The 72,089-nt window shown below is 35.3% G+C and overlaps 1 protein-coding gene across 2 annotated transcripts; it reads right to left on the bottom strand.

The window, feature by feature from the left end:
• Positions 1-11,546: 11,546 nt before the first annotated feature.
• On the bottom strand, positions 11,547-48,739 carry LOC131154353 (protein TRIGALACTOSYLDIACYLGLYCEROL 3, chloroplastic). 2 transcript variants are annotated; one of them, XM_058107065.1, is made up of 10 exons: positions 48,129-48,739; positions 42,608-42,736; positions 38,315-38,410; positions 37,280-37,357; positions 37,125-37,186; positions 35,199-35,274; positions 34,784-34,891; positions 12,905-13,080; positions 12,755-12,839; positions 11,547-12,073 (listed from the first exon to the last, which is right to left on the bottom strand). In XM_058107065.1, the coding sequence occupies exons 1-10, from the start codon at positions 48,345-48,347 to the stop codon at positions 12,035-12,037; spliced, it is 1,068 nt and encodes a 355-aa protein (XP_057963048.1). In that variant the 5' UTR covers positions 48,348-48,739; the 3' UTR covers positions 11,547-12,034. The 2 variants fall into 2 exon arrangements, with proteins under 2 accessions (XP_057963048.1, XP_057963047.1); XM_058107064.1 differs by having other exon boundaries at positions 11,547-11,855; positions 12,746-12,839.
• Positions 48,740-72,089: the final 23,350 nt, after the last annotated feature.

Raw genomic sequence — 72,089 nt, forward strand, 5'->3', positions numbered from 1 at the left:
CAACTACTACATATATACCAAATTAGAAATAGAATAAGATGCTTAGCTCAATTTTAGGGAAAAACCTGAAAATCCTCAGATTGATAATCTGATCCGCTATAACTGTAGAGATTCTCCTCCTAATCCACGTAGTGATGTTGGATTGTTGATTCCGGGAACAAACGGCACGGAATCCTAGAGAGAGAGAAGGTTGGTTCGAGTTCTGGAGAGAGAGAGAAAAAATGGAATACCTTAGCAAAGAAGAAAAGGATATTCTATTTATAACTAGGTTGACTCGGCCAACCTCCTCGACGAGTCGAAGTTCTTGTCAACGAGCCGAAGAAGGTCGCTCGTAGTCGAGAAGGTGGTCTTGTCAACGAGCTTGAGATTTCAAAATCTCTGAAAATCCCTCGGTAACTCCTCGTCAACGAGCCTTGGCGTCGTGTCGTCGAGCCATAGAAGAAACCTCGTCAACGAGCTCTATTGTTTTATCCTTTTTAATTCCCTCCTCTTTTCTTTATTTATTTTTCGGATTCGAGTCCCTACATGTCTTACCCCACCATTAAAACATTTCAGGAAATCTGGGTCGAGGAGTAGATAGAGCTCCACGACAGTAGAGTTGGACTATGCTACCCTGCCAGAAGGGTGAGTTGTTGTGCTAGGGTCAGATTTATATTGGAAATTGGCATGGGATACTTTCAATCTTTTAGTGGATGATTGTATATATATATATATATATAAAATTAGTGGATTTAATAGAACTCTGGTATTGTGTATGTAAATTACGTTTCCTGTTGCTTAGGTGTTAAAGTTGTTTGGTAGGTATGTTCCCAGTACCCACGGGTCCGGGTGGACCATGTTTATATCAGTATAACAGGAAAACAGAAAAATTAAGAATGATGTTATGTTTTTATGTGAAAAAAAATAATATGGTAAAATAGGCAAGTCCTTACATTATCATGTTGGGAGCCCTTTAGCGAAGGACCCATTTAAATAATATGTTTTTCAATCTCAATAGATTCCCTTTCCCTTCCCAACAGCTAGTTGTAGAAAGCCAGGAATTCCTCTACTACCTGAGCCTGAGATCTAGTCTGCTTTCCATTGATTTTGGTTACCACAGTGATATGATTCCTGTTAATACGTCTCCTTTTTAGGCCATGAAAAAAGGAAGTACATCTATCACTCTCTTTAAGGTATCTACGTTTTGCAACCTGAGCAAGAAACATTCTATTAGCTTCAACAAGTCTTGAAGCCTCACTTCTCTTGACACTCAGCTCTAGCTGTAAATCTGAATATGAGGGGGTGTCATGTAATCTCTCTTGTATTTCCAGTACATCATTGTTTTCTCTGCTCCAGTTGAGATGTGGGAAAAGTGGACAGCATTTAAAGACTTTAAAGGTCTCTTCAGCGATTGTAATTTTCTCACAAGTCTGAATTGGTTGCATCTTTGTATATGATCTACCCATCGCTGCTTAATCACTTCCTAAAAGTTGTGATGAAGAGTCCACATATTAAAAGATTTGAAAGATCTCCTACCCAATTCAACCTCCTCAAACAGATCCACATGGCAAATTGAGTGGTTTGATAGAATTCCAAAGAATTGGAAATTTACATTGGCTCTCAAGCCATCTAGGTGCCATCTCTGGTTAGCAACCACTCTATCTAGTTTACTCCACACCTTGCCATTTTTCCACGTAAGGAAACACCTAGAGGACCTCAAATCTGATAGCCCTGAATTAAAGAAGCATTCACCAATGTCTCTAGTTTCATAATCTTTAACAGGAAGGCCATTTTCATAATTAGCAGTTGAAAAAACACTGTTGAAATTTCCCATGAGCAGCCAGGGGGCAGGGAAATTACTCAACTGGTATATGCTATGCCACAAAGATCTTCTAGCCATTATTGTATTGAACTCATAGACAAAGCTCACATTAAACTTGTTAGTAGTTACTAAACAATTAATAGAGCAGTGCAATACTTGGGGGTTCATGTCAATAATCTGAAGATGGACTTTCTGAGGATTCTACATCACTAAGATTCTCTTAGCCTTGTGAAGTTCAAAATTATTAACTTGCTTCCAAGCTTTAAATGTTTTCCTCATCATTTCTTCCATACTAACAGTAGTTAACTTTGTCTCTAAGATGCAATGACATCTAGCTTATTCTTCCTAATAAGGCTAGAAACCCCATTTTCTTTCAGGGGTTTATTTAGACCCTTGATGTTCCAGCTTGCAAACTTCATCGGGCTTTAGAAGGGGGTCTTAACCCCTTTCCAAAAACAAATGGATTGAATTGCGCCCCTTTCCCTTTCTTTTTCCTCTTAACAAACTATGATTCTTCTGTCTTTTCTTTTCCTTTGGCTTCCTAATTCAGTTGCTACCCAATGGTGATCGAGTCATTAACTCTTTCATTTCTTTCTTCTTTTTTAGCTAGTACTAACCCAGTATCTTTGCCTTGCCTTATGAGATTATCATTCTCCTCCACAGTAGTAGCATCACCCTGCTGCTGGGAATATGAAATCTTGCCTCCATCCTCAAAATTAGAGGTACCCTCATTATTCAGATCAACATCCTCTGAGGGGTCTCCATTGTCATAACAAGAGGTACTAGCATCTACATTAATTCTGTCATTCTTTGGGCTGAAAACATCACACTGCACCTCCTCATTGCTGCAGGTGGCCTTATTGTCCTTATCTGCCTCTGCCACTCCAATACCTCCATCCCTTTTCTCTGGTTTTGATACTTGAGTAGGCATCTTGGGTCTGAACTGGGCACTTGAAGGGCTTAAAAACACTTCACCAGGATTGCAAAAAGCCTCCGAGTGGCCAATTGCCATACATTTGTTACAGAACCTTGGAAGTCCTTCATATACCACCTCCTGAACAATTTCAACATCATTAGGTAGCAGGATCTTAACTTTACGCTTAGTTTCCTTTGTTATGTCTACCTCCACCATAGTGTTGGTATAAGCTATTCTAGCTTTATTGGTAGTTAACTTATCCATACACAGTGGTCTCCCAATTTCAGAACAAATCCTCTCGATTGCAATAGGAGTCCACAACTCAAAAGGGAGATCTTTGAGTTGGACCCAAACAGGAACCACAGTGTTGACCTTATAGATCATTCCCGATTTTGATAATGGCAAGTACTCTTTGTATTTGATGGCTTTCAAGTTTGTGTGCAGGATCATACTAACTGGATCATATTGATGGCATGCGGCACACAGTGGCTTGAAGCAAAAGAAGACCCAGAAGATTCATTATTGTAATTTTATAAGCATAATATTGGGTTTGTAATAATTAATGCATGACATGCATGTAGGAACTAAAGCTTAAGACCATAGTTTGACATTAGGGATTCGATCGACCGACGCTGGATTTTTTTGGCAAGCAAAATGACCTTAGATCGACCCCTAGGTCTTCGCACAACTCTTAGGATTGTCCCCAACATCACTTAAGTTATCAAGGGAATTAACTATAGCAAAATTGGACTTGATTTAAAAATCTTGTGAGAGGTCGAGCGACCGAACTTGTGGCGTTCAAAATGCCTTGGGCGACCGAACCATGGACAAGTCAACATGTTAACTTGCGTTCGGCAGACCGAACCAAATTGCATGTATCTTCCTAGGTCGACTGAACATGTGTCAGGGTACTTTTCTCCAACCCGAGCGCCTGAACCTTTGCTTTCAAAATGGCCTCGGGCGACTGAACTTGTGAGTTCGGTTAATCAAATATTAGACCGAGCACTCAAACCGCAGGTAGTAGGAAAATCACCTTGGTTCAGCCAACCAAACCTATACTCGGGCACCCAAACGTTTAAAAATAGCTTTTTGAGCTGAGTCTATTTGGGCGACCGAACTGAGGTCCAGCCACCCGAGACCTCTCGGGTTGCTTATTTTTTACTGGGGTTAAATTTAATTAAATGGGGTTAATTTTCCTGATTGTTTTTAAAACATTTCTAATAATGACCCTTATGTCCCCAACGGTTATAATTTGGCCCATATCTATATATAGGGCCTCATTTGTGTGGATTAGCAGGAGATTAAGAAAATCATTAGTGAAAAATCCTCTCAAACACAAAAAGCTTATTTTGCCTATTCCACTCCAAATAATCTCATATATCCATTTCCTTGATCATCCAAAGTATTGTGAGAGTTTATCTTGTGTTATTGCTTTATTGTAGATTGCTTAATACTCCTACTATTTTGCTTGATTAATTGTTATTGATTTTGGGGAGTTAAGCAAGAGTTATCCCACATATTTAATTTAATAAATCTAGTGCTGGGAAAAACTCAGTAGTTTGAGGATCTTTGCATTGTCATTGCAAAGATTCCTATAGCAATAATCCTTTGTGTGCAAAAATTTTTACAAGCTATATACTTCAAACTACTCTTATGTTTATTTCATTGAAGGAGAATATTTTGAGTTAGTTTGAATATTTGATCAACATCTTTGAAACCCTAATCTAGTATTGAGATTTGTTATATATAGTTTCAAAGAAATAGCTTGTTAGAACACTCTTGTGCTTGATTGTTTATAGACATAACTTTGAGTGTTGATTGTACACGTAGAGCATCGAGCTTATAGTTTATACATGTTTGGTGTGCATTGATCATACTGTGCGTAGTGGTACATTTCTGCTTGGGTAAGAAGCATTTCCTTAAACGTAAAATTTTATACACATTTGTTGCATTCCAGGCGTGGGCCTGAAGAGGAAGACTAGCCTTGTTGAATAGTCCCGGATTGGCTTAGACCCGGTTAGGAAAGTTAGGTGCACCATCCTAGTAAGGTGTAGATTGAGGTCAACCTCACTAATTGACCTAATTGTAAATGGTACTGCTCCACTCGTTAAGTGAGCCGTAGTGGAATCCTTGTGCTAGTGTAGCCAAGGCGGGGATGCAGGTACAATTGGTCGAACCCCGATAACATATCGTGTGTGCACTTTACTTTTTCGTAATTTATTTTCTACATGTGTATGTTATTTTATGAATGTTGCGTATGATTTAATTTCTGTACATTTTATTTATCTGCGCATTTAGGTTTATGAGTATATAGACAGATCCTAAGTTGAGTATTACTGTTACTAGATTAGTTGAACTTAGGAGAGAAATTTTAAATATCCAATTCACCCCCCTCTTGGGAATACATCAAAACTAACAAGTCCTATGCTCAAGGCCAAATTGGAAGTACCATGGCATTTTCTTCAGTATTAGTGTTCTTCCATAGATTGAATATGGCCCCTTTTAAAGAACTTCACAAAGATCTTCCTCCCTATGAAATTTTAACACTATCCATCCCTTATCATGTTGTATCGATTCCACTGGAACCCTCCACGATTTTACCAAAGTATTGAATGCCACCTTGCTAGGGAACTTCCCTGTAAAGTAGCTCACCAAGTGTTTGTTAGTAATCCCCTTTAAACTATACATTTCAGCAGCTGAGATGCAAACTTTATCACCATTGGCTTTGAATGCAGGCAAGAATCCACAATTTGAAGGGTCCCTATTATTGGCAAAGAGCTCTGCCTATGCCACTCTTTTATTGTTTCTTAGGATAGTTCTCTCTTCACCAGTTACCTTCTGATCAAGCTTCCTAACCTCTGGGTCATCCCTATCCTCCTTTCGTTCATTAACTTCATCACGAACTGTAGCAACGATACCACTCAAGTCTTTAGATTTCTGATCATCATCCATGGGATCCTCATCATCTCATGATCTTCTTCTTCCTTCAACACTCCTTCTGATTCCATCTTCCATACTTCCTCTTTTTCCTCCATCCATGTGTTGTAAACCATCACTAGATAACCCCACTCCCTCTGTAGCGCCCCAACCTACCACGTGGCTCCGGAGTGCTAGTAAAATACATAAATACTCTATAATACCACTTGTAGCATATATAAATGCAACCCGCCCTAACCAGGGAATCCTGGGTGCACCTGCCCTTGCTTAAATTAAACCATACAGTGAAAAATTTTATAAAATAACCAACGATTTACCAGAGTTCTATCTAATCCAAAATACATATACACCACTATCTGTCTATATATTACAATCCCAAAATAACAAAATAAGATATCTAGTATCTCACTAGTTCTGATAACCACTCCCATAAATCTAATCCCAGCCCCGCGGTAAGCTAGGCATGGTTCCCTGAAGGACTTGAAAAATAATTTGTATAATGGGGTGAGACACTTCTTAGTAAGATGGATTATATTACTATCAGTGTGTGGCTAGCATGAGTTCTCATGTGAATATAAAACTTCCATTATTTAACTGTATATGAAATGACATTTTATAACTTTACTAGACTGTATATCTGAAAATACAAAATTTCTGAATAATAAACTGTCGGCTCAATATAGCCCATTTTATAGTAAATTTGCCCACATATGCATAAAAGATACAACCTAGACCGTTGTATTAGCGTCGTCACATTATCATAAACTCATACGACATGCTTCCCCCCCATGATTGGTTGTGCGGCCCAAAGGTTGGACTCAGCATATGGTCGGCCGACCATTATTGAGTTAGAAAAGGTAGTAAATACGATTAAGCCTACCTATGGTCATCTGGAACTGCATCAGATGCCCCCCCCCCCAGCACTTTCCTCGGGGGAGTACTATGCCTAAGTCACCAATCGTCTATCCATCATCACACTATCATCCTAGTGTGATTATACTCCCTGCCAATGTATAGCTATGGTATCGTACTCATAATATCACGTTTCAAATCCATAGGGCTCTAGAATCATATATGACAATTTACATAATAAAAACTACTTTATTCTCATTTCTTATAAAACCTGTCATTTATTAACTCTCGGCCCCCGACCGTCATATTAAATCTCGGCCCCCGGCCGTCATGTCAAATCTCGGCCCTCGGCCGTCATATCAAATCTCGGCCTTGACCGTCATATCAGATCTCAACCCCCAGCCATCATATCATACTATGTATTATTAGTAAAAACATTCTGCTCACATATACTATTTAAAAATTGTTCTTATGCCACACAATTTATATCTGATAGATCACAAATAAAATAAACTAATGGGGAAAGACATAAATTTCTGAAAACAAAGTCTGAGCATCTCTAGGGTTTTATTTAACTTAAACTATTTATTTTATAGAAAATAGGAGATTTCTAACCAATCACGTTAATTTTCCCCAAAACATATAACAGTCAAAACCATTCTTTTCATATACCCCATTTATTCAGAAAATTACATATACTATTTTTGAAATTAAATTGGTCCATATTTCAAAATTAACTAACATAATATAATCTCCTTGCCTAACTTACCGGGAACCCTAAATCCACGCCCTGTGGCGTTCGAAGATCAAAACCCTGAAATTATATTTTTTCCAAATTAATCAACTCAACTCACAGAATATCTCTCATTAAACATTTCCTAAGTCTCATATACTCCATATTAACAATAAAACCCTAAAATACCCTACTTATCCTGGTTTTGGAGTGGTGCATGGAAAGTCCAGTTCAAAAATCCGCTCTGCTAGACTTGTAGAAAATTTCTCCTAGATCCTCGTGGTGGCTTCCTATCGTTGAATCAGGTGACGAACGACGAGAAATCATAGAGAGTGAGTGAGGGGCGTAGGTTTAGAGAGAGAGAGAGAGAGAAATGAAATTTCTTAATGAAGAAGCAATCTAAAAATTTATTTATAACCCTTTGACCTGACACAATTCGTCGACAAAATGGGACCTTCGTCAACGAACCATAAAAGAAACCATATGCCTAAAATTCCTCTCAGTAATTTTTCGTCGATGACGCCTAAATTTCATCAACAAACTGTAGAAAGACTTTCATCAACGAAAGCAGGGTATTTGTCGACGAGCCCTGCTATTTGCCCTTTCTAAATTTTCCTTTCTTATTTTTCTTTATTTATTTCCTTATTTTACGGGTTTGGATTTCTACACCCTCACTCATTCTGTCATTTAAAGACTGAGGAATCTTATTCAGTTTCATCCCTTCTTGATTGTAGCATATGTTACCCTCACTCAAACTACCTGCAGCAAAAGTAGCGTTAACCCCCACCTAATTCTGAAAGTCCTTCTGCAACTCCAGGGGAGGGGGGGGGGGGGAGTCAAGATCATCGACACACCTTGAGGTTCCAGAGTACCCAGTTGCTTAGTGCAAAGTTGAAACTAGAGTAAAGGGAACTTATTTTAGATTTTGAATTTTTACTTTTGTTTTTGAGAAGAGAAATGTAGCGATGTTTAAGGAGACATTTCTTTAGAGATGACTTTGGATAGTTGGTTCTTCTGGAGAAGTTATTAATAAGGTGGTGGAGTTAGAATCAATTGCTATGACTTCAATTTAGCTTGGAATTTGAGAGTGCGCCATGAATTTCTTAAGTCAGATTCTTTAAAAACTTTTCAACTTGTGAATACATGCAAATCTCATATGTTTTTTTATGACCTCTTATTCAAATATTTTAAAAATTGGAGCTTAATTTGTCTACATATCTTGCATAAAGGCAATTAGTGTGAAGATTATTTAATTAAATTGGGTTCAACAAATATTTCTTTGGTGTTATATATAATGTATCATTCTAATACCTTGAGTTCTTTTATATATATTGTTGGCCTTACAAAGCTTAACATCCTATTTTGATACTAACAAACAAGTGGAACTTAACATATTTGGTTAAGTAATGATATTTCAGGATTTAAGAATGAGAATTTTAAAAATGAGTCACAAAGATAAGTCAAAGCATGGATGCAAAGATGATATCTATTAAAACTTGAAGATCATAAGAGTGTGGATATTAAAGAGAACGTGCTAAAAACTTAAAGCTTGAAGACAAGAGAGCCAAAGAAAAGCAAAGCAAGAGAGTCAAAGAAAAGCAAAGTGAGAGAGTTCAAAAGACAAGCATGAAGACTCAAAGCGCCAAGAATGTCCAAAGTCCTAGAAGTCTTTATGTAAGTGCTTCATATTTTAAATGCCTTTTGAAATATTTTTGAAACTCTTTTAGGGTTAAATATGGACTTAGAGACCAGCTTTTTAAAACCCTAAAAAATGTTTTTGAAAAGTCACATTCAAGTTTTTCAAATAACAAAATGTTTAAAAGCTTAAAAAAATAGAAGTTTTGGAAAAATTGATTGGTTAACCGACTGACCAGAACACACTGAATTTTCCCAGCCGACTGACAAATATAACCGTTGATTAACTGCCCAGCCAACTGACCATTTTTGAACTGAGATCAGTCAGTTGGCTGACAAGCCCAGCCGACTGACTCTTTTTGAACTATGTTCAGTCAGCCGAATGAAAATTTCTTGAAATTTATTTCTAGAAAACAGAAGGGTCTTAGCTGCTTGTTCAGCCGACTGACCCTATAAAGATACCTACCCAGTCGCCTGTCCAACCGACTAATCCTACGGGAATTCGAATTTTAAACTTCAACGGGAAAATTCTAAAAATTAGTTTTTCAAATGTAAACGTCATAAAAACTTGGTGGACACTCCAAGTAACTTGGGAAACAAGGAAACTCACTCTTAAAAGTCTATAAATACTCATTTAACCCAAAGAATTAATTGAACTAAGCAATCACACAACATTCAAGCATTCAACTCTTAATCTCTCACAAAGCTCTTTCTTACTCACACTCTTGCTGGGAGAATTCTACTAAACTACAGCTAATATTTATCTAGAGAAGGAATTAGTAATATCTTATACTTGAGCTTCAATTATATTTCATCTTAATATTTAAATTCTTGAAGTAGATAGTGCTGAATTTGTACTAATTTGCTCTGTTTGAGAGTATTCTTGTACAATGCGTTTACTTTGTATTTCTTATAGTTCTTGGATGATTCAAAGTGTTTGGATCGTTGACCAAGCGTGGGGTATCGCTTGGAGAGGTGATTACTCTAGCCTATTGAAGGAGTGCCCAAGCGTAGGGTATCACTTGGAGAGGTGCAGCTCTAGTCTACTGAAGGAGTGTGTAATAGTTTTTTTCCGCCCAGAAAGGAACTAGTTTAGTGAATCCTTTGGTGGTTTGCCAAAGGTAAGGACATAGGCTAGGGATAAGCCGAATCTCGTAAAAAACTCAGTTTCACTCTTTTTCCCTTACTCTCTTTATTTTCAGCAAACATATAAATTGCGTGGATGTTTTAAATTCCCTAATCATAAAAACTACGTGAATTGGAAATTAAATAAACTTAAGTTTAATTTCAATTTGGGATTTCGGAAACCGAAAGGGAATACGTTAGTTGATCAATACTTTGCGGAAACCTCTAAGGGAGTACGTGTACGTTGATTGGTTAGCACCCAAAGACAAATTAACTAAAAGTTTATTTAAATTCTGAGTCGTTGGGAATTTGAATTGTGGTTTGCATTGAAAAATCAATTTCATTCTCTACAGGGTTTGCATAAACTTTCATATACACAGGGCTGTTAAACAAAAGGCTATCTCAATTGGGTATTTGTGGATTGAACACTTTGATTGTTGAATGGTTTGTTGATTGTTTAAGTTTTATTTACTTGTGTTGTATTGGTTACTTTCTTGGTATATGGTTGTGGATTGAATATTGTTTTAAGTATTTGTTGTGTATTGGTTAAATCAATAAGAAATCAAGAATTCATTAAAAAATTTAAAAGAGGTTAAGGATTCTTGAAAAGAATTAAAAGAAATTTGTTAAACCTAATTCACCTCCCAAGAGACTATACCTTAATTTTCATATATACACGTGTGCGCTCGCGAGCACGCGCGCGCACACACACACACACGTGAATAAAGTACACATATTCCATCAAATCAATTAATAAATATTCATTTGCAAATTATAATAAAATTAATTTTATTTATTTATTTTAAAATTTTAAACATATGGTAAAATCATAAAAGGATATTGCATATTTTTTTAAGGAAAGTAAGAAAGAAAATAACAAATATACTAAATCAATGAAACTTTAATTTTACGCATCTTAACATTTGATTTTTCTTAACTTTTAATTATATATATAATAAAAATAGGTTTACTTCATATTTTCCTTTTTCTTTTCCCCATCAAAATCTTTGATCAAATAACATTATTCAATATCTATGATAGGTGACTTACAACTAATTGAGCCTTGAGAAGAAGTGATTTATCAATAATTTTGCATTATCTAATGACAGTAACTGAGATAGTGTTTGAAACATGGATTTAGGAATTTGAATTTAAATTTAAATTTAAATTTAGATTATGTAAATTTAAAACAAACTCAATACAATTTTATATTATATTTCATTTAATTATATTACATAAATCCAAATACAAAACTTAAAGTTCATATTTTCAAACGGAGAGTTAATGTTATCAAACTTAATGTTACTCATTTGAATATTTATTTTATTAATTTTTAAATCATACTCAACAAATTCATTAACTCCATCTAATGTTTGTTCCACAATCACAAGACTTACTGGGAGCGGATGACAAACTGCAAAATGGAATGGAATTGAATAATAATAATAAGATGGAATAAATATTTAAATTAAAATTCTTTTAAAAGATCAAATGATAAGTTTGATTCCATTTCGTTCAATTTCACATGGATTCCTATGTATTAAACATGTTGTGAATATATTCTCAAATCATGACCAATAGTTACAGCCAGCACCACCAAAATACAGAAGTTAAAATCAATGCATCAAAATCAAAACAAGAACTAATCAGCATTCGTTTTAGCTAGGAATTGAATGATACAAACTACTAACTTGAAAATTTGAATGAGACAAAACGTCTGCATTTCAGCTTGGAAGAATCTATTTCCCTAACTATAATGGGGCAGAGAAATGATGCCCTAGTACATGATTTACACTAAAACAGAGAAAAGTGGCCATATAAATTCACCTACAATTCTCAGCCAGTCCAAGAGCCTTCTCACCACCACCCCCCCCCCCCCCCCTTCTCTTTTAAGTCCATTGATCCCGAGATAAGCAAAGGTTTAGGCACGCCATTGAACACCTCATGACAAAATTTCCTTGTAAGGAAACCACAGAGATGCAGAAGAATTGGTGAATTTGTGTGTACTTAATTCAACCGCATGCATTCTGGACAGCTAATAACGAATTGGTCCATCCAAGCTTCCTGATGCAAACTGCCCACAAAGAACACGTTATTCTTTTAGAAGCATTATCCAGCTCAAAACATAAACCAATATGATCAGATGAACAACATGCCAAAAGGATGTGACCAAATGCTGTCTGCACGCGCGCCCGCGCATGTGTGCGCACGTGTGAAAGAGAGAGAGAGAGAGAGAGTTGTTCCTACAACAGCACTATATCTATGTTGGAAAATAGGAAAAAAAAAATTGGATAAGGAAAAAAATATTTTAACAAGCATGCCCAGAAGGATAACAGAATTTCAGCCACCAAAGTAGGAGAGCAGATATTTACTAATATATAGAGCTGAAGTCCTATAAAATGTTCAGAGCCAAAAGTATTTTTCAAAAAAATTGACTTAGGGAAATAAAAGAGAGAAATATAGTTGACACGAACATAAAATTCACTTTCCAAAAAATGCAGAAAACCCCCCAAAGAGAGGAAAAAACAATCCTATAACTTCAATTATATTTTCTTAACTGTCTATTGAAAACGACTACAACAATAACTATTCTTCCATCATCTAGTTCATGCATAGCCTTCATTGAGAACCACACAAAAGGATTTAGTCCTTTGCACAACGGTTCACAAAGTCTTAAAATCAACTAATTGACGTAGTTTAACACTTTAACCAAATCCAGCAATGTCAAATTTTGAGTACCATTTACCGTTCTCACCTGCTGAACAATTGGATTTGTCGATGTGGCAAATTCATGAGTCATTCCTTGCCAGACAATCTTTCCCTTGTAGAGAAACAACAACCTATACAAACGAACTTTTGTTGGTTGAGAACAACCAGAAGAAAACAGTTTTGGATGACGTATTACCTGTCAACAGCTCTTCTAATGGTGCTATGTTGGTGGGTAACAACCACATAAGATGCAATCTTGCCAGGCACTCCAAGTGCATCCTCATCTTTCAAATGTACAGAGCGGATCAGATCCTCAACCACAGTGGAAGCAATCGGATCAAGCCCTGCTGTTGGTTCATCATACAAGAGCACCTGTTCAAGAGTGGAGACATCTGGGAAGAGCTGCTAACAACTAATATTACACTACACCACCTTAGGGGCATTTCTGCAACAATCATGCTACCTTCACAGGCCAAGAAATGAACATATGTTTATTTCGCAAAATATTAATAGTGAACAGGAAAATTATTTCCCAGCAAGGGAAATAAATCCTTAAAGGCATCTAAAATGGGATATGTTTACCAAGCACTGTCCTGGTTTTATTCTTTTTATATTTATAATTATATATATAACAAAAGAAGATATATTAGATAAAGAGATAGAAGATACAAGGAGTCCACCAAATAAAAGGAACAAGAAGAACAAAAGGAACAAAAAAACAAAGCTCACAGAATAAAACTAAACAATATTAGCCAAGAAACCCCCTTTTCAAACCCTTTCCATCATAGTATACTGAGCTCTTCAAATTCGCTAACTCCCTTTGTCCCTGCATCCTTTGACTTTTACCAACATCCCTACGCACTTCATTTCCTCCAATGTCACTCAACTTTAAATCTATTTTATCCAAAAGATTTCAAGCTTCTAAGAATCTAAGTCCTTTGGAATCTCCACCACGGGTGTAGGTAGAATTCCATCCCTATGCTGTAAGTTGTTCACTAACCCATCGTTATTAAAAATAAAAACTCCCTCCAAGCCTTCCAGTGGGGATGGATGGACAGACAATAAATCCCTATTTCATCACAGGAATAAAAAATATACCCATATTATTCTCGAATATTGTCTAATAACAACCCCCCACCACAATCAAACGCACTAATATTATCACTCTATGAATCTGAAAAACAACCCTGTTTCTTTACCATCATTCCTTTACTAACCTCGTTATTACATGCAGCCTACTTCTTAGCATTCAGGTCATCCACAATACTAAATTCTCCTCTAAAATTTCTAATTTACTAAATTCTCTTTTCTTCAAGAACTTTCTTCATTTCAGCGGCCACACAAGCTGCCCTCCTATGAGCATAAACCTTGTTACCTAAAATCTATCAGCATTAAGATGATGATCGTCAGATTTTCTCCTCAAACTCTTAACTTATTTTTTTACTTTTTTACACACCACCTTCTAATACCTTTTCAAAACTTGACACAGTTTTAACCCCACGACTTTGTTGCAAATCTAATCTGCTGCTAGAATTCTGAACTTTGTTAGTCATTCTGACTCAAATCTCAGAAAACTGGATGCTAGATTTGGATTCCATTAGCAGAATGTTTAGAGTCCTCCTCCCCTATGCTCATTTTCTGAGATCCAGGAGCAAAATTTGGGACTTGCCCTTTAATCAGAGCCAATAAGGAAGTACTCATGTCACCATTACCGCACACATGGGCCTAAATACCACCTTGACCCTTCTGCTGGAAACCCATATGAGGAGAGCCTTCCTTCAGATCCAAAGAATCAAAATTTCCTAGACATTGAATCTATTCAAATAATTTGCCCATTTAGTCAAAAAAGAAAAACCTCCTTCTTCAATAACTTTGGCCAGGTCCAACACGAGAAACAAACAGCCCATCCCAATTTTTTTCACAGCCTCCTCCCCATGAGCAACCCTAGCCACCTCTGAGATGATCGCGGCACCATCCAGAACCCTAGATTCCTTCACACTCTGGTTGATTGATTCCAATTGATTTGAAATAGCCCCAGGTTTGTTCAGCTGCAGCACACCTCCACACTGACAGCACAGTTCCTCTTTCCCTCCCAACACACCCTGATTTCCAGAACTAATTTGGCTACTGTGACCCTCTCCCCTCTGATTTTCAGAATTAACTTCAGAAGAGGAGGTGTTCTTGGATAAGGGGTTGCTTGTCGAATGTTTTCTTTTCTGTTATAGTCAATGGTGCACCTAAATCCTCTTTTAGCGTGTCGAGATGGGTTAGACAAGGGGATCTGCTATGTCCTTTTTTTGTTTTAGTGGTGGATGTCTTGAATAAAATGGTATTTAGGCGGTGGAGAAGGGGGTTCTGAAAGATTTGGAGGTTTGGGGGTAAGTAGATAGTGGGTTCCCATCTTCATTTGGCTGATGACCATGTTGTTTTTAGGTGATCATAGCTCTTCTTTTTTGAATATTATGAGTCTTCTTCAAATCTTTAAGCGGGTTTTTGGGCTTAAAACAAACGGGTTTGGTTTGGGGCTTAAAGTAAATTTGGGTAATAGAGCTGTTGCCTCTATTAGTATGAGTTCCACTATATCTAGGGAATTGGCCTTGTTAGTGCGTTGTGGTATTTTAGATTGGCCTTTGTGTTGGATCCAGTGGTGGAGAGGGTGTCTAAGCATTTGATAGGGTGGAATGGTGCACTGTTTTCCTTAGGGAGCCGCATTACTCTTATTCAGGCTTATCTTGCTAGTATCCCTTTATATTATTTGTCTATTTTTGATTCCGATGCGTATAAATAGTAAGATCGAGAAAATTATGTCTAGAGTTGGGGAGAAGAGGAATCATTTGGTTAGTTGAGAGGATGTCTGTAGGTCTAAGCTCGAGGGGGTTTGGGTCTTGGAAAGTTGATGTCTAAAAACACTACCCCAGCTAAATGACTTTGTGGTCCCCCTTAGAGGGTTACTCTTAAAAGTAAATTTGGATTGCATAGAGATGAATGGAGCACTAATTTGGGATCTAGATGTTCTTCAAAAAGTTATCTCCTTTGGATTTGTCATTATAATTTTATTTTCGGTAATGGTGTTATTTCTTCTTTCTTGGTTTCTAATAATCATATGCCTCCTTCAAACTTCCACTTTTAGAGTTCTCTCTCTCTCTCTCTCTCTCTCTCTCTCTCTCTCTGTACATGTGTATATATACATATATATCTCAAATATAATTTAAAATGAAAATTTGTTCTAATATGATTAAAAATTAGGAAAAATCAAATGTCAATGAGGTGTGAAATTAAATTTTTGGTCATTGGCATATTTTTTATTTTCTTTCTTACTTTCCATCACAACCAAACATAAAAACGCGGATTCCTTCATATTTTCATTTCTTTTTCCTAATGTTTTCCAAGTTCAAAACAGGGCCTAAATGACAGGAAGGTGGAGGAGTTTTCTTCTTTGTCATTGTTGGATAATTCCCATCCTTCCTTCGAAGCATATTGTTGTTCTTGGTTCTTAGATTCTTCAGAGGTTTATTCTTTTAAATCTTTGATCTTTTGACGAGTGCTAATTCCTCTTTTCCACTCCATAAAATAATTTGGAAAGCCAAAATTCCTAAAACATTAAGGATTTTATATGGCTTGTTGTTCTTAATAGAGTTGACACCAACAATAGGAGACATTCAAAGGTACTTTCTCCTTGTGTGTGCCCACTGCCCATTATGTTGTGACAGTTAAGAAACAACTTCTCGTCTGTTTTTTGCACTGTGATTTTGCTTGGAAGATGTGGAATAAGCTTTTTGGTAAGTTTGCCCAGTAAAGATGGAGGACTTGTTTATTTCTTTTTCTGGTTTTGCTAAAAGCAAATTGCAATTGCTTTATCGAGAAGTGTGGTTTTCGTGGTGGTGTGTGGATTAGTGCAGGAACATAATGTGTGTTTGTATGGGAAAAAAGTTGAATATCTCTTTGTTATGGGACAAGATTCATTATTTAGCATCATGTTGGCCTAATAAGGCTTACAATTCTTATTTTGATGATAACAAATCAATGATATGTTTAATATGGTTCAAGTGAAAGTTTTTCAGGAAAGTGACAAAGCTCAAGTGCATAAGGAAGCCTATCGATTACAAAGAATTCTTGAAGAACATAATAAAACTTATGGATTACAAAGAATTCTTGAAGAACATAATAAAGCTTATGGATTACAAAGAGCATGAGGAATAAAGTTATACTGGTGAAAAGCTCAAAGAAAACATTGAAACCACAAAGATGATAGAAGAACAAAGATTGAAGATTAAAGAATTATATTTTTCAAGGATGTTCTAAATGTAAGTATTTCAAAGTAAATTTCAAGTATAAATTTATTTGAAGCTCTCAAGTAATTCAGAAATATATTTTTGAATACTTTGAAGAATATTTTTATAATCGATGAAAAGAAAAGGTTTTTGAAAAAGAAAAACTTTTCAAATAAAGAAGGGTCAGGCGACTGCCAAATTAAGTAAAAGGTTTTCAAAATGTCAGTAGCTAGACAGGCACTGCCTAAACTTTTTGAAAAAGAAAAACTTTTAAAATAAAGAAGGGTCAGGCGACTCCCATGATGTGGCAGGCGACTACCAAATTAAGTAAAAGGTTTTTCAAAATGTCAGTAGCTAGACAGGCGACTGCGTGAACAAGCTAGGCAACTACCAGCATTTTGTGTTGAGAGTTTGTTCTGTGACAAGCGACTGCCAAGTCGTGGCAGGCGACTACCACTCGAACCTTGGCATTAAATCTCTCAATGGGAAGATTTTTTAAACCACGTTTTTGGACATAATTATTTTAAAATACTTGGAAACTATTTTAAGGAAACTTTGGGAGTAATGAATGGCTTCTAAACATCTATAAATAGCCCCAATCTTCAAAGGTTTTTTTGAACATTAAGCAATATTCAAAGGTTTTTGAAATTAAGCAATCTTCAAAGGTTTTTAGATCAAGCAACCTTCAAAGGTTTTTAGATCAAGCAATTTTCAAAGGTTTTGAGATCAAGCATTCAAAGTTCTCAAACTCTCTTGTGTTCAAACTATTGATTTGCTACTGATTTATACTTTGAAGCAAAACTTTCAAAAGTCATAACCTTTCATCTTTTGAAAATTATTTGGTGATTCATACTAACTATTGAGCTTCAAATTCTTTTATATTTGAATTACTTTGAAGTATCATTGTGCTGATTATTGTACTAATCTACTCTGCCGTGAGAGTTTTTCTTTTGTACACAAAATCTCTTTATCTTGATTCTTAGATGATTCAGAGCTGTTGAATCGTTGGACCAAACGAGGGATCGTCTTTTGGAGAGACGGGCTCTAGCCTAACAGAAGGAGTGGTTGTAAACAGGTGTTGTTCCACCCGGTAAGGGAATTGATATAGTGGAACCCTTTGGTGTTTTGCCAAGGACGAGGATGTAGGCTGTGTTGAAGCCGAACCTCGTAAAAATCTTGTGTCTTTCTCTCTGCTTTACTTTATATTCTTTACTTGCTATTGTTGTATGGTTTAAAAGTGCAGGTTGCAGTTTTTTTTTTTAAGTGAGAAAGAAACAAAGATACTTGATATTTAGAAAGTACGTTTTGATTAACCGTTTGCGGAAACCCAAAAGGGAGTACATTGGTTAATCTGCGAAAATCTTGATCAAGGGAAGTGCATACTAAAAGCTTACAGGGAAATCAACAAAAGCTCTAATATTCTTGGTTGAGTGATTGAATTACTTTGATTTTATTAATTGACTTGTGAATTTAAATTTTAGTATTTTTAAGTGTGATTATCATTTATATATTTTGTTTTCTGGGTATTAAAATCAAAAGCTTAAAAATCATTAAAATTTAAAAGAATCCAATTCACCCTCCCCCCCCCCCCCCCCTTCTTGGGAAGCTATTCCTTATTTCAATTGGTATCAGAGCCTAGTTACAGAAATTCCTAACAAGAAACTATAAAAAGATCTAATGGCAAACATTGGAGCAGCACCCTTTGGTGAAGAACAATCTTCAACCCATCCACCAATCTTTTGTGGACACAATTATATTTTTTGGAAAAAGAGAATGGAAATATATCTCCAACACATGGATTAGAAAACTAAGGAAGTTATTATGGATGGAAATCTTACCCCCACTAAGTTAATTGATAGAAAACATATTCCAAAAGAAAAGAAAAACATGACCGACTAAGATTATAAAATGCTTCAAATAAATGCAAGTGCTATAAATGCGTTATATTGTGCATTAGATTCTAATGAGTTTAATCGAGTCATGGCCTGCAAAACAGCTAAGGAGATTTGGGATAAACAAGATGTAACTTATGAAGGAACCGTTGATGTTAGAAATAATAGGATAGACATGCTAACAAGTGAATACGAAGCATTCAAAATGAATTCTGATGAAACGATATCAAGCATGTACACGAGATTTATCCTCATAATAAACTCTTTAAGTGCCTTAGGAAAAATCTATATTACATATGAAATGATCAGAAAAATTCTAAGAGACCTACCCTCTATTTGAGAACCAAAGGCCATAGCTATCACGGAAGGTAGAAACCTTAAGACTACTTCTTTGGATGAACTTATAGGTTCACTTCTTACATATGAAATGGCATTCAAAGAAAGGAATCCTGAACCAAAGCATAAAAGATCCATAGCTCCAAAAGCATCTAGCCATAGCACTAGTGAGGAAGAAAGCGAAACAAGTGACTTCGATCAAGATGAATTAGCATTCATTACTAAGAGACTAGGAAAATTCTATAGAAGAAATAAAAGGTTTCCTAGAAAGTTTAATAAAAAGAAAACTGAAAAAGGAGATACAAGTAGGAAAGAAAATGAAGGTAAGAATGAACTAGCAATCTGTTATCATTGCAAAAAGCCAGGGCATATTAAACCGGAGTGTCCATTATTCAAGAAAGACAGGAAGAAAAAAAAGGAAGCAATGAAAGCTACTTGGGACGACTCAAGCTCCAGCGAAACTGAAATCGAATCAAGTGAACAAGAGATAGCAAATATATGCTTCATGGCGAACGATGAAGAGGTAAATTCTTATTACTCTTCAACCGAATCTCAAAATGAGTCTTGTGATGAGTCATGTGATAGTTTGCCTTCTTATAAGGAATTACAAACTGAATTATTTTCACTACATAAAAGATTTATAAAAGTGTCTAAAAGAAATATAATTTTGAAAGATCAAAATCAAGAACTAGTAAAGCAACTTGAATCATTCAAAGTTATTGAAGAAGAATGAAATGCTTATATTAAGAAGTTGGAAGAAGAAATAAACATAGCAAAACAAGAATTAGATAAAACTCATAAAAATGATTTGAATAAAAAGATTTAGAAATAAATGAACTCAAAAAGATAGTTAAGGATAAAGAAAAGATTCTCTATAATTTTACTAAAGGTAAAGAAAACTTTGAAAAGATGATTGGACAGCAAAGGCTTCATGTAAACAAAGATGGAATAGGCTACAACGGTAAAGCAAATAAAAGGAATAAAAAGCTATACATGGGATATTTTGTTAAGGAAGCTAAGTTTTATGCTAGCACTTCATCAAATAACAAACATGAACACACTACTTGTTATATGTGCAAGACTAAAGGTCATGTGATGTTCAATTGGCCATTAAAGAAAAAATATATTAAAGTTCAAGGAGAATGGAAAACAAATAGTGGAACCAACAACAAAACAAAGAAAGTCAAAAAAATTTGGGTTCCAAAAACTAACACATAGTGTCCCTCATTATAGGTTTGCCTTAGGACAACAACGACAACGGACAAATGGTACTTGGACAGTGGATGCTCAAGGCATATGACTGGTGACAAGACCAAGTTCACTACCTTAAAACAAAAGGATGGGGGATACGTCACCTTCGGCGACAATGCCAAAGGTAAAATTGTTGGTCTTGAAAAAATTGGAAAGAATCTTCACTCACTATAGATAATGTGCTATTAGTGGAAGGACTGAAACATAATCTTTTAAGTATTAGTCAATTAAGTGATAAAGGGTTCGAAGTAATTTTCATGAAAGAAAAATGTGCTATCCAAAATCCCAAAAATAAAGAAACCTTGTTTATGGCTCATAGAATAAATAATATTTATTGTATAAATCTTGAGAAAATAGCAAATCAAAACATAACTTATTTAACAGCTATGAATGAAATAAGTTGGTTATGGCATAGGAAACTAGGTCATGCTAGCATGGACCTACTATCTAAATTATCTAAGAAAAATCTTGTAAAAGGATTACCAAATATTAAGTAGATAAAAGACAAGATGTGTGATGCATGTCGAAAAGGAAAACAAATAAAAACAAGTTCTAAAAAGAAAAGTTTTTTGGTGCATATAAACTTTTTCTTTTTAAAACTTGTTTTTACTTGTTTTCCTTTTTGACATGCATCACACATCTTATCTTTTATCTACTTAATATTAGGTAATCGTTACAAGATTTTTCTTAGATAATTTAGATAGTAGGTCCATGCTAGCATGACCTAGTTTCCTATGCCATAACCAACTTACTTCATTCACAACTATTAAATAAGTTATGTTTTGATTTGCTATTTTCTCAAGATTTATAAAATAAACATTATTTATTCTATGAGCCATAAACAAGGTTTCTTTATTTTTGGGATTTTGGATAACACATTTTTCTTTCATGAAAATTACTTTGAACCCTTTATCACTTAATTGACTAATACTTAAAAGATTATGTTTTAGTCCTTCCACTAATAGCATATTATCTATAGTGAGTGAAGATTCTTTACAAATTTTTCCAATACCAACAATTTTACCTTTGGCATTGTCGCCGAAGGCGACGTATTCCCCATCCTTTTGTTTTAACGTAGTGAACTTGGGTTTGTCACCGGTCATATGCCTTGAGCATCCACTGTCCAAGTACCATTTGTCCGTTGTCGTTGTTGTCCTAAGGCAAACCTATAATGAGGGACACTATGTGTTAGTTTTTGAACCCAAATTTTTTTGCCTTTCTTTGTTTTGTTGTTGGTTCCACTATTTGTTTTCGATTCTCCATGAACTTTAACATATTTTTTCTTTAATGGCCAATTGAACATCACATGACCTTTAGTCTTGCACATATAACAAGTAGTGTGTTCATGTTTGTTATTTGATGAAGTGCTAGCATAAAACTTAGCTTCCTTAACAAAATATCTCATGTATAGCTTTTTATTCCTTTTATTTGTTTTACCGTTGTAGCCTATTCCATCTTTGTTTCCATGAAGCTTTTGCTGTTCAATCATCTTTTCAAAATTTTCTTTACCTTTAGTAAAATTATATAATCTTTTCATTATCCTTAACTATCTTTTTGAGTTTATTTATTTCTAAATCTTTCTTATTGAAATCATTTTTATGAGTTTTATCTAATTCTTATTTTGCTATGTTTATTTCTTCTTCCAACTTCTTAATATAAGTATTTCATTCTTCTTCAATAACTTTGAATGAATCAAGTTGCTTTACTAGTTCTTGATTTTGATCTTTCAAAGTTATATTTCTTTTAAACACTTTTATAAATCTTTTATGTAGTGAAAATAATTCAGTTTGTAATTCCTTATAAGAAGGCAAACTATCACACAACTCATCACAAGACTCATTTTGAGATTCGGTTGAAGAGTAATAAGAATTTACCTCTTCGTCGTTCGCCATGAAGTATATATTTGTCATCTCTTGTTCACTTGATTCGATTTCAGTTTTGCTAGAGCTTGAGTCGTCCCAAGTAGCTTTCATTACTTCCTTCTTTTTCTCCTTGTCTTTCTTGTATAATGGACACTCCGGTTTAATATGCCCTGGCTTTTTGCAATGATAACAGATTGGTAGATCATTCTTACCTTTATTTTCTTTCCTACTTGTATCTCCTTTTTCAATTTTCTTTTTATTAAACTTTCTAGGAAACCTTTTATTTCTTCTATAGAATTTTCCTAGTCTCTTAGTAATGAATGCCAATTCACCTTGATCTAAGTCACTTCTTTCGCTTTCTTCCTCACTAGTGCTATGACTAGATGCTTTTAGAGCTATGGATCTTTTATGCTTTGGTTAAGGATTCCTTTCTTTGAATGTCATTTCATATGTAAGAAGTGAACCTATAAGTTCATCCAAAGAAGTAATCTTAAGGTTTCTACCTTCCATGATAGTTGTGGCCTTTGGTTCCCAAATAGAGAGTAGGCCTTTTAGAATTTTTCTGATCATTTCATATGTAGTATAGGTTTTTCCTAAGGCACTTAAAGAGTATATTATGAGGATAAATCTCGTGTACATGCTTGATATCGTTTCATCAGAATTCATTTTGAATGCTTCGTATTCACTTGTTAGCATGTCTATCCTATTGTTTCTAACATCAACGGTTCCTTCATAAGTTACTTCTAGTTTATCCCAAATCTCCTTAGCTGTTTTGCAGGCCATGACTCGATTAAACTCATTAGCATCTAATGCACAATATAACGCATTTATAGCACTTGCATTTATTTGAAGCATTGTATAATCTAAGTCGGTCATGTTTTTCTTTTCTTTTGGAATATGTTTTCCATCAATTAACTTAGTGGGGGTAAGATTTCCATCCATAACAACTTCCCAAGCTTTCTAATCCATGTGTTGGAGATATATTTCCATTCTCTTTTTCCAAAAAATATAATTGTGTCCACAAAAGATTGGTGGACGGGTTGAGGATTGTTCTTCACCAAAGGGCGCTGCTCCAATGTTTGCCATTAGAACTTTTTAGAGTTTCTTGTTAGGAATTTCTATAACTAGGCTCTGATACCAATTGAAATAAGGAATAGCTTCCCAAGAGGGGGGGGAATTGGATTCTTTTAAATTTTAATGATTTTTAAGCTTTTGATTTTAATACCCAAAAAACAAAATATATAAATGATAATCACACTTAAAAATACTAAAATTTAAATTCACAAGTCAATTAATGAAATCAAAGTAATTCAATCACTCAACCAAGAATACTAGAGTTTTTGTTGATTTCCCTGTAAGCTTTTAGTATGCACTTCTCTTGATCAAGATTTCCGCAGATTAACCAACGTACTCCCTTTTGGGTTTCCGCAAATGATTAATCAAAATGTACTTTCTAAATATCAAGTATCTTTGTTTCTTTCTCACTTAAAAAAAAAACTGCAACCTGCACTTTTAAACCATACAACAATAGCAAGTAAAGAATATAAAGTAAAGCAGAGAGAAAGACACAAGATTTTTACGAGGTTCGCCTTCAACACAGCCTACGTCCTCGCCCTTGGCAAAACACCAAAGGGTTCCACTATATTAGTTCCCTTACCGGGTGGAACAACACCTGTTTACAACCACTCCTTCTGTTAGGATAGAGCCTGCCTCTCCAAAAGACGATCCCTCATTTGGTCCAACGATTCAACAGCTCTGAATCATCTAAGAATCAAGATAAAGAGATTTTGTGTACAAAAGAAAAACTCTCACGGCAGAGCAGATTAGTACAATAATCAGCACAATGATACTTCAAGGTTATTCAAATATAAAAGAATTTGAAGCTCAATAGTTAGTATGAATCACCAAATAATTTTCAAAAGATGAAAGATTATGACTTTTGAAAGTTTTGATTCAAAGTATAAATCAGTAGCAAATCAGTAGTTTGAACACGAGAGTTTGAGAACTTTAGATGCTTGAAGATTGCTTGATCTCAAAGCCTTTGAAAATTGCTTGATCTAAGAACCTTTGAAGGTTGCTTGATCTAAAACCTTTGAAGATTGCTTAATTTCAAAAACCTTTGAATATTGCTTAATGTTCAAAAAAACCTTTGAAGATTGGGGCTATTTATAGATGTTTAGAAGCCATTCATTACTCCCAAAGTTTCCTTAAAATAGTTTCCAAGTATTTTAAAATAATTATGTCCAAAAACGTGGTTTAAAAAATCTTCCCGTTGAGAGATTTAATGCCAACGTTCGAGTGGTAGTCGCCTGCCACGACTTGGCAGTCGTCTGTCACAGAACAAACTCTCAACACAAAATGCTGGCAGTCGCCTGCCAGAACCAAGGCAGTCACCTGGCTTGTTCACGCAGGCGCCTGACAGGTTTAGGCAATCGCCTGTCTAGCTACTGACTTTTTGAAAAACCTTTTACTTAATTTGGCAGTCGCCTGGCCCTTCTTTATTTGAAAAGTTTTTCTTTTTCAAAAACCTTTTCTTTTCATTGATTATAAAAATATTTTTTAAAGTATTCAAAAATATATTTCTGAATTACTTGAGAGCTTCAAATAAATTTATACTTGAAATTTACTTTGAAGTACTTACATTTAGAACATTCTTGAAAAATATAATTCTTTAATCTTCAATCTTTGTTCTTCCATCATCTTTGTGGTTTCAATCTTTTCTTTGAGATTTTCACCAGTATAACTTTATTCCTCATGCTCTTTGTAATCCATAATCTTTATTATGTTCTTCAAGAATTCTTTCTCTCTGCTTTACTTTATATTCTTTACTTGCTATTGTTGTATGGTTTAAAAGTGCAGGTTGCAGTCTTTTTTTAAGTGAGAAAGAAACAAAGATACTTGATATTTAGAAAGTACGTTTTGATTAACCGTTTGCGGAAACCCAAAAGGGAGTACGTTGGTTAATCTACGAAAATCTTGATCAAGAGAAGTGTATACTAAAAGCTTACAGGGAAATCAACAAAAGCTCTAATATTCTTGGTTGAGTGATTGAATTACCTTGATTTCATTAATTGACTTGTGAATTTAAATTTTAGTATTTTTAAGTTTGATTATCATTTATATATTTTGTTTTCTGGGTATTAAAATCAAAAACTTAAAAATCATTAAAATTTAAAAGAATCCAATTCACCCCCCCCCCCCCTCCCCTCTTGGGAAGCTATTCCTTATTTCACATCACTTTGGTGTGCCGGACTGCTGGGGCTGGTGCTGATCACTTGTTTTAAAGAAGCAAGATTATCTGGCATACAATGAGATTGGCTTGCTTTGGTAGTTTAATTGTTGTTTTTTCTTTTGTTATTTCTCTTTCCTGTTTTTTACCTTTTCCATTAGGAGGATTTCATTCTCCTTGTATATTCTTCCTTTTCTAATGAAATCATCTTCTTTTGTTATTTGGGCTGCTGGGGCTGATGCATCACTTGTTTTAAAGAAGCAAGATTATCTGGCATACAATGGGATGGCTTGCTTTGGTAGTTTAATTGTTGTTTTTTTCTTTTGTTATTTCTCTTTCCTGTTTTTTACCTTTTCCTTCAGGAGGATTTCATTCTCCTCCTTGTATATTCTTCCTTTTCTAATGAAATCATCTTCTTTTATTAAAAAAAAAAAAACTAGGTGGGGGAAAAGGGATAAAAGTGAGGGAAAGCAATAAAAAAACTGTATTCCCCAAGCACAAATCTTCTCAAAACAAGAATATCTAACAAGGGAAAAGAACAAAGAAGAAATCTGCCACTGTAGCATGAATCCTAAACAACACAAAAATAGAGGAATAGTGAATAGAAGTGATATAAGTACCCATTGAACCTTAAGATGCTTAGAAAAGGCAGCCATGGGGTCCCAAAAAGCAACCAAACAAGGATTACCAAAGTTGAAGGCCACCACGAAACCCTGCAGCCTGCTAAACTGAAATCAGAGCTGGACTAAAAGTAATGCTGCTAGAGCACACTTACCCATATTAATTCTTAACCAAGACACAGTCCAAAACCTGTAAAAGGGTAAAAGCATTACAAAAGGACACCTTATCATCAAGAAAAGGGAAGAAAACGTCAGCAACTTGCAAATGAGAAATGACATCGTCTCCACATGCAGAAAAATCATGTACAAAGCCTCTGGCACTCTAGCAACAATCCTATCAACTAACCTCCTCAAAGCCTCTGCAACAACAATAAAAAGAAAGCGAGACAATGGATCTCTCTAACACATCCCCTTAGATGTCGAAAACCAAGCCTTAGGTTCCCATGAGTAATAACAGAGAAAGTAGTAGAAGACAAACAACCCCTAATCCAGCTTCTTCTCCATTTAGATCCAAAATCTTATCTATGCGGAACCTTATCCAAAAAACTGTAGTTCACCCAATCTAAGGCATTCTCGAATCCTTGAATACAACCCCCTTCCTGTTCCTACTACAAGCATCCTCTATAGCCTTGATAAGCCACAAACACCATCCAAAATCTGCCTCCCTCCAACAAAAGCAGTCTAAGAACTAGAAATAGTATCCCTTAAAACCTCATTCAACCTATCAACGAGAACCTTGGCAATAATTATGCATACTAGTGATCAAAGGCAATAGGCCTAAAGTCCCTCCCCTAGTAGAACCATCCTATTGATACATGTAGAATTAATGATCTTGCGATCACCCCCATTAACAAAAAAATGATCCATAAAGAACTTCATTAAATCAACCTTTACCATCCTAACACACTAAAAAAAGAGGCAACTTTTTTTAAAACCATCAGAACTTGGAGTTTATCCCTTCCCATCCCAAAACACCTTTCCTGCTTTCTTCCTCAAGAAGCCCATCAATCATATCACCTTGTCACGTGAAATAAGAAAACAGTCCGAACAACTGAACAATAGGCCTTACACATGATCTCTTTCAAATAAAGATATCTACAAAACTAGAAATCCCCTAAACAATCAATCTAGGACCCCTAACAATCACCTCAACACTTGTTTCCAACTCTTTAATCACATACTTCTCTTACCATTAGCAACCATATGAAAAAACATTGAATTCAAATCCTCTTAACTGATTTCAAGCTACTCTTCTCTCTCCAGAAAACCTGTTCTCCTTTAAAAGCAAGTAATCAAGATCATTACTCTCTCTGCATGCAGATCCTCGTACAAATGATCTGAGATTCTGAGACCTTCAACCTATATATGGACTCAATCTTCCTTTTTTTTAAAAAAAAAACCTTCCAAGCACTAATATCACCAACCCCTCCACATTCCAAACCCCCCCCCCCCCCCCCCCACTTTTTTTTTTTTCAAAATTTCCTGAAGATGCTTTAAGTTCTTCATAAATTTGAATCCCTCCCACCCATCAACAGAACTCTCTCCAATGCTCCTCCTCAAAAAGGGAAGAAAAGAATGATGAGTGGTCCACATATTCTAAAAAAGAAAAGGCCACCTAACTCTACTAGCCTCCACCAACACAACAGGAATGGTTTGAAAAAGATCTAGAAAATCTACTGGCAAGGATTCAAAACAGTATCTTCCCACCCACCCTGACATAAAAAGCCATCTCAGTGACACGACATAGACTATGCTAACCCCCACCTTTCCCCAAATAAATAAATAAACAATGCATTAATCAAATGAAAGTCCCACAACTCACTGTCCCTAGTGAACTTATCAAAATTCTTCTTGAAACTGCCACATTTCTTCTTAAGTAGTGAAACTAATCGGAAAAAACTTCACCTAAAACCACCAAGGTGTGCAGAACTCAGAAACAACACAGAACTCATCCCAAAATAGACACTAAAACCAGGCCTTAAAGCTTGGTAAGCAGAAGAAAACCACAACAAGGATCCTGAAGATCCAACAGAACGCAAAGAGTGAAAGATCCTAGGAGACTATTTACCTAAGAAGGGTAGAGATGTAGGTACAAAGGAAGGACAAGCAGCAAAGGAAATAAAGCAGAGAGAGATTGAGACACAAAAAGAGATTCAGAGTGGTTTTACGCGCTCGCTGATGACACAGTTTCCACATCATACAAAATACACATGCAAAATGATGAGCTTTCAGTGTAAAAATGATCAATAATTTTCTATATAAATGATTTAAAAATAAAAAAGGAAAAATAGAAACACAACTTCCATTGATAAAATAATCCTAAATTAAAATAATATGTAAGAGATGATATAGTTTCCTTTCCTTCTTTTCTTTGTAACTCCACATCTTTTCCTAGAAGATATGTGGTTTGCAAAGAAATTCCACATATTGACTTCAAGAGCCAAATGTTCGTTAATTAATTTCTTTTTCAGCTTGTGATTCCCTTCCCTCAATACATCCGTGGAAGTTCCCACCTGAGCCATCTTGTAGCTTTCTTGTACTGCATTCTAACATAGTCTGTAACTCTGCATTGCTTCTCTCAGAGGAGTTCTGGGCCTGAGGAAAGTTTAAGGAGGAAAGTGGGGTTTCAAAATCGGTCTTCAGTTTCTTGGGTATTTCCTTGAACTAGGGACGTTATAAAATTTTTGGTAGATGATTCCAGCAATGAGGATGGCTGCAAACAGAAATGAGTGAGGTGGTAAAAGAGGCAGATCAGACCCATCTCGCTGATGATTTTCCGCGGCGATCCCAATTTCTTAATTTCTTTTGATGCTTCATCTGAAGTTCTTGTATGAGTTTTTGTCTGGGTTCAGCCGTTGCTCGCCATAGTAGCAAAGAAATTTGACATCTTGGACTCCGCCTGCCGCCCTCTTTCCTCTTTTCGTCGTTTTAGTGTTCTTCAAGGTGGTTTCTTTTACTAGTTTCTTCATCATCTTGTGGAGCTTCTCTCTCTCTTCTCTTCTTTTCTTTGCCATCCAACTTTCTAATATGAAACCTTGAGTTACATACACACTCCCACTTACGGAGCTTCTCTCTCTCTTCTCTTCTCTCTCCTCAAATTTTTTTGCGCTTACGTATTTTTGTCTAGAAATTCCAAATTTAGAGTTTCATACACACTCCCACTTACGGAGCTTCTCTCTCTCTTCTCTTCTCTCTCCTCAAATTTTTTTGCGCTTACGTATTTTTGTCTAGAAATTCCAAATTTAGAGTTTCAAAAGGATTGAGTCAATAGAATTTCAACTAAAAATATGCAAGATTGCACATTTTAGCTCAAGATTGTGTCGAGAAAGAACATCCAACTTTGATCAAGGTTATGTGTGAGGGGGCGTGAGTCCCGTGAGAGGTTATGTCGATACCATATACTACTCAACTCCATCGCCAATCTTGAATTTAGATTGAAGAATTCTTGCAATCCCTTGCTACTTCAATATTCTTCAATTGATTTTTTGTTAGCAACATCAAATTACCATATACCACTCAACTCCATCGCCAATCTTAAATTTGAATCTTGAATTTAGATTGAAGAATTCTCTTGCAATCCTCGTTACTTCAATATTCTTCAATTGAATTTTCGTTAGCAGCATCAAATTTCCAGCGCCAAAGGGTAGTTATGTAGTATTCTTCTTTATAATAATAATTATTATTATTATTATTATTATTATTATTTTCCAACAGTTGGTTAGTAGTGTAGATTTGTGTTTATAATTTGTAGGCTTAATATATGCATTTTTCTGTTTTCCATTTGCAAATCTTGGAGTACGCAAATTTTTTCAAAAAGTACTATTGTGTGGTTTTTTTTTAAAAAAAATTTAGTCTAGCTTGGATTCACGCCCAAAATTGTATGCTTTAAATTTTTAAATGCATTGTTTTGTTTGTGTGGTTTCTACTAGTTGTAGGGTGTGATTTAGAAAATTTTCTATGTAAAATAAGTTTGCAAAAGAAAAAAAAAAAGACTCAAACTTGTACTTCGTCTGTGTGACACAAATTATTTTGTACACACCATCAATCCCAAGCCTGAATAAAGGAGTAGGGTTATGTTAGGTAACTGACAGCTAGCGTAAAACTTTGTCAGATCTTATTATCATGAATTCTTACCAAATTCACCTAGGCCAAAGGAATGGACTTGGTTAGTGTAGAAGGGAGAGGACTAAGAAGTTAACTTAATCTACCTTCAAGAGACAAATGGGTAGAGGAAAAAGATAGAGAAATTAAAATATCAGGATTTAAATTTTGGTACACTGAAAAAGAGAAAATAAAAATAGGGTGGAAATTATCGTAGACCAAGACTTAAAAAATAATGTAGTATATGTTAAAAGAAAAAGGGATAGGATCATTAAAATCAGGATAGCTCTAGGCCTGGAGATGGTAAATGTCATTAGTGCGTAATGCTCCCCAAATAGGCTTAGTATTAAATCTTAAAAGGCAAATTTGGGAAGATATGGATTATACTTTACAAGGGATACCAACGTCTAAAAAGACATCAATAAGAGCTCATTTAAATGGACATATTGGAAAGAATAATATAGGCTATGCCAGGATACATGGAGGCCGTGGATATGGAGATAAAAATGAGGTTAGTGATACAATCTTAGATTTTGTCATGTCTTACGATTTGTTTATATTGAATACTTGCTTTATAAAAAAAGAAGAATGCTTAATAACTTTCAAGAGTGGGCTTGATAAAAGCCAAATAGATTTCTTCTTAACTAGGAAGTCTATCTTGTAAGGATTGTAAAGTTATTCCAGGTGAAAGTTTGACTACACAACATAGAGTTCTTGTATTAGATATACATACTAAAAAACGGAAGATAAAAAGTGATGTAAATCAACACAAAAGGACTAGGTGGTGGAGCTTGAAGGGAGATAATATATTAAAATTCAAAGGTAAAATGATCAAAGAGAGTGATTAGACAGTAGGGGGTAAGGAAGATGCAAATATTGTTTGGAATAAAATTTCTAACTCTATTGTAAGGATCGCAAAAGGTATTTTAGGTGAATCCAAAGGTAGATATTCGGATAGTAAAGAGAGTTAGTGGTGGGTTCAAGATGTCCAATAAATCATTAAGAAAAAAAAAAATTGGTATAAAATATGGCAATATTGTAAATATATAGAAAATCTTGAAAAGTATAAAGATGCAAGAAAAAATGCAAAAGAGACTGTTAGTGAAGCTAAACATAGAGCTTATGGTACTTTATATACTAGACTAGATACAAAAGAAGGAGAGAGACATTTACAAAATTGCTAGTTAGAGAAAGAAAATGTCAAGATTTAGGTGAAGTAAAATGTATAAAGGACGAGAATGATAACGTCTTAATTAGAAAAGAAGACATAAAAGAGAGGTGGCAAATATACTTTGATAAGTTTTTTAATGAAAACCAAACTGAAAGATTGAACCTAGAAGTGACAAATGAGAAGACTAAAAATAGGAGATTTATCCATAAAATTAGAGTCCTTGAAGTTGAGATGACATTAAAAAAGAAAAAGTGAGAAATCTATAGGACTAGATAAAGTACTAAATAAGTTTGTAACGTTAGGGGACAAATGAAATATTTCGTTAACTAATCTATTCAACATTATTATAAAAACCAAGAAATTTCCAAAGGAATCAAGGAAAAATACATTAATACCTTTATATAAATTCAAAACTGTAATAACTATCGTGGAATTAAGATTATGCGTCCTACCATGAAATTATGGGAAAGGGTAATTGAACATAGAATAAGACTAGAAACTAGGAATTCAAAAAATCAATTTAATTTATGCCTAATAGATCAAGAATAGAAGTTTTTAATCTTTTAAGAAGTTTAATGGAAAAGTTTATGGAAAAGAAGAGGGACTTGCATATGATTTTTATTAACCTAGAGAAAACATATGATAGAGTACCTAGGGAAGTTCTTTGGTGGGTCTTAGAATAGAAGAGGGTATGTAGTAGATATACTAAGGTCATTAAGGATATGTATGATAGAGTAGTGACTAGCGTTAGGATTGTACGAGAGAAATCTAGAGATTTTCCAATCACAATAGGTGTACATCAAAGTTCTACTTTGAGTCCTTACCTTTTTACTTTAGTGATTGATGAACTTACTAGAAATTTCCAAAATGAGATCCCTTGGTGTATGTTGTTTGCAGTCTTGCAGATGATATTGTGTAGATTGATGATAGTAGGAGCGGAGTGGAATCTAAGCTATAACATTGGAAAACCACATTAGAGTCTAAAGGCTTTAAAAAACTAGGAATAAGACATAATATATGAAATGTAATCTTAGTAATATAGGGAGTAGTAGTGGAGAGAAAATTAAACTTGATAATCAAGACATTAATAGCACTAATAGATTTAGATATCTTGGATCTATTATGCAAGTGGAAGGGAAAATTGAAGAAGATATAGTGCATATAATTAAAACAAGTTGGTCAAAAAGGAGGAGTATGTTAGGTGTGTGGTGTGGTCATAGAATACTCTTAAAATTAAAAGAAAAGTTTTATAAGATGGCTATAAGGCCAGCTATGCTTTATGGCTTAAAATGTTCGGCAACTAAGAAACAACATGTACAAAAAGTAAAAGTTGCTTATATGCGAATGTTAAGGTAAATAAGTGGTATAACATTAAAATATAAAATATAAAACAAGCATATATGCAATAATTTAGGCATAAAACACCGGTAGAAGACAAGATAAGGGAGGGGCAGCTTAGCTGGTTTGGGCATTTGAAATGCAGGCCTAGTAAAGCACCTGTAAGGAGGCATGAATTAGTTATTGTTTTTGGCATAAAAAGAGGTAGAAATAGGTTTAAAATAACTTGGAAAGAGGTAGTGAATACCCCTTAATCTAATAGAGAAAAATGCTCTCACTTGGGTGAATTGAAAGAAAAGGATTCATGCAATCGACCCCACCTAGTGGGACTTAAGGTTGTTGTTGTTGTTGTATATTTGGCTTGGAATGGTCCAAATATTTGGAATAACATCAAATTGCCTTCTCATTTCCATCCCATCTACATCTTTCCCAATCGAGTCCTCCCTTCACCTCTGGGTCCATCCTGATAATTTCCACCAACAATGCTTCATTTTTTTTTTTTCTTTTTTGATAGCAAAAGAAGTTCATTAATAAATTACGAATATACAACAAGGAGAATAAGACATCTCCTTAACAAAATTTGGGGCAAGCCAGAATACCAAAAAAGAAGAAAAGAAAAAAGAAAAAATAGAGAGAGAGAGAGAGAGAGAGAGAGAGAGAGAGAGAGATGAAAAGAAAGGAAAACAAACAAGAAATTCTAGGTCACAATATCAAACCTACAAATATCACCAATCATGCTGAATATCCAAAAAGCTCACTCCCTTAAAATTCCCAAAACCAACACACCAAAGAAATGCCATGTAATGAATCTTCTCCCAAACTGGCAAAATATTCAACTTCTTGCCCAGAAAATATGCGCATTACATTCCAGCCATAGCCCCCACATTACTGCAAAGAAAGCACATTTTCAAAGCACTGCCTGTACTTTCTAATTCCAAAATCAACAAATGAAACTGCTAAAAAATCCTCCACCGTCTCTCAATAACCCCAACGTTCTCCAAAAAAACCAAGTAACTTATTCCACACCCTCTAGGCAAAATCACACTGCATAAAAAGATGAGATGCAGATTCTGAACAGTTCAAACAGAGCACACAAATATCTGGGGAGAGTGCCTTCAATGTTCTCCTACTATACAACAAGTTGATTCTATAAGCACAACCAACTAAATAAAAGCCTCGACTTTTTTTGGGACTTTGGAATTCCAAATAGAACTGTAGAGAGGAAAAGAAGAGTCAGAACATGTCAAAAATTCACAAAAGGATTTGCAATAATACCCCCCTGAAGGATCCAAGGACCAAGAGCGATTATCTGCTTACGAAGAAATGCGACAGTTAATCAACAAAACTAATAAAGAGGATAACCCTTCCCCGAACGCATCTTGATCCTATTTTTAGGTTCAGTCTTCAGTGATCTCAATTAGGTCGCCCACAAATGTAACTAGCACACCCCTCCCTATCTGCCTAATTCCACCATCTCCTAACAAGTCACACGTTTTCCAAGTGCAAAATGAGTTTTGCCTTGATGCAGTCCCTCACAATCAAGGATTGGATGATGACCATAAATAAACAAAAACCAAGCCGGTCAAGGTTCATCTTAGCCCAATGTTAGGGAAAAATCCTAGAGCAAGCTTGGTCCTAAGAACACCATATGAAGCAAATGATCCATCCATAGAAACATTTAAACAAAGCATATAAAAATTTTGAACTTAGTTGCAATGAGAATCATGATTAATTAGATATAAATATAACACATTTCTTTTTCTGAAAATAACACTAAAAAAGTGCCTTCGGGCAAGGTCTTATTTATCATCAGTCTGGCCTACCAGTATAGACATGCCGATAACAGCTAGCCCAGTCTAAACCAATCAACCAAAAGTATATGACCTAGACTGTGCTTATGAACCAGACCAGGACCATCAAACTGCGCTGCGGCCATCCAAACAAGAAACGGACTGCAAAATCTTACAAGAGAACAATCTAGAGCTACTCAGCTAGGAAACATACCTCTGGCTCTATTGCATCCTTTGTTGTATCAAATATTATAGACCGAGCTAATGCAACTCGTTTCTTCATTCCACCAGACAACTCAGAAGGTAGCCGATCTTCAACTCCCTGCATAAGTTACTAAAATTGGAAGTGACAATTGAAAATTAAATGACTAATGTATTCACATTGACAATTTTCTCCCCCTACCTGAACCCCACTTTAAAAAATGATGGGGCAGTTGAAGCCAGGGCAGGCAACTAGTTAGTTGGGAGTATAATTACACATATATTATACATTTGCATAACTCTTTTGGTTAGATGTACTAAATCATATCTACTGGTTAAAATTTTTTTGATCCATTACATTTTAACTCAAATCCTTCTAAAACAAGCCAAATTTAAGGAGGTCCTAATAAATTGCCTTTCAACAATACCTTCAATCCAACAGCAGCCAAAGTTTCTGTCACAAGCTCTGCAATTTGATCTTCTGACATACTAGAATTTTCATACCTAAGCACATCAAAAAAGGAAAAGACACAATGTTGGGAACTTGGATAAAACAAATGTCAGGAAAAAAAAAACAATATGACACTAACCACCTGTTTGGTTCAAGAAATCTTTGAGGATTCCTAGTGAGCTTGGGAATCTTATATGCCCATATCTAAGTACAATAGGAATGACCACAATACCCTCACTAACTCAAACTTATTACCAACAAAACTCTTAACACATAATAATGCTAAAAGACTAAATAACCATTAACACTCCCCTCAAGCTAGAGCATATATATCATATGCTCCTAGCTTGTTACAAATGAATTTCATTCGAGCACCTCCCAAGGCTTTAGTGAACAAATCAGCAAGTTGAAACACAAACTTTGCATTAGTGGTCGTAATGAGCTTCTATACAAGTGTCTCTCGAATAAAGAAGCAATCAACTTCAATGTGCTTTGTCCGCTCATGGAAGACAGGGTTGGAGGCAATATGAATAGTAGCTCGATTATCACACATCAACTCCATAGGCTGAGAATGTGAAAAAACTCGTTCTTTCAACGTGTTCTTCAGCCAAACAAGTTCACATGTAGTGTGCGCCATAGCCCTATACTCTAACTCAACACTCGACGTGGCCACCAGTTTGTTTCTTACTTTTCCAAGACAACAAATTACCACCGACAAAGATACAATACCCAGTTGTGGATCTTTGATCGGAAGGTGATCTGGCCCAATTCGCATCTGTATCTCCCAGAATACAAGTGTGACCCCAATCCTGATATAAGAGACCCCTCCCTGGTGCACCTTTGAAATATCTCAAAATGCGAATTACTGCATCCTAGTGACTCGTTCTCAAAAGCTGACTCATAACACTTGTTGCTATATCTGGTCAAGTGACTGAGATAATTCATCTTTCCAACAAGTCTCATACCGACCATAATTAGGCAACAAATCACCCATATCTAGAATTAACTTAGTGGTATCCATGGGTGTATCAACAGGTTTGGATCCCAACAGCCTCGTCTCATCTAAAAGATCAAGAACATACTTCCACTGTTTCAGACCCAATAAACTCAATAACCATTGATAAACAGCTTCACAAAGCATCAAACAACCATTCCTAGGGTGCCGCACTGCCACGGACAAGGTGAACAACTCACCAACAGATATAGCACTGCCACAGCCACACAACTGAACATATGAATGCTGCCACAACTCCAAAAAAAAAACTGACAAAGAAGCCTTCACAAACCTTAAACAGAAATTAATGGAATGCTGCAGGTGCATAGTCAGAAAATGTTAAATTTATAAAATGGGATGAAGGTGAATCTAGGAAGGACAACAGCCGGGGGAATGGTGTTTTCCGGAAACGGCTGAGGAGAATAGGGTTTAGTTTGGATCACGCTCTGATACCATGTTGAGTAATTGGGTAAAATGGAAGACTTAAACTCAATGATAGGTCTCTCCCTCTATTTATAATGTATGTAAGTACAATAGGAATGACCACAATACCCTTACTCACACTTACTGCTAACAAAACTAACACATAATAATAATGCTAAAAGACTAAATAACCATTAACAGGTACATCCTGGAAATACCATCCCTACATGACAACTATCTGGGGTTTCCTTGAGAATCCAATATTTTCACAAAAACATGAGAGTTTGTAACCCACCTGTTTTTTTTGGGTAATCTTGGGTTCCCCTGGAATGGACAATGTATTCCCAGCTATAGGATTCCAATTATGAGATCACCTGAACCAAACATCTAACAACAATCCATGGAGGAAAATTTAAAATAGCAGAAATTATGGAAAAAAAAAACTTGAACTTTTAAGATGATATAATATTATAGACTGCTACTTACAAAAGGAAACCAACATTTTCACGAACAGTTAAAGAATCAAAAAGTGCAGCACTCTGAAAAACCTGTTAAAATACATAAATAAATAACAAAAAAAAAAATGACAACCAATTTAATAACTGATGAGCAATATTCATAGGTCAGAAGATGAAATTTACCAAACCAATTCGAAGACCAGAAATCTCCTCGTCACTGATCAAACCAAATCTCTTTCTACCTCGAATAAAAACCTCCCCCTGATTTTAAGACAACATATAGAAATCCACATCTTAGTCACTAGAATTTTAGAATTTGCGATTTGATTGATATGATTTGTATCAATTCCAGAGCAAATCGATTCAAATCTTACAATCAAATCTAAAAACAGCTGAATTGTTGCTGAATCTATTGATCTGAATCTATCAATTCGCACAATTCTGAACCTATCATAACCTGATAGATAGTTAAAACATCAAAAATAGCATTTCTTTTTTTTTTTTTTTATTGCTTTCATTTTTACATGATTACCTCCCATTCCTTGTCTACGTTAGTTTTCTACGGAAGAGAAGAAAATAGATCTTCAGGTCTTATGCTGCCTTCTTAAAACCATTCTTCACTCTTGGAGGAGTGTAGTATTCTGCCACTGAGAAGGCAGGACAGAATCATCATTGGATAAGGCGGTGGTACTCACGTTTCATTGCGTTTTTAGGATTAAAAAGTCAGTTTTTAGTAGTTTGTTTGATTATTATCAATTTTCTAGGTTAATTATTTTTTTCCTTTTTAATTCAAGAAAGAATATAAGTGAAATTTATATATATATATATATATTTGTAATTCAGTTTTTTATTATTTCTTTCTCGTTTCCTTCCCTAAAACAGCATAAATTTCTTCTTTTGATTAATATTTATTGACTCATTCCCTTACTTTTCAATTGTTTAGGGAAAGCATACACATGAAATATGATTTTGTTGTTTTCCTTGTTGTTTGTATACCGATACATGCGCATGTCATTTAGAATTGTTTTTGTACCAAATCTTACGATTCAATTCTTGATTCTCGATTCCTAAAATTGGAATTTCGATTCTTGATTTGACAACTATGGTCGACATAACTTATGTGGTCAAAATTAATTTATTTATAAGTCTATTATAGCACTTAGAGCGTGTGTGTGTGGGTGCACATACAACTTATATGAGCAAGAATTGGTTGTTTACCTTGTCTGGTGCAAGAAGTCCTGCAATAATTTTCAAAATAGTAGATTTGCCAGTGCCAGAAGGCCCAATTATTCCAAGAGCTTCCCCATGTCTAATCTATACATAGAACAGAAAGTTGCACAGGAAAAAAATGAACAGGGAAAAATTGTAAACAAAACTGGAACTCAAGTGAACTCTCAAACTGGTAGTTTAAGCAAAGGATCAAACACTGTATATGGTCTTTAATATCAGCTGCACTTCAATTTATTTGAAAGATCAGGTATAACAAAGTGTCAATCATTGCATAGCCAAAAAGTGCGGGCACACAGAGTGTGTTCAACTTCCTAAACATCACAGAGATACAACTTCCCCAACCTCACCCACATAATAACATCCTTAATTTTCATACAGTAAAATTTGTACCGCTTATATAAATTATTTATTCAGCATGTTAAAATATTTTACATATCATTTTCAGAAAAAATAATATTCATTATTAAGCTTTTACCCCCTTTGGAAATTATGTACACAATTATACAGAACTATATCAAAATATAGCCACCCATATTTTTATGGCTAAAATTAAAGAGGGGGGGGGGGGGGGAGAAAACCAAAACAAGGACTAATGAAATAAATTACTCTACTCCAAACCAAACACCCAGAGTGAAGCCCCCTCACCCTCCCCAAAAAATAATTAAAGATTCTAGAGTTCCAGTCCAACCAAATACACCAAAAGGGTCGCACATCTCCGAAGAATATTCCCTCCTCGGCACAATCCAAGCCCTTAAAATTCCCCCCGGGGGAGGATGGGAACTAAAAAACAGCTCGCCAAATTATCCTCAAAAACACCTCCAAAAAAAAAAACCGCTCCAAATTTCTCAGGAATAGGAACAATGCAAAAACAAATAAACATTTGACTCAACACTTTGGAAACAAAGAACACAACTGGAGACAACAGTTTATAAGGTCTTCCAACTTGCAGTAAACCGTTGGCATTAATCAAGGAAAGCATAACAAGTAGAGGCCCAAATTCTGTAAGAAGTCTTAGCTTTCCATGTGAACTCAAAGGGAACCAAGCACCATTGGAATCGCTAATTAGAAAATCAAAAATGATTTACAGGAAAATTCCCCTACCACATTGAAAATCCAGGCCTACTATCTTTCCTAGGAGAAGGACTAAAATAGTGAAGAACTTCTAACAATGGAACAAGATCAGTTGTTTCTCCCATTAATTGGAAGTAAAAGTTCAAAGAAAAAATACCCTATCAGAAGACAAGAATCCAGAAATGGAAAATTATGGTATCTAGAAAGGCAATAGAGACAAGTTTAGGCATACATAACAAAGCATCCAAATACAATGCTCCTCCCAGGAACAAACTCTCTCCCCCGAGCCAATGTGCAACCTCACCAAAGGAAGTGAAAGGTAGAAACTCTGATAAACAAATTTCCAGGGACTGACATTTGTGACACTAACTACTGCCTTAAAATTCCAACCATTCTGTTGGACCACGAATTTATTACAGATCACCTAATGCCAAAGGGACTCAGGTTCCAAAGGAAAATTCCGTAACCATTTATCCACCAAGGTGATGTCTTTAGTCACTACCTGCCTAAGCATCCCAACTACTCTTTTCAGCTTCAACTCCATATTCACTGTGGCTGGCCTTACAAAAGAGGACTCAGACTCCAAAGGAAAATGCTGTAACAATTTATCCACAAAAGCAATGTCCTCAGACATGAGTTTCTCAGACCCAAACCACCCTCATGCTCAGGCCACAAATTTATCTCTACAGACCAAATGATCCCTTTCTCTTTCATCCAACCCAGACCACCCAAAAATAATTCTCATGACTTCTCCGACCTCTGAGCAAGCCACAAAGATTCTAAGACAAGGGGATCCATTATCACCTTTTTTGTCTACGCTGCTGATGGATGGTTTGAGTAGGCTTGTGTTTCATGTGAGGTATGGTGTTGGTAGCGAGGAGCTGGAGGTGTCTCACTCGCAATTTACTGATGATGCTATTGTTTTTCTTAGATAACATTCTCAAGAAATTCAATAAGGTTCTTACCTTGCTCAGCATTTTTGAGTAGATTTCAGGGTTAAAATTTTTTTTTCTAAGAGTGCCTTCACATGTATTAATATGAGAAATAGGTAGGTAGAGGGCTTTAGATCTCTAGCAAGGTGTGATATTTTGGCTTGGCCTATCTTGTATCTTGGCCTTCACTTGGGGGGGGGGGGGGGGGGGAGGGACTTAGGGCCCCGATGACAAATAGGGTTGGGAAAACATTAGAGCGGTGGAAGAAGACTTATCTCTCTTTGGGAGGTAAGATTACTCTTATTAGTACTTCCCTCTCCAATATTCTCATTTATTTTTTTATCCCTTATTGAAATTCCCATGAAAGTGCCGGGCACTTGGAGAAATTAACGATAAATTTTTTTAGTCCAGTTATGAGTTTCTTAGCTAGGATAGTTAGCTGACCTAAATCAAAGAGGCTCGGTAATGCAGTTACTAAGAAGATCTCCTCAATAGACAAATGGTTATAGAGGTTTTTCTAAGGGGTCTAAGTCCTTATAGCACAAGGTAATTAAGAGTAAGTATGCTACTCATGGGAATGGGTCGGATACCAACGGAAGTAGCATTAAATTTGTTTCCCATGTATCTAGTTTTTTTTCTCCTTGCTCATTTCACTAGGGGATGTTGACCGGGTTCATTTTTAGAAGGATAATTGGGTGGGCAAGACTTCGTTGGAATTTCTTGTGCCACACTTGTTTAGATTGTCTTCCATCCGTTCCATTTCTTTAGGAGTTTCAATCAAAGAGAGGCGAATGAGCTCACTTGCCTTTTGAGCGTTCTGAATACTTTTAATCCTAATACAAAAGGGGATATCAAGCCTTGGATTGGGGATTCTTCAGGATACTTTTCTTCAAAGTCTTTTTTCATTCACCTAACAAAATCACTAAATCCTAGTCCATTCCATCAAGATAACATTGTGAGGAAGGCTAAGTTTCCTTCGAGATTTGAGCTTTCATTTAAACTTAGGTTCTTAACAGGGTTCATAAAAATGATTTGCTTCAGGCTAGGAGGCCTCATAAGGTTCATAGACCCAAGATATCCACGTGCCATGAGGAGAATAAAACAAACTGTCATTTATTTCTGCATTGTGAGGTGGTGAGGTCTTTGTGGAACAATCTGTTTTCCCATTTTGGTGAGGATTGGGTGGCTCCACAATCTATTCACGAGTTCTTAGCAATGAAATTTTGGATTTTAGGAAGGATAGAATAAGGAGAAATTTCTAGATTTGTGCAGTTTTTGCTACTTTGTGGACACTCAAGCTTGAAAGGGATGCTAGGATTTTTAAAGACTAGAGGATTTCTCCGAACTTGATTTGGCAGAAAGTTGCATTCTCAACAACCTTTTGGATGCACTCTTTTGGGGTTTTTGAGGGCATATCGCTGTCTGATATCCATAGGGACTGTAAGGCAGTGTTTATGTAACTCCTTGATATTCTTTGTTTCAAGTTTATGTTTTTGTCTTTGGAGGATGCTTCATACTCTTTCTCTGTAATCTCTTCATCAACACTGCCAGCCAGTCAGCAACTCAATAGCCATTCATTAGCCCTTTTGACTTGGATGAGATTCTTTATCTGAGTGATTTCTTTCTGTTTGAAGTCTTAAGTTCTCAAATTCCTGAATATATAGATATATATTGTCAAGATGGAGCCTTCATCAACACTGCCAGCCAGTCAGCAACTCAATAGCCATTCATTAGCCCTTTTGAGTCTGATGAGTTTCTTTATCTGAGTGATTTCTTTCTGTTTGAAGTCTTAATTTCTCAAATTCCTGAATTTATTATAATTGATCTTGCCTATTTTTGGTCACACCCATAGTAGATCAACTCCCTTTCTTTACTTTATTCACTTTATTGTTGCTAATGTGGTAAACTTTATAATTGACCGAAAAATAATCAAGGCAATTAAAATAACTGACAATTTCCGGAGGAGATTCTAATGGGATTTCCTAGAAAGGACAATAAAGTTAGATCATAACATGTACCATTAAGCCACTCATAATTTCTTAATATGCGTAAAGAAAATTCAAAAAGAGAAATAAAAATGGGTGTTACTCAAACTGCTGCTGTTACAGATTTAATCATTCAAGAAGGTTTTTACTGAAATGTCTATATATGCCAGAAAATTCATTTGGTTGACCTCCTATTCGCAAATTCACACTAAAGTAGTTAATTTCATGATTTCACATACATCTAGACAAGAAGCATTCCAGTTTATTCACCATAAAAATCAAAGAAACTTCACCTTAAAGCTCACACCTCTCAAAATATCCTTCTCCCCAAATGATTTATAGACATCTTTACACTCAACGAGGACATCAGATTCGTAGCCAGGTTCTTTAATCGCACCTGAAGTCCCTGAATTAAATGAATCCTACATATAATCCACATTAAGAAACCGTCATAACCCATTACAGAATAATTTTCTGAAAAGTAAATAAAACATATTCAAATTTTGAAGAGACAGGTAACAGGAAAACACAAACCTATTTTACCAAAACAGTCCACAATTCCAGGAAGATATAAAGCAAAAATTAAATAAAAACACATAAAAGTCAAGTACGCCATCAATAGTCTCATTCTGATTTGAGTGAAAATACTTCTGTTATTTGTAAAGGGTAATAATGCCTTTCCATATAAAATAGGAAGTTACAATATTCTTTGGCATTTTTGTATATAAACACAGGCCTGTATTTTGCTAAATACACAGTACAGAGAATATATTTTTCAATCTTCCTCCAGAATTCTTCTTCTACGAGTTCTTCTTCTATTTCTGACATGGTATCAGAGCAGGACACAGCTGCTTCTGACCAATATCTAAATTTCTCCGATCCTTTTAATCCATTCCGAATTGAGAATGGCAATAACCCTGCTGCTGCATTGGTCTCTGAACTCTTAACTGCTGATAATTATGTCAGCTGGGTGCGTGCTGTTAGCCGAGCTCTTCGTGCGAAGAACAAACTCGGATTCATCAATGGCACGCTTCTTAAGCCTACTGGTCTCTCAGATCCCCTGCTTGAAGCTAGAGGTGCAATGATTTAGTTGTCTCTTGGCTACAGAACTCTGTTAGTGCTTCTGTGAAATCAAGCCTAGCTTTCGTTGATGATTCCAGAATTTTGTGGATGGAACCCCAGGATCGTTTCACTCAACAAAATGGTCCTCGTATTTTAAAACTTAAACATGACTTAGCTGGTTCATCACAGAATCAGGATTCTGTAGCTATTTACTTTGGTCGTCTCAAAGGATTGTGGGATGAACTTGCTCTGTATGATCTTCTTCCCAATTGTGACTGTGGCATATTGAAGGTTCTTCATGATCGTTACGATCGAGATTGTGTCATTCAATTCCTCATGGGATTGTCTGACTCTTACTCAAACACAAGAGACCAGATTATGATCCTTGATCCTTTACCACCCCTTAACCGAGTTTTCTCTAGGGTTCAAGAACAAGAACGTCAACACCATATGATCTCCACAACTGCCCCTTCTGATCTTATGGCTACGATGGCCAGACCTACCCACAATCCCACCAAAAATCCTGCCAAGTTCACTAACTTTACTAACCAGAAAAACAGTCGACCATATTGCTCGCATTGTAAAATTCCAGGCCATTCTCTTGATAATTGTTTTAAGATTGGTAATACTGAACCTCCTGTGTGTACACATTGTCACATGACTAGCCACAATGTTGAGAAATGTTACAAACTACACGGCTATCCCCCTGGACACAAGATCCATGGGAGAACCAGAAGCTTTGCTGCAACTGCCACCCACTCTCGAGCTCTTCCAGAAGTTGATCATGCAGATGAACCAAATGAATCTATGGCACTTACCAAGAGCCAATATCACCAATTGCTTGCTCTTTTGCATCCCAAGGAAACCAGTTCACCCATGGCTTCTCTTTCAGTTGCTCAACCATCCTCTTCTCCATCGTCTAATCATGTCAGCACTTCTCGCATTTCTGGTATGGCCACTTGTTCATCCACACACACACACAACCATTTGATAACTCACACACTCCACCCTGGATAATTGAGGTAGGTGCAACTGATCATATGATCTGTTGTACCTCTCTTTTCACATCCATAACAGCAAATGTTTGTTACCAAGTCAAGTTACCTAATGGAGATGCAGTCTCTGTTACCCATATTGGTGTTATGAGACTTTCTGAGCACTTAGTGTTAAACCATGTATTGTGTGTGCCTTCTTTTCATTTTAATTTACTTTCTGCCAAACAACTTGCTCAACATGATTGCTATTGTCTAATTTTTCAGTCCAACTCTTGCCTTCTCCAGGACTTAGCTTCTTGGACAACGATTGGGATACGTGAAGTTAGAGGTGGACTTTATCATCTGCTTAGCTCACGGGTGTCACCTTCTGCTCTAGTTGATGCTTGGCCTACCTTCCTACATAAAGATCACTCCACTTCTGCTTCTACTACTCAGACAGCTTCTCTTTATGATTTATGGCATTATAGACTTGGCCACATCCCTTCTTCCAGATTAGACTTAATTACTGATCCCATTGTAACACACAATCTGAAATTCCATAATCAAATGCCATGTCCTGTTTGTTTTTTAGCCAAACAGCATCATCTCCCTTTTCCACAATCTGAGCATTCATCTTTACATGCTTTTAACATTGTCCATTGTGATATTTGGGGTCCCAACTCCACTGCTGCCATTGATGGTTCTCATTTCTTCCTCACACTTGTTGATGATTTCTCTAAGACAACTTGGGTTTATATACTTCAAAATAAATCTGACACCCGGAATTGTATTGTAACTTTTTGCAATTTAATTGAAACCCAATTTCAGACAAAAATTAAGATACTTGGAAGTGACAATGGTACTGAATTTCAAATGTGAGATTTCTATCACACCCGAGGTATTATACACCAAAGGAGTTGTGTGGAAACACCCCAACAAAATGGGAGAGTGGAGAGAAAACATTAACATATCATGAATGTGGCTCGCGCCTTAAGATTCCAATCAAATCTCCCTCTCAAATTTTGGACTGACTGTGTTCTAACAGCAGTTTATCTTATTAATAGAACCCCCACCCCCCTCCTTCATAATAAAACCCCTTATGAAATCTTCTTCCATACCCCACCACATTACCAACACTTAAAGAGTTTTCGGGTGCCTTGCTTATGCCTCTACTCTATCCCATGGTAGGAAGAAATTTGATCCCCGAGGAAGAGCGTGTGTCTTCTTAGGCTATCCTTTCGAAGTTAAAGTGTATAAATTACTTGATTTACAAACTGAGTAAACCTTTCTATCCCAAGATGTTCAATTCCATGAAACCATTTTTCCCTTCCATTCCCACAACCCCAACACAGCATCTCCTTCTCTGTCCTTGCATTCTCCTCCCCTTACTACTATGCCACATCCTATACTTTCCTTTAATTCCCATCCCCATAATTCCCCTCCTCCCATTCCTCAACCATTGCATGCTACTACCCTTCCCGAAGAACTTCACTCTCATTCCCAAACCACTCCTTCATCTCCCTCTGTTTCTTCACAACCTTCTACCTCTCCTATTCTCCCTTGCAGGTCAACTAGAACTCGACGTGCACCCAGCTACCTGCAGGAGTTCCACTATCAACAGTCCACCCTTACTGCCCCTATCCCAGAGTTGCACAAGATGCCCAAGTCCTCCTCCGGTACACCCTTTCCACTGCATCACACACTTTCTTATCATTCTTTTTCACCTCAATATCAAGCCTTTTCCACCATTATTTCCACTCACATTGAACCTAAAACTTATAAACAAGCCATTCAGGACTTGGAATGGTGTTAAGCAATGGATAATGAGCTGGCTTCCTTGGAAGCAAATCACACTTGGGAACTCACTACATTACCACCTGGAAAAGTTCCTATTGCCTACAAATACATCTACAAAATTAAGTATAATTCTGATGGGAGTGTTGAAAGGTTGAAGGCAAGATTAGTAGCTAAAGGTTACACTCAACTTGAGGGGGTCAATTACCAAGAGACATTTTCTCCTGTTGCAAAACTAGTCACCGTGCAATGTCTCTTAGCTATTGCATCGATGAAGGGTTGGCATTTACATCAGTTTGATGTTAATAATGCCTTCTTACATGGGGATTTACATGAAGACATTTATATGCACAAGCCTCCTAGTTACACCAAAGGTTCTCCCAACCAAGTTTGCAAGTTAATCAAAAGTTTGTATGGCCTCAAACAAGCATTAAGGCAATCGTATTCTAAATTCTCGGATGCCTTAATTGAATCTGGTTTCTCTCAATCCAAGGCTGATTATAGCCTTTTCACCCGAGACACTAATGGCATCTTTGTTGCTTTACTTATATATGTTGATGGTACACTTGTAGCAAGTAATGATCTCAATGTTGTGATTGATTTAAAGGCTTTTCTGCACAGCAAGTTTCATATAAAAGATCTTGGCACATTGAGGTACTGTCTTGGAATAGAGATTGCAAGGTCATCTAAAGGGATTCATTTCTATCAGAGGAAGTATACACTGGACATTCTGGCTTATTCTGGTACCTTGGGCAGCACCCCTACTAAGGTTCCTATGGATCAAAATTTCAAACTCACCAAGTCCTCCGGTACTCCTTTATCAGACCCCAGTGTTTACAGAAGATTGATTGGTCGCCTCTTATATCTCACTATCTCTCGGCCTGACATCTATTTTAGTGCTCAGACCTTAAGCCAATTCATGGCTAATCCTACTGATACACACCTTCTAGCAGCTCAGAAAGTTCTTCAATACCTCAAGGGTGCCCCTGGTCAAGGTCTCCTTCTCCCTAGTTCTTCTTCATTTCAACTTGAGGCCTACTGTGATTCGGATTGGGCCTCTTGTCCAGACACTAGGAGATCTGTAAGTGGCTATTGCATCTTTCTTGGCTCTTCCTTGATCTCTTGAAAGTCCAAGAAACAATCGGTTGTCTCACGTTCATCGGCAAAAGCAAAGTATCGATCAATGGCTACCACCTATTCTGAATTATGGTTACGATTCCTCTTGTCCACCCTTCAAGTTCCTCATCCTCAAGCAGCTTTTCTCCACTGTGATAACCAAGCTGCCCTTCACATTGCTGCAAATCCTATCTTCCATTAAAGAACCAAACATATCGAGCTCGATTGTCACTTAATTCGTTACAAAATCAAAGATGGTAGCATCTGCACTCGTTATGTTCCTAGCCCTGATCAAATTGCCGACACCATGACAAAAGCTTTGTCTTCGACTGTTCTACATTCTCACTTATCCAAGATGGGAGTCGTAAATCTTTACGCTCCATCTTCCCCCCCCCGGGGGGGGGGGGGGGGTGTGTGTTGGTTATTGGAGAATAAACCAGAAGCAGCACAGCACAGCATAAGATGCTGAAGAATAAAATCCTGCCAATTCTGTTTTCAGAATTATTTTCTTTGGATTCTTTTAGTTATTTGTAAAGGGTAATAATGCCTTCCATATAAAATAGGTAGTTACAATATTCTTTGGCATTTTTGTATATAAACACAGGCCCGTATTTTGCTAAATATACAGTACAGAGAATATATTTTTCAATCTTCCTCCAGAATTCTTCTTCTACGAGTTCTTCTTCTTCTTCTTCTTCTTCTTCTTCTTCTTCTTCTGACAAAATTGACTATAAGAATACACAACAAACTTTTCCAACTGAATAATCCGAAAGCAGAAACTACATGAATGATACAAGAAAAATATGCCAAAAAAATGAAAACAAATATAAAGAAATTGCAAGTAGCAAATGTAAGATAAAAGAATCACCGCATTGTGTTTGGTTCCAGAAAATCCATCAGTACTCAAATTATGTGAAGGCGCCATACAAGCACAAACAATCTTCTTCCGCAAGGAAGAACACAACACGAATGTCTTTGTATAAGGCATACAGCATCCGCCGGGTCGAGAAGATGAAGATGATGAGGAAAAGGGGCCATAGAATTTGGTTGGAGGTAGCAGCACCGCTGAACCAGATGCAGGAAACATGCCTTTTCTCGCGGCCAAATTTGGGTTTTCGAGATCGAAAAACGAGGTCTGGCAGCAGACCGAACTTTGTTAATCGATTCAAACCATGAAAATCAATAGAATCGAATATATTAATCAAAAAAGAGGTGTGAAATATGGGCCGTCCTCCTTTGGGTTCTCGGCTGTTTTCCGCGAAATTGGGGCTCTTGGGATTGGAATCGAAGTGAACCTAGATCGAGTTCTTCGATGAGAGTACGAACACCAAACAAATTCAAAGGTGAAAACTGTTCATTGTCATGGAAAGTGGGTCCTCGGAAAATACGAGAACGACAGAAGGTGATAACAACTCTGAGAGCACGAAAGAGTTGTGCGGTAAACGCGATTGCCGATGAACGAAGCAAGAGCGCCTGAGGTTGTCCTTGGACTGGTAATATGGGAAGCAAGAGCAACATTGTATTAAGTCCGTAAATGAATCAAATTGTTTTTTCAAGGACAATTCTTTTGGAATTATTCATGACATAAATAAATAATTAATTAATTTTAAAATTCAGTTTTATATCTAACCTTGAACACAAATAGATTCAATTCGTTTGGGCTTGTAAGCACCATTATTAAAGGCTTGATGAGTAACAAATTTGTTTAGAGAGTTTAAATTGAACTTAAATTAGTTATTAATTCATTCAAAATTTTTATTAAATTAGGAGATGAAAGTCTATTATAAATATGGATAATGGTTATTTCCTTCTTTCTAAATAATGTGGGACAAGGGAGAAGACGAAACTAGTTTTTTCATAAGGCGGCACTTGGTGATAGCTTGAACAGGCTAATTTGCATGTCAAGCGTATTAGAACATTCATTTGTTTTGATTAAGATGGACGTTAATATTCACTCGTGGTTCGATGTAGTTAAACACAAGTGAACACCATATTCTCTCTAGTGTATTAATGAGTATATATTGACAAGTATACCAGATATATCTAATATTTTCTCATTGAAGACTAAATGCTCATTGCACATGCTTCGTCCCACAATTTTTACCCAACCCATCACCACATACGAGAAAATCTCATTAAGTTCTTATATTACTTTTTCATTACAAAAGCATGGCACTGCTTTATTGGTAGGAACAAAATTGATTAAGTAGAAGGACCCCTACAAGTGTATATGGAATTTCAAAAACACTAAAAAGAAAGACAAATCAGTGAAAGAAATATAGGAGAGTTAGTATTATGTTGCAAAATCATGTTGATCTAGTAGTATGACCAATATGTAGTTCTTCATACACAATCAAATGGACCTATTTTTAGTGGTGTTGAACTCTTAAGAGCAAAGAGATATTATGAAACCATAATGCATAAAAAAGAGTTCATAAACATTTAAATTTTTTTGGAATAAAGTAAGAAGACTTTATTAGCTCAAAAGGGGGAAAAGAAGTGGAGAAACACAAAAGGAAGGGCATAAGTGTTGAAGTTTAGAAGCAAGGACATTATATTTCTAGAAACAATCTTCATAACAATATGCAAAGCAATAAATAGACGACATGAGGATGAGAAGTGAACTATTATAAAGCCAATTGTTGCAATTGAAACAATAGCTATAATAACCCCAAAAAGGGTTATAAAATTAAGGGCATAAGTGTTGAAGTTTAGAAGCAAGGACATTATATTTCTAGAAACAATCTTCATAACAATATGCAAAGCAAGAAATAGACGACATGAGGATGAGAAGTGAACTATTATAAAGCCAATTGTTGCAATTGAAACAATAGCTGTAATAACCCCAAAAAGGGTTATAAAAAATTAGTGGATTGATTTTCAAAAAAATAAAATAAAAAAATAAATTAATTAATTAATTAATTAATTTATCGGATTTAAATAAATAAATAAATAAAATATTAAATTTATTTTATTTTTTTAATAAAAATATATTATTATTAATATTAATTAAATATATTATTATTATTATTATTATTATTATTATTATTATTATTATCAATAGTTATCCTGAAGCTAAAAGCTTCAGGATTCTTCTTCTTCTTCTTCTTCATTTCTTTTCTTTTCTTTTCACGCATCTCTGAACTCTCTCTCTCTCTCTTCACGTTCTCTCTCCCTCTCTCCTCGATTTCATGACGGATTTTCACCCGATTGAAAATCCAAAGATACCACTGGACTCTATTCGCCGCTGTCATCATTTCTACTTGAGCAGATCGGTGGTAGGAGCGGCATAGGTGTATTCCCTGAGGTAAGTCATTTCTCCTTTTTTCTTTAATTTCTTGCAAAATATAAACCCAATTGACGAACGGATACCACCATGAGAATCTAGGGATGATTCTCTACAAGTCTAGTGGGACAGAATTCTCGTGGGGGTGTCGGGTCAAAACCCCAAATTTGGGGTGCGGGGGTTATTAAGGGGCTTATTTTTAATTAATTAGCATTAATTTAGAAATGCTAAAATATTGAGCATTTTGCGTTGAAATAGGATTTCTGGAATTTAGGGACCGAGTGAGCACCGCGGGTGTAATTTTGGGACTCGCAGGAAAAATTTAGAAAATTAAGTGGGTGTTTTAAATAATAGTTTAAATATTAATTTAAGGTATATGGAGCCTAAGGAAGGCTAGATGAGTATTAATTTGGAGAAATAGATTAATTAATTTGGAAAAAATGTAAATTGCAGGAGTTAAATTTTGGGCGCCAAGGGCGTGAAATTTTGGATTCTAGCGAGACTCTCAGTAAGTCAGGTAAGGGGAATAAATTATAGCAGTGTTTTTAGAATTATTATTTGAATTAATATATGAAAATGAGCATATGATATTTTGTTTGAAAATTATTATGATATAAATATCAGATAAACTGTGTGGCATTTGAGTGATGTTAAATTGTGGTATTTTGGAGTGTAAAATATAACGATAAGTAATTTCTAAGAAAATATTGAGATGAGAATTACTTATGTGATTAGGGAAAAATAATGTAATATGGTATTATTATATGAGTAGAAATGTTTTGCCTGGAAAATGGGATTTTGTGAATTATTGATATTGGAAAATAATGAAATGTGGTATTTATTTGTGAGTGGAAATTATTTGCATGAGAAATGAGTATTTTGGGAAAATGTGAAAAATAAGTGAAATATGATATATGATATTATGAGATGATGAAATATGCACAGAAAATGATGAGAATATTTATATTAAACTGAATTGTGATATACTGGAATATAATTGATGAAATGCCAATACCGCATAATGATTGCGGGTATGTGGTGGTAAATCCTATTGGATGGTTATGATATTCAGCACGGTACCGTTGCGAGTGGTGTTAGTGCAACCACACGGACTCTTGGAGCGTGTGGCGTGATAGTCGACTGTGCCATTGTGTAGGGTTGTTAGGCCCCCTGAGTCCGGATCAGGGTATTAGGCCGACCAGTCGTACTACAGACGCGATATGTGATATGATATTTGATCTAACCGGGTCGGCCAACCACGGTTAGATCCAGCCTTCGGGCCGCACAACCTTGACCATGGGGGGAAGCATGGCGTGTATAAAAAGATTCTCAGGGTGGCCATGAGTTACAGACGCGATGTTGGTATTTGATACCGAGGATACTCATGAGTCGGAAAGTAAAGTGTAAATGAAAAGTGAAAGAAAGATAAAATTGGCTAAAATGAGGAATGAAAGAAAAAATGGAAATTGAGAAATAAAGAATGATAAAATTGAGAAATGGAACAGTGTGAGTTAATAATATAAATAATTAAGGCGAAGCGAAACTCTCCGCCTAAGGGCTTACTGAGTAAGGTGAGTGCCCTGATGGGTATCAGATGTGGCCATACCCGGCTGCATAACATGTTAGGGCAGAGGGAAGCTACCTGTATGGGCGGGTAATCTTCCCTATTCTCAGGAATTTCGCGGGTAAATATGTGTTATAAAATCATTGAATTTGATAAATGATTTTAAAGCTTATAAAAACTTGTGTTGTATATCTATATAATTATGTGTATTTGAATATCAGTGTATTTTCTCAGATGAAATGGTAATTTAAAAAGTAAAGTGTATTATAATTGTACTCATTTGGCCACACACTGTAAATAATTTATTACTTCTTACTGAGATGTGTCTCACCCAATTTATCTAAATTTTTCAGGGAACAGAGACCGGTCGGGTGATAGAGCTCCGTGATAGTAGGGAGTTGAGACCCTGATACCCAAGGTGAGTTTTTGGACTAGGGGAGATGTAATTCCCCTAGAGTTAAATAGTAATTTTTAGTATGGGAAGGTAGTGTGAATATTTGTATGTATGTTGATACTTTGGGTATTGTATTCTGACTGGTATGTGTATATTGTCTTCCGCTGTTAGGTTAAATATAATAAAATACTTTTTACCCGGTACCGAATGCGGGTCGGGTTGTAAGAATGATAGTAGGACTGTTGACGTGGCCGATTTGTGGATGTTGTGGATTTATGACGTGATTATTTATTTATTATTAAAAAAAATTGTATGAAAATCAGTGCGTCACAATAACGATCAACATTGATGAGCACAATCATAGTACATAAGAATAAAATGAAGAGTCTAAATTTGTGTTATAATTCTTTGACCATTAAATTCCTAAGAAATTACAATAAAACCATCACAATTTGACCTTCAACTTACATCAAGCGAGTCAATGATACTTTCTTTAGTACCAATGATTAAGTAAAGAAGATTACTAGGGTGAAATGTCATCATAATGAGAAAGATTAGCGTTGATTTGAGTGAGAATTTCCAAATGAGTGAGATTATTTTGATTCAAAGCAACAAACAGAGATGCCACATGATAATGTTACTTGATAAAAAAGGATTTAAAAGTACAATGATACAAATTTTACATAATGAATTAGATATGCCAACCATGTAAACAAAACATTGGGTTGAGCCATTGACAAAAAAGATGTTCATTAAGTTAATGTCGATATAACCAAACTTAAATGAGCACATTCGCAATGCTAATACAAGTGTTCTACAATATCCTTACAATGAGGACAAAACCAAACAAAGTGCAGATTAAGTCAAGTAGCACCAATGCAACTCAAAATATATTTAAAGAATACCTGTCAAAACTATCCAAAAGGACAATTTGATTTTGGGATAATTTGTTTTCACAAGCATGTCCAAGTATGCATTAGTATAAAAGAAAATAAATGAGGGCAAGTGTGAAAGGAGGAACAATTGGTATAACTTTTGTTTAGATTTTGGTGGCCATTAGAGCTAGGTGTCGATGACCATTTTGATCAAATGACCAAAATGAAAATTGACAAGTGCTAATTACCTATCTTTGGCTTTTACTATTTATTTCAGACTTCTCTACTTCTTTTTTGTCATTTTTAACTATATTTGATGATCCCATACATTCTAAAATAGTAGGGTAGGGTTTGACAATGATTGAACTCATGCACGGTGATCGAGAGAAAACCATATCATTTTGAGCTTTTCTGCTCTTTGTCTACCAATTTTGTTTGCACTAGATAATCTAAGCCTAACTAAAATGGTAAGAAGAGGTTAGACAGTGATGATCTCAAACACAAAAATTAAGACAAAACCTTGTCACCCTATCATTCTAAGGCTTTTGCTCTTCTTGTCAATTATGCCTACATTGGATGCTCTAAGGCAGTTTAAAATGGTAAGAAGAGGTCTGACGGTGATTTTGACCTCAAACACAAAAATTGAGATAAAACCCAGTCATTATGAGTTTCTCTGCTATTTTTTACCAATTATGACTAAACCATATGATCTAGTGCAATGTGAAATGATACGAAGAGGTCTTATAGTGATACTGACCTTGGGCATGAAAAATGAAGAAAAAATCTTTCATTCATGGTTTTTTTTTTTTTTGCTATTTTTATGTTATTTCTGATGATTTTGGGTAGTTCAAAATGGTGAAAAAAGGTTTGACAGTGATATTGACCTTGAGCATGAAATAGAAGTAAAACCCTATCATTTGGGGTATTTGTACTCTTTTACTGTAAATTCTGATTACACTGAGTGATTCCAGACAATCTGAAATCATAAGAAGAGATTTCAACACCGTTTTTTACCTCATGCCCATTAATCAAGGCAAAACTCCTATCATTTTGGGTTTTTAAGCTATCTTTTTTCCAACTTTGATTGTGCCAACTAATTTGGAGCGCTCCAAAATAATGAGAAATCTCGTAGTGATTTGACTACATATACAAAAATTGAGGCAAAATCTTGACTTTTCTTTAATTTTTTGACAATTTTGACATTTTATAGTTTTTTACCATTTTTGGTGGACCCTCATGTCTTTTTCTTGATTTTAATAATTTTAAAAATAAAAAATAATATAATAATATAGTATTAAAATAAATAAATTTCAAAAGTTTAAAAATTTTAAAATAAAATAAAAAAAAAAGCTAGCATGTGGCCTCACACACCAGCGCATGGTCGAACACATACACGTGCGTACGGATGCATGCGTGCTTCCCCTAAAACAACAATGTTTTGATTCTAATTTAAAAAGAAAAAAATAATTTTAAAACAGTAGGTGCATGCTTACGCTAGCTTGTGAGGCTCGCGTGCACGTATGCGCTTGGCATTAAGTAAAACCACGCTATTTTAGGTTATTTTAAAATTAAAAAAATATATATGTAGGGGCACTAAAACGAGTCATTTTAGCCCCCCTGTCTTCATCTTCCTCCTCTCGCAATCTCCATCGCCATAGATGCCACTAAAGTTAGGCTATAACGACCCAGAAGATTTTAACCATTTAAAATGATAAAAAAAATAATAAAAAGGAAAAGGGGAAAAAGAAGAAAGGGAAAAGAAATTTTTAAAAGGGTGATAAGCAGGCACTCATCGACAAATTGGATTTTCTCGTCGACGAGCAATTATTTGAGCCTCGTCACCGAGTATGCATGTCTCGTCGACGAGAGTTCTCATATATTTGAATTTCGTCGATGAGCTCTCGGTTTCATCCACAAATGGTGTTCTTGGGCTCGTCAACGAGCCCAAATGTCTCGTCGACGAGGCCACATGGCAAGTTGCTTATAAATAGGCAAAAATCAAAATTTTAGCGAAGGATTTCTTTTTTCTTCAGTTTCTCTCTCTAAAAACGGCCCCTCTGCCTTCTCTCTTTGAATCCAATCCAGATTTAGTCTGATTCGACGATCGGAAGCTACCACGAGACTCTTGGGAAGATTCTCTGCAGCATAGGTAGAGTAGAATTTTCATTTGAGAGGTTTGGGAAACATCCCAAAATCAGGGTAAGTGAGTTATTTTAGAGTTTTCTTAATGAATATTATTATTTGGAGCCTAAGAAGTATTAAATGGATATTTTTCTGGGATTTGATAAAGTTTGGATTTTTGGAATACAAGGTCTTGTTTTGTTTGGTCTAGGCAGGAGTCCCGAGGAGCAGGTAAGGGGAAATACTTTATAAGAGATTTTTACTAATTTTTAACTGGATAATTTTTGGGTATAAAATTTTATATATTTAGGTCAATTATACTGAATGGTGCAGGGAATGAAAATATGATTTTGATTATATATTATATTTGGAAAAATCGTGTGGCATGAAACCAACTTTGCTAGTTAAATGGTTGTGAGTACTGTGGAATGATGAATCATTGTGATTGCGAATATTATTGAGTTGCAAATTCTAGTTGGTTGAAAATACTGTTTGATTGTGTATAGTGTGGTAATTATGTGGATGTGTTTGAATGGTTGGATTTGTTATTGATTTGTGTTGTGGTTCATGTAAATTGCGATATAACGTTGGAAGTGGTATGAGGAGGTCCTTATATTATACCCGGTATAACCGTCATATGTCGTTGGCAGTGGTATGAGGAGGTCGTTATATGGCATTTATATTGGGGGTAAACATTGGCAGTGGTATGAGGAGTTTGTTTACCTATTTATCATGAATAAGGTGGTTTGTGCTGTAATCTATGTGTTGGTTTGTCTTGTGTGGACCGTGGAACCTGTATGGTTGATAGTCCTCTGTGGACCAGACCTGTGTGGACATGTATTTTCTATAGAGATGAGAGTCCTAGGTGAACGTTATATTTTATATAGTTATGGACCCTGTGTGGGTATGATTGAAGACTGTGTGGATTGATTGTAGTATGTATATATGTGTGGAACTCTGTGAAAGGATTATTATTGGTTGTAGGTAACTTTAATTACTTAAGTATTTATGGTAAAGTAGATTACTCCACCCGAGGGCCTACTGAGGAAGGCAAGTACTCTAGTAATTATTTGTGGATACTAAAGTAGAGGGAAGTCACTTGTATGAGTGAGTGACCTTCTTTATTCTCAAAAAATTTACCTGGATACATAACCCGAGGGCTTATTGAGAAAGGTGAGTGCCCTGGTGTTAGCACTAGAGCAGAGCAAATCTACTTGTATAGGCGGGTAGACTTCCCTATTCTCAGGAATTATCAGTAAAAATAAATATGTATGTGGGCATGTGATTGGGTGACAGAAAAGTTGACCATGGAGTGATATGAATGTATTATCTTGGCTACTATTGGTGGTGAAATGCGATTGTATGAATATTTTAATTATATATATTAAACACTTCAGCCACACACTATTGTAAATTATTTCTTCCTTCCTGAAAGGTGTCTCGCCCCATCAATTTATCAATCTTTTTAGGTCTTCCAAGTGATTGAATTTAGATAGCTCCAGGGTAGGGTTAGTTTTTGTGAGTGGACATCAAAACGGATATGTATTTAGTTTTATGTTTAATATATTTTCATATTGGTTATGTAATATGAAGAATGAGATTAAATTTTATGGGTCTGCTTATGTATTTATAGAACTCTGGTATATTTTGTTTGAGATTATTTAATTAATTTGCTAGGTGAATGGTAACAGAGATGTGTGTTTGTTCTTATAACACTTTGGGCCCCACGTGGCGGGTCCGGGGCATTACATGGGCACCCTTTTTCCCCCTCATTTCACACCTCTCAATCCCCTTGTCACCCTCAACCCTCTCCCTCACCTTCCACTGACCTCTTTGAGCTCCAAAAACCCCAAAATCTAACCCAACTACCCCTGCCAGTGAACTCCGGTAGCCCCCATTTGCCTTTTTTTTTTTCTTTTTTTTTTCTTTTTCTTCTTCTATAAAAACACAAAAAACAAAAGGGGAAAGGGGGGTTATGCCCGAAGGGCTCTTTCTTTCTTTCTTTCTTTATATATATATATATATATATCACTCTCTCTCTCTCTCTCTCTCTCTCTCTCTCTCTCTCTCGCTCTCTCTCTCTTTCTCTCTTTCCCTTTCTTTTCTCTGCATGTCTTTTCTCCCCTGCTATTTTCTTTGTGCATCATAGTGCATGCATGTGTGTGCAAGTGTGTATTTGTGTTATTGTGAATGACTGGATGTGTATGAGTGCATGTGCGTGCGAATGCATGAATTTGTGTGTTTGTAATTATGTGTAACCGAATATATACATAGATGTGTGCATGAGTTTGCATGAAATGCATGCACGCATGTGAGCATGAATGAATAAATATGTATGGACATATATACATGGTGCATGAATATGCATGGACGCATGAATGAACGAAGGGTGCATATGTATGTATGCATATAAGTATGCATGAATTGTCATGTAGGAATATGCATGGATGCATGAATGAATGTATGAACGTGCATATGTATGCATGTTGGCATGCATGGATGGGCATATGAATGGGCATGCATGGATGCATGAATGTATGAATATGCGTGTATGTATGCATGTAGGCATGCATGGTGGATATGTGAATGGGTATGTTTGCGTATGCATGGATGCATAGATGGATACATGATGCACGTGCATGATTCATGTATGCATGCATAGATGGACATATGAATAGTAATGTATGTATATGCATGGATGCATGAATGGATGATGCATGTATGCATGTGTGTATATATATATATATATATATATATATATACAAGTGTGCACGTATTAATGAATGTATGTATGCATAGGGCACACATGGATGCATGAAAGCATAGATGTTATATGCATGTAGGCATACATAGATGGAAACAGAATACTCTTATACGTGGTCAACCGTCGTTGATAACCATAGCAACAACCAATTTTTTTTGCTTTTAGGGGGGGTTTGCTCCTTCTAAACGTATATTTAGGCTTTTCTAACCATATTTTGGGCCATCTTGACCCTCAGAATCTCGCCATGCACACTAAAAACACATTCTCTCTCTCTCTCTCTCTCTCTCTCTCTCTCTCTCTCTCTCTCTCTCTCTCTCTCTCTCTCTCTCTCTCTCTCTCTCCATGTTGTTTTGACCCTCTCTAGTCTAGAACACACCCCACACAAATATGACTTGGAACTACAACCCTAAACCTAACCAACTATTTGATTTGCTCAGGAATTCACAAAAACATCCAAATATGATAAATATAAGACCTTTCGAGGTAAAATATCTTGAAATTAAACTTTTAACATGATAGGGTAGAAAGTTTGAATCTTCAATTTTCATATGAAGAACACCGTGAAATCATTAATCATAACATGCACAAAAAAGGATTGTTGCAATTCAAATATTCATTCATGTTTAACTAATGAAATCATGCAAAAATAAAGATATTTGAAGCTTAACTTGTTCTTTTGAAGTCTTGAATCCTCTAAGCAATTCTTATATTCTCCTTCTAGCTTGAGTCTCCTATCTTCAAGCTTCAACCTTTCCTCTCTTCCTTTCTCCTCTTGCTTTCTTTCTCTTCCTTTCTTCTTTGGCTCTTCTGTGGAGTGAACCTACACTTGTGTGTGCCTCCGCCTACCTCCTATCCTAGCTCCTTAACTTCTTATAAGCAAAGAGGCTAGGGTTTTAAGTGAAAACCTCAAGAATTCCCAAATACCCTTAAAATGGTCTTATATTTACCAAATTGCCATTAAAATGATTTAGACTGAAAATTTAGTGAAATTAAACCCTGAAAGCACCCAACTTGGATTTTAGAAACTCGTAAAAATATATCAACCTCTTAAAATTAAAAAATTGGGGTCTAGAATTAGTCCAGACCAAAATGGGTACCAATAGTTGAAATTTGGGGTTTATTTTTTGTTAAATTAGCTTTGAGGGTCATTTTGTGATATTGAGGGGTACTTTTATAAGGAAATACTTTTTGTGGGGCTTTAGAAGATGGTGGTTTTTAGAAAGGGTTATATGCAAAATGTGAGTTGACTTTTCTTGGAAGCATCAGGGGTTGGTATAAGTCACTTTTCTAGGAACTTTTTTACTTGTTTTTAAGAATATTTCTCTATAGAGCATAGTAACTGCAAGCCAACTAGTGTTGTGAATATTTGGAGACTTGGGATATTTTAGGATTCGACCCTACAATGGCTACTTGTCCCTCCAAAGCAACAAAAGGCATGAGAGGCTAGCAAAAAACTACTATTATTGTTCAATTTCCTATCTATATCAATGTGAAAAATAGGTAGTTGTTCAAATATAGTGCTGATTTGAGGTGTTTGCACCTTTTGACTTAAAATATAGGTTGATTTCACCTTAGGTTTGATTTTTTTTTCTATAATTATTTTCTTACTTCTCTATGAATTACCATCTTCTATTGGGTACTGCTATGAGGATAAAGTTAATCTTATTCCTAGAAATAGCCCTATTTGTTGGGCTGAAACTCAAAGTGGTAATCTTTTTATTATTTTGACGATTCAATTTATTTTCATGAAAGAAGGTTGTTAAAATACTATTATGAAATCTATCTTTGTTTGTGAATTTTTCTATTCCTACACATATTTGCACCACTTGTTCTATTAAAGAGATAGCAAAGAGGTTTTAGATGAATCTAAACGAAGATGCATGACTAGGAAAGAGAGTTGGTAATGAGATCAAGCATCCAAAAACCAATAAAGATAAAAAGAACGAATTATATCATGTCAACAATGTAGACATATAAAAAACTTTTAGAAGTATAAAAAGGCAAGATAAGATACAAGAAAAGGTTTTAGTGAATGGAGTTCATCGGAATACTAAAGGAACAATGAGGAAGTAACAATGTTTCTCATGCATATGTCATTTATGTGGAAGTTTGTTTACAAGTTTGCTTATTTATTTTATTCTTTCCTCTCCTCCAAATCAAAGTTGGTAATGGCAACAAGATTTGGTTCTAGGAGGACTTTGAGTGGTGAGGTTTCATCGAAGGTTTTGTTGCCTTGCCTTTTTATTCTATCCTCCATTGAAAATACAATACACCAATCACATCCTCTTTTTTTTCCTTTGAAGGGGAGCTCTCATATTGAGATTTTCACTTATTTAGGAGTCTCAATGAAAAGAGAGGTTGATGTGCTCATTGTTTTATTGAGTCTTGGATTCTTTTGTCCCTTAGACAAGGTGTGATTTGATTTGTATAAGGGATATATCTAGTTCCTTTTCTTCAAAACAATTCCTACTTCATTTAATTGAAATCCCCCACTTATTGTCCTTTTCCTTTGAACATTAAAAGGCTAAAATTCTTGGGCATTCATTTGGACTTTGAGTTTTAAAAAGCTAACATAATTTACTTGTTATAGATAAATAGATTGGGTGGGGCCATTAACCCAGATATTATGTGAGCTTGCCTCCATATCTACATACTGCCTCTTTTATCCTAAGAGTTTACTTTCATACCTTTTGACTACACTACCCCAAACTGATCAAACTGATCTAGACTTGCAACCTACCCCTAGAGGAAGATCTAGATGTATAGTTTGGTGCTTCACTAGCTTAAATCCCAAATTAATTGGCAATGCTTCAAGTTTTTTACCACAAAAATGATCTCATGTTTTGACACATAAATTTTCGAACTTGAGATGGCATTAAATGACAGGAAGATACACCGTACATGCCGAATTTGATCCATATTTGACAAATATAGTAAGTTCATTTGCAAACAGAAGATGATTAATTTCTAAGGTCAATTTGCTTTTTGGGTCCACCTGGAAGCCCCTAATAAAAGTCTTAAAAAGGACTTCCATGACAAGAGTCAATAATAGAGAGATGGAGCCTAAACCCTCTTGAACAAGAGTGGGGGCAAAGATTATAACCTTGAGCATCATGGAGCCTCCCTCAAGCTTACAAGCCAAACAAATCTCTACCAAGGCCTGATGATTTAGAAGATTACTATAAATATTTTTGGGCCTAATAAGAGGTTTACTACTAGGAATGGGAGAGAAAGAGGCAAATAATGAAAGAGAAGTATGGGATACTGTAGGTTGAAAATGAGTTGTCATAGGAACATATGGCAAAAGAAGCCCAAGGTTGGTTAAACATTTAGCAGGAGGTTAGTGCCTTGCAAGAGAGTGCTAAGGGGTTAAAGAAAAGGAAGAGAGAGCTGGAAGAAGAAAACAAGGAATTAACCAAGTGGCTATGAGTTGGCCAAGAAGTGGAAGAGCAGATAAGGGCCTTGGAAAACATGAACTGAATTCTGAAGGTAGAGTTAAGGAAGCAAGACTTGGAGACTATTTATTGGAGGAATTAGGTCCATGAGTACGATATATGTAATAATGTATTGGACCTCAGGATGCAATGACAAGGTGAATAATTAGCATTGCACCAAGCCTTTTTGCGGGAAGCCAAAATTAAAGTCACCTATATGATGGTGGTCCATCACGCCATGTGGGAGCGATTAAGTTTGCTAGATTTTATATTACAATAGGTAAGGAGGATGGCCCAAATCCTACATCTAAAAGCTGAAGGGTTATTGAATAATCTACATCCGATAACATCTAATACCAAAGCACGAGATTTATATCAGATGCCTTGAACTTCTTCAAAAAGGCTGCCAAGGTGTACTGATTCCAAAAAGATAGAGAATTGTCAAGAAATAAAATTGAGAAGATGACTTTAGGCATCTTCTATAGGTTATGTAATTCCTTGTGGATTTATGAGTAATAAAGTAGTATGATTCTCATGAGATAATATCTCCGCATGGGCTACGAAATTGTAAAGGACAATGAGACGTGGTTAATAAAAAATAATGAGATTGGTTTTTCCTATATGTATGTAGTATGAATTTGTTTGTTTACTATGTGTTTGTTTGTTGTGTTATTTTTTTTTCTTTTAAATAAATATCTAGGAAAAATTCCTTGTCTAAAGAAAACTCCATCCATTGCTTGCTATCATGTGCTCACCTAATCAAAAGTTAGAGAAATTGACACACAAGAAACTCAAAATGCAGAAAGATTAGTGGATAGAAAGTTCGAGGTTCTAGAAAAGTCCATAGCAAATATAATAGCCTTACTAAAGTAAAGTTGCAATGGACCATAATACCCTAGCCTTACAAGAAAATTAGTTTGAGGATTCCTCTTTCAAGTTCCCTATGCCACCAGTACTATCCCCTAAGGCACCCATCATGGAGGAGTTTTCTGTTAGTGGTCGCATGGCTTACTTCGAGGAGTAATTGAGAACCATACAAAGGATACATGACAATAGGGGGAGAAAATTTGAAGAATTTTGTTTGTTAATAGGAACAAATATGCTAGCCAAGTTTAAAGCCTTGGAGTTTAATAAATACACAGGACAGGTTGCCCAAAAACCCATCTGCGGATGTACGTGCAAGATGATGATACACTTGAAAAACCACAAGTTACTGATCCACATGTAACGATCTGCCTATTTTTCCATAAATTTTTTTTCACATAATAACATATATAATAATCATGCTAAGCTGTCATAGTCATGATCAACCTAGACCCATAGGTACCAAGGATATATCTGTCACACAACTCTGATACCTAAGTAGCAGAAAACATAAAATTACATACATGTCATAAAACACCAGAAACCATACCAGAGTTCTACTAAATGTGTCATATACATATACATACAATCATCCATTTAAAGTCCAAAAAGTATTCCTAGGGTCTCAACTCAAAAATCCATTTGACCCTAGCTCATCCACTTACCCAACAAACAGAGTAGCTCAAACCACTTCTACTACTGCAGAACTCTATCCACCCTCCCACCTAGATTTCCTGAAATGTTTGTAATGTTGGGGTGAGACACCTCTCAGTAAGGGAGATAAACTAATATCAGTGTGTGGCAACATGAGTATTTTTCGTGATATACATATAAACTGTACATAATTCACAACTGGTATAAACAGTTATGTCATATATGAATAAAACATGATTTATCATAACATAGCTTAACAAACTAAGTTTTTGCACTGCAAAATCATCTCATATAACTATATCATACTTGAATTATTACCCAAGAAGTTAGTTAGCTGTCGTCATGTCTTACCCCCCACATGACAGGGTTAGGCGGCCCGAAGGCGAGACCTAGCAATGGTTGGTCGACCATGCTAAGTCAAACTTAGGTGTGTAAGTACAATGGGCTAGTTCCACCTGTGTCGGACTACGAGGGGAACTACAACACTCCCATAGAACCACATCGACTGCCATCTCCCACACTCTACATAAGATGTGTCGTAGCACTAACATATTCACAATCGCGAACATATAACTATGGCACCGTGCTTCATAAAATTGAACTAAGTTATCCGAGTTCTGATAACATATAATTCATTCCAGATAAAATCATAGCTATTTCGTATTTCAGAGTAATATTTGACATAAACATATTCCATGATTTCTTACATATCATAAATAATCACGACATCAACGTTGGCATAATTCATATCATAAAATCACGGCATTTACGCTGGTATAATTCATAACGTAATACTCACGGCGTTTACGCCAACATAATTCATAACGTAAAAATCATGACATTTATGCCGGCATAATTTATAACGTAATAAACATACTGAAAACAAAGGTGTAGTCCCAAGAGTGGGGTGAATTGGATTTAAAAATTTTTATGAATTATTTAACCTAATTTAATTCTTTCAACGAATTCTTGATTTCTTGTTGATTTAGCAATCACACAACAAAAATTAAGCCTTGATACAATTCACAACCACACAATTATTTAATCAATCAAGTAAACAACCAATCAACCACAATGTGAGATTTAACTTATATGCAAGTTTCAGCTTTTGTTTGTTTGCAGCCCTATATATATAATTCTGATTCAACCTTTTAAAGTAAAGATCGATAATGTAAGTTTGCTGATATAAAGCCCTATAATAATGAATTTTTTTTTCTCAAAATGAAGTGGAATATAAAATCTAACACTCTTTCCAAAAGTTTTAGACTTTAAATAAACTTTCAGTTAAAGAGTCTTTGGGTGTTTAACCAATCAATGTACTTCTTTACAGTTTCCGTAAAGTATGGATAAACCAACGTACTCCCTTTCGTTTTCCGCAAGCCCAAAAATAATTTGAACTTCAATTTATTTAATTTCCAAACTCCGTAGTATTTATGATTAAGAATTTAAAACATCCATGCAGTTTATATGTATGTTGAAAGTAAAGAGAGTAAAAGAAAAGAGAAGGAGACCATGATTTTTACGAGGTTTGGCTTATCCCCAGCCTACATCCTTGCCTGTGACAAACTACCAAAGGGTTCCACTAAATTAGTTCCTTTCCGGGCAAAACAACACCTATACACACTCCTTCAATAGGCTAAAGCCCACCTTTCCAAGTGATACCCCTTACTCGGTCACTCCTTCAATTTAGGCTAGAGCTACACCTCTCTAAGCGATACCCCACGCTTAGCCAATGATCTAAACACCTTGGAATCGTCAAAATCACTGCAAGACAAGATTCAAAAGAAGGTGTACAAGAGATGCTCTCAAAAGAGCTGATTAGTACAAATTCAATATATATACTTCAAAGCAATTCAAATATGAAAATCAAATTGAAGCGTCAAGAGTATACCACCAAATGGTTCTTTTAGTGGATGAAAGATTTTAGAACTTAATGCACAATTTCAGTGATGAAAGACAGCAGTACATCAGTAGGATTCATACACAAGATGAGAGTGAGAGAGTCTGAAAGCTGTAATTGATTTTTGGTGTATAAATTCATGGGTCTTGAGGGTATTTATCGATTTAGAAAAGTGTCTAACTTGATCCCCAAGTTTACTTAGAGTAGTGCCCAAGTTTTGAACAGGTTTGAGCCCCAAGCAATCTATTTTTCAAAAATATGTCTGTTATAAAATTTAAAATCTGCCATGTGGCAATAGCCTGAGAGCTTTTAGTCAGGCGCCTGTTAATAAATTACACAGTTAATTTTCACAGGCAATAGGATGGCAGTTGCCTATCACCTTGTGGTCAGGCGCTTGTCACTGAAATTCCCTGTTTTTAAAAAATAGGCAGAAGGGTGATAGCAGCCTAATGAAACCTAGACAGACTTCTCAGTTTGCACCGTCAGGCGCCTATCAAGTTCCAGATAGTTGCCAGACGACCTTCTATCTGTGTATTTTAAAAACTTTTAAAGTTTCAGCCTACTGACAATATTCAGTCAGACTCTTGTCTGGTAAAAAATCTGATTTTTAAAATATTTTTGTATTCACTCTCTTTACTTCTTAATTCTTGAAATATCAATTTGTTCTCTTTGAAAAATATGTTCCAAGTTTTAAAATTAATGTCTCTAAGTTTCTTTATGCCTAATGAGCTTCAAAATGAAATTTCATACTCTGAATATACTTGAAGTACTTACAATACATGTCCTATTGTCTCTTTTCATTTATTGAGCTCTTTGAGAATCTTCATGAAATCGTTGCTTTGAGTTCTTTTAAATCCCGAACTTCATTTTTCCTTGAGCTTCCAATATGGATCTGATTTGATATGAGCTTTCAAAATTTGATCACTTGACCATATGAAGTATGCTTGACTTCAATATCTAGTTTACCTGAAATATCACAACTTTGAAGAATATTAAATAACCTTACTTTGTTATCATCAAAATTAAGAGTCGTAAATCTTGTTTAGGCCAACAATCTCCCCCTTTTTGATGATGACAAATAAGGAGCAAAAATAGGTAAGCCTTAAAAGGCTTTCCCTTACAATAAGCATAAAACTTCAGAGTTACCATTATAGCATAGTTTCATATACTTCATAATTTATTTATAGCATTTATTTCATAAACTTAAAAGGTCATTATGCTCATCATGCATATTTATAAATTCTTTATTTCATCATGCATGCTCATTCATAATCATTATTTCATAAACATCATGCATATTACACATTGTTCAAGTTCAAGATCATTCAATATCAAAAATTTCTCCCCTTTTTATACATATATCATGCAAAAAAAATTTAGTACCATGCTCAATTTTTGCTCAAAACTTCTCCCCCTTTTGACATCAATCAAAAAGAGTAAGATATCAAAAATAAGTAAGTTCAAATAAAATCATATTTTGAGCATATGAATATCAAACATGCATATCAAACATATGTACACACTCAGTTCATTATTTTTCAATATGTCATGTGTTGTGTGCTTTAATAGACAAATAGTCATATATATTTCATATTTGTAATTTATATATGTGTTGTAATATCTTTACTAACAACATTATCCCTCTTTGAAGATTTCATTAATTTATGATACTAAATGAAAATTTCATTAATTCATGATACCAATTAATTTTTGAATTTGTGATACCGATTAAAACATTGAAGAATAATACTAATTGAACATTTCATTAATTCATGATATCAATTAAAAAATCAGGGAAAAAATCATAATACAAACAATGAGTCATAATACTCTCCCTCAATTTAATACATTTAGTTTTGATACCAATTATACTTTCTAAATTTATCATCCTTATTTCAAACATTTGATTCATATCATGTATGTGCTCGTGGATACTAATATCAAATACCAATATCTTATCAATGTCATAACATGCTCATGGATATAATTATGTTTGTCATGCTCAAATATTAATTGATATATTCATGGATACTGATATACTTTATAGATACCAATGCTAATGTCACATTATGCACTGCTCATGGATACTAAATTATTTAGATGCAAAATTTTTCAATTTATCCATGTGATCCATCATTAGCATGTATGGTAAAGAATTAATTTCATTTTCATATATTAATATCATATCAAAATTTATGTTTCTAAATCTTACTTAATAACTTCATGCTTAAATTTTCAATATATAGTGAGCCATAAATTATCAATATAAGTCAAGTCAAGTCAAGTCAGACACATGTAGCATATAGCATATCAGCACATCATATAAGCAGGGAGCATATCATTATCATTTGCATTGTACTACAATTTTGCTCAATTTGTTCTCATTCTCAAATATCTTTTCTTAATTTAAAAACTCAAGCAATAAGCTCAGATTTTCTTTGATTTCATATGAGTTCCCAAGCTTAATATATCTTAATACTTTCTAATTTAAGGCTTGTAGGAATCATTCATTAATTGAGGCCAACAATTTTTATTTTTGTTTTTTATTTGTTTCAATAAGCTCTTAAACTCTTCTTTGAGATTTTCCATTGATTTGAATAAGGCTTTTTATCTAGGTACTCATATTTTCTTGGGTCCCGATAGTTTAATAAAGGATGTTTCTTTTACTTTCATACTTGTTTAGTTTTCATACCCTTTCTTTTTAATAGACATTCAAACTTTATATGGGCTTCTTTTTACATAGGTAGCATGTGGTGTGAGTGTAAGCATTTGTAGATGTGCTAGCATAATTTTTTGAGGCTTTTGTAAAGTAACCCATGTAGCGATTCTTTTTCTTTATATTCTCAACCCCATTAAATCTTATACCTTCTTTATTTAGAGACATTCTTTGTGAGCTAATCATTTTGTCAAAATTTTCTTTTCCTTTAGTGAAATTGTAGATTACTTTAGCTTGATCTTCAATTTTTTCTTTAGGATCACCGATTTATGAATTTTCTATATTTTTCCCTTTTTCTTTCACCTTGTCTTGGTTTTGAGACATTTTGCTAATTTTGTTCTCTAATTCAGAAATATATAGATCTTTCTCATTCTCCATAGAAGTTTGGAATTTTAGATCTTCTATTTCTTTCATCATCTTTTCATTCTCGCTTTCTAATTTCTTGATTTTCAAATCTTTTACTTTTTCAGCAAGATTTTTAGCTTCCAACTCTTTTATCACAGTTTCATTCTTATTTTCTATTTTCTTGATTTTTGAGTCCTTTTCTTTTTCAACAAGTTTGAGAGATTCTAACTCTTTCATAGTTCCTTCATTCTTGTTTTTCAATGATGTGTATCATTTTGTCACATTAACTAACATCTTATGTACTTTGAATAAATCATTTTATAACTCTTCATAAGATAACATGCTTTCATCATTGGATTCATCGCTACTATAGCCATTAGCCGATTTGGATGAGGAGCTTTCTTCATCGTCCCAAGCCATATAGCAAGTATAAGCAACCTCTTGGTCACTTGATTCATTATCGGAACTACTTGTACTCAAATTGTCCCAAGTAGTGACTTTCATTGCCTTTTTCTTTTTCTTCTTAAACTCTTTCTAAAATAGTGGACATTCCGTTTTATGTGTCCATCCTTCTTGCAAGTATAACATGTAGGGATTTTATTCTTTGATTTCTTTGTATTAGTTTCTTCTTCATCTGATTCCGAGTTTAGGATTCTTCTTTTGAATTTATTTTTCCTTAGTATTCTTGCATAGTTCATCTTCTTTATCTTCACTACTAGAGTTTTCTTTTGAAACTTTGAAGGCTATAGATTCTTGGGCTTTAGATTTTCCACTCCTTTCATTCATTGTCATTTCATATGTGAGGAGAGAACCTAAAAGTTCATCTAGTGATGTGGTTTTAAGGTTCCCACCTTCTGTTATTGTTGTGGCCTTTGGTTCCCATATGGGTGGGAGACCTCTAAGAATTTTTCTAATCATTTCATAAGTAGTGTATGCTTTTCCTAAGGCATTGAGTGAGTTAATTATGTGTGTGAACCTTGTGTACATGCTAGTGATTGATTTATTCGTTTTCATCTTAAAAGCTTCATACTCGCTAGTGAGCATATCGATTCGATTGTCTTTTACATCAATAGTACCTTCATAAGTAACGTCTAATTTATCCCAAATTTCTTTGGCTATTTTTAGGCCATGACTCTATTGAATTCATTAATATCTAGAGCACAATAAAAAACATTGATAGCACTTGAGTTTACTTGTAGCATTTTGTGATCTATTTCAGTCGTCTCCTTTTTCTCCTTAGGGATTTGTTTTCCATCTGCTAGTTTGGTAGGAATTAGATCACCATTCGTGACAACCTCCCAAGCTCTCCAATCCATTGTTTGAAGGTAAATTCTCATACGTTGTTTCCAAAAGGTATAGTTCAGTTCGCAAAAGATTGGTGGTCGGGTTGAGGATTGACCCTCTCCGAAGGGAGCTACTCCTATGTGAGCCATTAAGATCTTTATATAACTACTTGTTAGGATTTGTTATAACCCCGCTCTGATACCAATTGAAAACAAAGGTGTAGTCCCAAGAGGAGGGGAGTGAATTGGATTTAAATATTTTATTTTAAAACTTTTTACAATTTCTTTAACCTAATTTAATTCTTTCAACGAATTCTTGATTTCTTGTTGATTTAGCAATCACACAAAAAAACTTAAGCCTTAATACAAATCACAACCACACAATTATTTAATCAATCAAGTAAACAACCAATCAACCACAATGTGAGGTTCAACTTATATGCAAGTTTCGATTTTTGTTTGTTTGCAGCCCTATATATATGATTTTGATTCAACCTTTTAAAATAAAGATTGATAATGTAAGTTTGCTGATATAAATCCCTATAATAATGAATTTTTTTTCTCAAAATGAAGTGGAATATAAAATCCAATACTCTTTCCAAAAGTTTTAGACTTTAAATAAATTTTCAGTTAAAGAGTTTTTGGGTGTTTAACCAATCAATGTACTTCTTTACGATTTCCGCAAAGTATGGATAAACCAACGTACTCCCTTTCGTTTTCTGCAAGCCCAAAAATAATTTGAACTTCAATTTATTTAATTTCCAAACTCCGTAGTATTTATGATTAAGAATTTAAAACATCCACGTAGTTTATATGTATGTTGAAAGTAAAGAGAGTAAAGGGAAAGAGAAGGAGACCAAAATTTTTAGGAGGTTCGGCTTATCCTCAACCTACGTCCTCACCTTTGGCAAACCACCAAAGGATTACACTAAATTAGATCCTTTCTGGGCGGAACAACACCGTTATGACTTCTTCAATAGGCTAGAGCCCACCTCTTCAAGTAATACCCCTCACTCGGTCACTCCTTCAATTTAGGCTAGAGCTACACCTCTTTAAGAGATACCCCATGCTTACCCAATGATCCAAACACCTTGGAATTGTCAAAATCACTGCAAGACAAGATTCAAAAGAAGGTGTACAAGAGATGCTCTCAAAAGAGCTGATTAGTACAAATTCAATCTATATACTTCAAAGCAATTCAAATATGAAAATCAAATTGAAGCTCCAAGAGTATATCACCAAATGGTTCTTTCAATGGATGAAAGATTTTACAACTTAATGCACAATTTCAGTGATGAAAGACAGTAGTACTTTAGTAGGATTCGGGCACAAGATGAGAGTGAGAGAGCCTTTGAGAGTTTGAGAACAATTGAGAGAGTATGTGTAATGACCTGATTTTTTCTTGCCCCCCCCCCCCTTTTTATAAGTTAAATGTAAAATTTGTACTACTCTAATACCTTTTAATATAAAACAAACCAACATCACGGATCAGATAGGACCTGTGGAATCTGAAACGCAATAAACCACCTAAACAGCGGAAAGCAAAATATATACAACCATGCCAATATATATAATACTAGAGTGTCAAAATATTTCCCAAAATATGCATACACGACCATTCCAAAAATACCCTCGACTGAACCTAGGGACTACTCAAATTGACTTCCCAAAAATACTCACCCTACAGATAGGGCAGTATAGAAGTCCCCTCTATCTACGAGTCTGATCTGCTCGCCTAACTAGATCACTTGAAAAATATTAAATCACTAGGATGAAACAACACTTAGTAAGACGAAAAATGCTATTACTAGTGTGGCAGGTGAGTTTACATATTATAAAACTGATTTGGAAATACCATAAGTAATTGAATCTGTGAAACACATATAACATTTCATTATAGCTTATACCTATGCTGCTTAACATAAACTGTTTTCTAAGTTTTCTAAACATAATATTTCTAATATTCATGGGTATAACTATGGATCCTGTAAACTTGAATATACATATATATAGTAACTAATAAAATTTCCCTAGATGGATAACTGAAAGTCATGATTTAACCCCTCATGATAGGGTTGTGCGGCTCGAAGGCGGGACCTATCCTGGCTGGCCGACCAGGGTAAGTCAACTGAACTATGAAAGTCAAATTGGCCTCCTCAACCCTTTTCTAAAGGGGAGCATGTCCACAACGTAGGTACGATCGACTGCTATATATCACAAACTATTTGAGTAATGTGGTTGCACTCTGAACTGAATATAGCTACAGTACCGTGCTCTCTTGACTGAATCTGGTCCATTAGGGTCTGATACTATATATGTATATAACTGATATATCTATATTACTATTTTACCATGATTTTATAATAACTAAAACATCGTAAAACTGATCTTCTAATCTGAATAGTGGGCTGAACATTTAATGTCTGTATGTCTAATTATCTGATTGAAATCATGGTATTCTAAATATGCTATAAATATATGTTTCTATACATATACTGTAAATCATGGTATCATGGAAAATAGATAAATCATGGTATTCTGAATATTCTATAAAATTTCTATCTGTATGTATACTGAAAATCATCATTTTATAAAACATATATTTATTCCATGATATTTTCTGTCTAAT

The sequence above is a fragment of the Malania oleifera genome, chromosome 4 (genome assembly GCF_029873635.1).
Source record: "Malania oleifera isolate guangnan ecotype guangnan chromosome 4, ASM2987363v1, whole genome shotgun sequence".
Lineage (NCBI taxonomy): Eukaryota > Viridiplantae > Streptophyta > Magnoliopsida > Santalales > Ximeniaceae > Malania > Malania oleifera.

Coding starts and splice junctions, on each gene's coding strand:
- LOC131154353 (XM_058107064.1), bottom strand. CDS start 48,347: ATGTTTCCTGCATCTGGTTCAGCGGTGCTGCTACCTCCAACCAAATTC. Junction 38,411..42,607: donor TGAGAGGTGTGAGCTTTAAG/GTGAAGTTTCTT, acceptor TTCTATGTATAG/ATTAGACATGGGGAAGCTCT. Junction 13,081..34,783: donor AGGATGCAATAGAGCCAGAG/GTATGTTTCCTA, acceptor ACTCTTGAACAG/GTGCTCTTGTATGATGAACC.